The 52,289-nt window shown below is 38.5% G+C and overlaps 1 protein-coding gene across 5 annotated transcripts; it reads left to right on the top strand.

The window, feature by feature from the left end:
* Window positions 1-4,077: 4,077 nt before the first annotated feature.
* Window positions 4,078-39,912, top strand: atf7ip2 (activating transcription factor 7 interacting protein 2). 5 transcript variants are annotated; one of them, XM_057816973.1, is made up of 15 exons: window positions 4,079-4,234; window positions 4,481-4,541; window positions 7,464-7,536; window positions 15,345-15,476; window positions 21,324-21,389; window positions 21,468-21,511; window positions 21,596-21,627; window positions 21,695-21,729; window positions 22,558-22,603; window positions 22,693-22,763; window positions 22,877-23,008; window positions 27,918-27,992; window positions 33,923-34,110; window positions 37,435-37,599; window positions 39,691-39,912. In XM_057816973.1, exons 2-15 carry the CDS (start codon window positions 4,534-4,536, stop codon window positions 39,692-39,694), a joined length of 1,071 nt encoding a protein of 356 aa, XP_057672956.1. In that variant the 5' UTR covers window positions 4,079-4,234; window positions 4,481-4,533; the 3' UTR covers window positions 39,695-39,912. The 5 variants fall into 5 exon arrangements, with proteins under 5 accessions (XP_057672959.1, XP_057672956.1, XP_057672958.1 ...); XM_057816975.1 differs by lacking the exon at window positions 39,691-39,912 and having other exon boundaries at window positions 15,350-15,476; window positions 37,435-38,212; XM_057816972.1 differs by lacking the exon at window positions 39,691-39,912 and having other exon boundaries at window positions 4,080-4,234; window positions 37,435-38,212.
* The last annotated feature ends 12,377 nt before the right edge of the window (window positions 39,913-52,289 follow it).

Here is a 52,289-nt window from a genome sequence, read left to right as displayed (position 1 = left end):
CGAAATGGTGGGCCAAAAATTTGGCCCCTTGGCATTATTTTGCTTAGGTCCCCCAAATGGCCTGGGCCGGCCCTGGCATTGTGTTCATCTAAAGAGACTAAAGTTTCACACTTAGTAAGTATAACTACTCATACATCATTTTATGATTAAATATACTAAAAGTAATTTTGGAACATTTTTGGTTTGTGGTGTGCCGCAAAATTTTTTCCAATGTATAAACTAGTGTTGCACCTGTGACATATTTATGTCACACTGCTGTTGCCATAGTGTGCACTTCCTGTGGGTGTGGTATTACAGTATAAAAAGGAATCTCTGTTATGTCTTTGTGACATATATGATGAGAAGCACACTGAATAAAGAAGTGTTGTTCCATTCAAGTCTCGGCCTTACATGTACTTAGATCAGGGAAGTACATAACAGCACCGATACCATTTTTTGGCCCCGATACCGATACCTGGCTGTGCAGTATCGGCCGATACCGATACCATACCGATACCACCCCGTTATATATATATATATATATACATAAATATATATATATATATATATATTTTTTTTTTTTTTTCCCAAAGAGCTACATAATTGGATGTGAAATCATTCTATCAAGGCTTTGTCAGGCTGTTGCTTACCTTTGCAAAATAGGAAAAAGACTACCGGTAGTACAGGGTGAATAGTCTACTAGACCCTAGTAGACAATAGTTGAATAAAGCTTTGGCTCTCAAAGGCCAAAATAGTGCTACATTTGTGAAATTAATAAAACATGTATAATGCTAGCCCAACAGTAAGAAAGTAAAAATAAATTCATAACAATAAACTCTGAATGAACTGAATAAACATTTTTTAAACCTCTCAAAGGCCAAACAGTGCAACTTTCATGAAATTATTGTCACATTCTGCTGCTGGTTAGACTGTGTTTTGTTGCTGGGCTGGTCGTGGGGACGTTCCTGACGTCGCACCTGAATCCAATGCAGGCTCATCAGCGCAGTATTTAAACACGGGTGGTCTCAAAGATATTTGCCTTGCTGATCACCATTTGACATCTCGCACTAGAGTCTCACTACATTTGCTTGTTACGCCCCTGCATTGGTTTTTTTTTTCTGTTAGTGTGCTGCTCTCGTTTGTAACCTCTACCATGTGCAGGTATTTGAGTATTTATATTTTGGCTTTTTGGCTCGCTGTCTATCGTCTTAGTTAACCTTCGAGTTTGTAGTATTGAGCTCCGTCGACCTGCTGTCACGGGGTCCTTTTGTTATTTCTTCTATCCCGCGATCGCGTGTTATTATTTTTTTTTTTGCAATCATTAAACCCTTGTATGTATCCCCCGCTTGTTGTTCCAACTTCGAGTTCCAACTTTGTTTCCGCATTTGCGGACGCTAACAATTATAAGTAATAATAATTGACCACAGCATCCCGTCTCTCTATTAGCCTCCTTTTTTCGGGAGGGGGGAGTCCCTTATTTATATTTCTGAAAGGTGGCAACCCTACTTTGGAAACAGTTCCCAAATTACTGCAGCATTTCTTTCAGTAAAACACAATAAAAGTAAAGTAGACGTACGTAGTGAACTGACCAGAGATTGTTGCTCCGATCCAGCGCCCTTCTTCTGGATAGCAGTCCTGCTCTTGCAGGCTCAAACTCGTTGTGTTCGTTCACATTTCATCTTCAAATGTTTTATCAGGTTCGAGGTATTGAAGTTTGGCCGATTTAACTCCACATCTGGAAACTTTCAGGCAGCAAATCTTGCATGCAGCCATTGATTTTAATCGACGGGATTTCTATTTTGAAATACTTCCCGACCGCCGCCATTTCCCCTGGTTTCTCCATATGGAAAAGCGGCCATGTCATTGGTTAGGAGTGGCTATTGGCCCGCTCTCATTGGTCTGGAGCAGGCCAATAGCAATAGCTACTTGGTGTTCACGTGTCATCACACAACACAGAGACGGAGTGTAGTGAGCGCCAGGAGGAAAAAAAGGCTGCGGTCAAATGTTACAATAATGGACCGGTAAATGGTATCGGCGCCGTCTTTGTTGGTACTTGCCGATACCGATACCACCATTTTGGGCTGGATCGGCGCCCCCTGCCGATACTAGGATCGGTGCATCTTTAGTATAAACGTGCCGTGACCAGTGTTGTTAATAACGGCGTTAGAATATAACGGCGTTACCAACAGTGTTATTTTCTTCAGTAGTGAGTAATTTGATTAATTACTTTTTTCATCTTGGCAACGCCATTACCGTTACTGAGGCGGGAAAGGCGGGAGTTACTATGTTGGTTAAATGACGCGAGAAAAGTCTGAGAGAGACGGACTCACGGAGACGAGAGAGCTGAGCAGGAGTGGAGAGGAGGCAAGGGAATTGTGACGGCGTTCCAAACGCGATGCTAAGTGGCTCCAGTAATACTTGACTGTAGCCGATAGCCTACAAACTACGCCCACATGATGCTACGGTAGATATAACATAATATAGAACTAGATGCAAATGACAGACACGGCGGCATTAGCAACATGTATAAAGATATAGATGCGTTAGTAAACAGCCGCCATCTTAAAGCAGTAGACCTCTCAGAAGGGGTCTGTTCCTTCATAGCGATAGTGTTTTTATCTAAAATGCTCCTAAATCGGCAAAATCTTGACTTAAATCTATCTTTAAATGATGAAACAGTTTTAAAACTTACACATGTCGAAAGTTGACAGAAGGGAACTAATGCAATAACGGGAGCAATTTTAACAACTTTAACGGTTGATTCAAGACATTAAATGACTTCCAAACATAGCAAAGGTTACTATCTAGTTATCGCAATATCCACAATACCCCTGTGTCTAGTTAAGTTTAGGGTGAAGAATTGGGCAAGGGACAATTATCCCAAAAACCCTTTAAACTTCACATTGTGTGACCTGTTTTTTTTTTTTTTTAGATTAAAAAAAAAAAACTGAAAATTATCACCAGTTAATTTGCCAAGTAAGTAATTACTCTTACATGCAGGCAACTGAGTTACTAACGCAATTACTTTTTGGGAGAAGTAATTTGTAATTTTGTATATTGTAAACTATTATATTGTGTTAATGTACATAGTCCATAATAGTCCAGTCAAAATTTTGAGTTCCCCAGCTACTACAATCTGACATTATACTGGCGAATGGGGTGGCCAGTGGGGTAGCCAACAAATTAATTGGGGGAAGCCGTGGCCAGGCCTCGCCACCCCCTGGTGGCAGCATTATTCCACATCGCACAAAATATACTGCGACTCATGTCAATAAACCAGAGAAGTATTCCGCGCTTGATGGCAATACGTTGGTACCAGGGAATTATCAGAATTATTAGTTTTGTATCAAATTTTATTTGGGATTTCATTATTAATTAATTAGCATTACTTAATTATTTGGCATTTCATTAGTAATTAATTTTTTTGTGTATACCTTACAATCTGTAAACTATTTGATGTTTGAATACATTTAACCTATTTGAAGTTTAGTTTCAGTCCCTCCCAACGCCATTTGATTGGCAGACCATTACTTTCGTTAAAAGCAAAATAGAAAAGGCAAGCAAAATAGAAACATCAATGACAAAAATTGTCATTCTTTTTTCCTTTTCTTTACTAACAAAAGTTAAAGTCAATAAAAAAAAGTAACTTTACTCTTTATTTATTCACTTATTTCTCTTTATTTTTATTTATTTATTTGTTTTGGCACTCCTGTGATTCCACACGTCCTGCCATAACTGCCACATACAGTCTAATTTTTTATTTTTATTTATTAACAACAATGATAAATTTTACAACTCCAAAGGCAGTTTGGTATCACATTCCAACATCGTGCTGGAGCCTCCATTCATTTTCTTCTCTGGTGGTAAATAGACCGCAGCCAACTGTATTTAAGCTTCATTATTACCACCGCATGGACATATTTTCCGTGTACCACTGCAATGCATTGTGGGATACAGGGAGCTCCGGAGTGACCATCGTTTTTCACTCGATCGCTGAGCCCTCTGAGGGTCCATGAGATGGCGGCAGGGATTCCCCCGGGGGGCGGCGGCTAGGGCAAGTGAGCGAGGGCTCATTTAAACCGCGATTGAAACACAGCCCGTGTGCCTACTGTTAACGCTAAAAAGGAAGTGACGTTATTGTGCGCACGCGCAGTAGCAAACTAGTGATACGGTAGCCCATCACTATCAGGTGGTGAGTAGTGAAACTCACTATTCTGCGACGTCATCCACCAGTCGTTGTGGATTCGTTCAAAAGGTAACGTCTCAAATGTCTGTGGGCAAAACTGTCTAAATTCATTTGTGGAATAAGCTAATCTAAGTTTACTGGCTTCGTTTAGTCAGAGTTGGGGTGTCATTGAGTGATATCACTGTTGCTTTGTTGTTGGATATCTTACTTTTTTTTTTTTTTTTTTTTTTTTGTTGTTGTGCAAACTCTATGAGCGAAGCCTTTCAGCAGTGCTGTGCTGTGTTGCTAAATGCTAATGCAATGCTATCCTTCTAGGTTTTTCTGTTGGCCAGTACCATCTTGCCTTCTTTCATCGCCCCATACTGCAAATGCAAAGGTAGGTTGCAGGTAGTGATGAGTTTACGAGGCACCGAGAGTGGGCTCGGTACATTAGCTGATATGTACCGATGCATGTCGGTACAGTGTTACTATTAACCCTTTAAGGTCTGGGCCTATTTTGTCTTATTTTGCATGCCTTTGAAGTTGCCTTTATATTTCAAAGAAAGAATTGTTTACGATGGCCTGGTTTGGTCCCTTTTTTTGTGACACCTTGAACTTCATGTCCAAACTGTTGTTTCCTTCACTGACCAATTATAAATCATCATTTTGGGCCCAAAAAGACCAAAAATTCCAAAATCGTTTTGTTAAAATTTTTAATATTGATGTCCAATTGACAACCAAACATGCGTAACGAACCGTTTTGAAACTTTGTAATATTTATTCAACATGTTAGGATGAACATTCAACCAAAAAAACTTAGAATAAATAGTCTTATATTTGACAATTCAACATAAACAACAGGTATAGCCATAGGCGTTTTTTGCCTTTATACATGCTCTAGTCAAAACAGGTTATATACAGCAGACCAAACAGTGAAGAACAGTGAAAAAATATACCATCTAACACAAAAAGTGTTTAGAGGCCATCTCTATATGAGTTTAGGTATTGCAGCCCATCACCTGATGAAAACTATGTACACACAATCAAGCTTCTTGAACACACATTTATATACACAAATTGAGAAGACTGATTGTGGGAAAAAAATATATGTATAACATTGGGAAAAAAAGTATTTTCAAAAATATTTACAATAAATAAGTTAAATTTTTTTCAGGCATGCCACTCCGAAAAGCAGTTTCGTCCTGGAATTAGACACAGGGCGACATCACACAGCCCACACTTCCATGGGGTGTCGGTCCTCTTTCCACCCTTCCATTTTCATTTCACTTTACTTTCATTGTCACTATAAATGTACATGGAAAAAAAAGTCAGTATTTATGAAAATAATAAAGTATAAAATAAAAATATATACAGAAAAAAATAATAATGGAAATCTATATGTATGACAATAGAAAGAATACCATAGCTGAATATGTGCTACATCCCTAATCTTCATATAGAAGGAAGACCACAAATTATACTTTGATCCGATATGCACATTTTATTATTATATACACAAACACACACTTATATTGCATCAAAATTAACTTTGTCTTGCAATATCAAAAGAAACTTTCAAAAGAAACTTTTTCAGCAGCATAAAAAAAAAAAAAAAGTGGGTTGGCTTACCTCTGCTCGTCGATGGCGTCACCCACGTGTTCAAATCCGTCACTATCTTCACTCGAGGACTCTTCCGAAGAAGACGATGATGACGAATTTGGACCATCCTCTTCCTCACGTTGATCAAAAAGCACAATTGCTTGCGCTAAATTTAGTTATCCGTTCATTCTCAAAGTCACACAAAGTCGCTCGCTCGCTCGATTCAAACGGCCGTCAGTCGCCACCTCACTGCTTCAGAACACTCCTCCCTCTCGTTCGGTGGAACCTCGCACGGCAGTTATATTTATTTAAAAAAAAAACAAAAAAAAAACGCATGTTGTGCTTTCACTGTGACTTCGAAAGGGTTCGTTTGATTTGTGTTTTTTTCATGGAGCTTCTGTTTTGAAAAAGGACAAGAAATGATGGAAATATAGACATAAACAAATTATCCATGCAGCGTTTTAATGTTTTTTGAGAGGACAATAAAACTATAAAACTTAAATGACAATATCTCACGTTTTAGTTGGTCGATTGACTTCAAATAACAACGAGAGTAAACCGCAACTTCCGCACTTTAAAACGAGACCAACCAACGGCATGTGGGTGACGTAATTAAAACGCGAGGGCGCTTCAAAGACGACGTGCGCTGAGGACGCGCCGGCGCGTCCTTCGACTCTCAAGGGTTAACTAACGGTGACATCTGACGGATTTTAATATTTTTGCAAGTAACATTGTTATGTGACAGGCTAATTTAGTGCCTTCTAAAATTATTAAGGCCAATGAGGTATTCATATCTTGATATATTGTAAATGTATGGCTGATACATGAATATATGGCGGAAAACACAGACAAGGCTGAAAAAGCAGTTTCTGCTCTTGCACCCCTCTTTAAAATAAACTGCTGTTTATTGATAGAACAATATGTCTACAGTATATGCTGTCAAAGCAGTTTCATGGGGCATTAAGCCCCCAAACTATTTTTAATGTGTCCGTTTTACCTTGAAGACCCCTGTTTACAAACACAGCGCAAATGCTTTTGTTTCTACCCAGCCATAAAAAGAAGCTAAGTAATTATATTTATTATTTTAAATGTCTGTCATTTTAACTTAGAATCATTAATTGATGTCTAATATTTAGTTTTATAAAAAAAAAAAAAAAAATAGAAAAAAACGACTTTAAAAACTGATTCACTCGCATATTTTTAACTTTTAAACAAATTACATCACAATATAAAAAATTGGCGTCTGTAAAAAAGTCACGGATATTTACCTCATAACTATCGCTTAATTGTATTTTTTTTGTTATTGTCGCATTTTCCCCAATATTTTAGATGATAAACAATTGATCCAAACAAAAAAAAGAATGTTTAAAAGGGTAAATATATGAAAATGAAAATCTTGATTACTCTTTGATGTCTGCGATTTCTGCATTGCGACCCTTGTTATATTACCATTTTTCACCCATAAAATCCCCCAAAAATCTAGCTGTGGCCATTCACAGCTGTGTCTTGACACTCGGTGATACATGCTACATGGAGTTTTTGAATCGAAAAGAGGCAAGTACGTGATAATATCGTTAAAATCATGGCGTCTTTATTAATGCTCTCGCGTGCTCTCACCTCGAGTTAGGGTTAACCTAGTGGTAGAAGAACTATCTCTTGAAGTGCAGCTTGTTTGGCGACAGTTTCGAGTGCAAATTCTTTCATCTATTTTTCTTCAAAGAATGAACCGGCCTCATCCCCAGTCAGATTCTTCAGGAATCTGTGTTGAGAAGGTCAAGTTTCCCCTGTCTGAAGTAAGTCACACCATTCTATTATACAATTGTGTTTTCATAAATTATTGGTGTGAAGAAATGCCCAAACCTTTGACTGTTACTGTGTATGGCAGTGCTGTTTTTTGCCATCTCTTTTAATTTTTGTATTCGTCTTAGTCTTTTCGATGAAAACACTTATTAATCTTAGTCATATTTTAGTCATTTCAAAATGTGTTTGTCTAGTTTTAGTCAAAAAATGTCTCAAAATGTTTTCGTCTGTAAAATTCAAAAGTTTTAGTCCATGAATAAATAAAAGGTTTCAAACAATTTCAGATGAACGTTGACGAACACATAATTGTTGAGTCTACAAGGACATCACCATCTTCGTGATGATCATACACACTCAGAAGGAAAACAGTATATTATTATCAATTGCCTAAACTTACCTGGACGCCACAAACTTTGTAATGTATGTATTAAAAGTTTTCCAAGAGTTTAGGACGACACGACGCTATGGTAACAATACAAGTTACATTTAGCGTGATGATCACTCAGCACAGACTTTTAACGCCTAAAGGAACATGGCATATCTAGCCAAGATGAGAAAACAAAACTTGCCAAGCAGCACCTGACTTGTGTTTCATAAAATGCAAGTCTGGAGCTGGGAGACGGAGTACACCGAGTAAGGGTATGTGTGTGCGTGGCGACACAATTTTTAGCCAATTTTAATCAAAAGTGTTGGTGGTTTGACCTCAAATTGACCTATAAAAGAATTGTAATAATCTCAAAAACGATAGCTGCACAAACGAAACTTTTTACAGCACAAACATAAAACAAACGATTGACATCATTTCTATATAAATTTGCGTCTGATGAGGGGCCAACTTCACAGAGGTGGGTGCAGCACGTCACCTGAGTGACACGACCAAACACTGCTACGATTCGTGCTAACTACACATAGGTTAAGAAAATTTCACACATGGTGAACTCATGATGGAAACTTTGGCGAATTTTCATCTTGTTCTTGTCTCGTCAGACGAAAACGGGCATTCGTCTCGTTATGTTTTGGTCCCCAAGACACGTTTTCAACTCGTCATCGTCATGAAAAAAATGTTCATTGACAAAATATTTTTTGTTAACAATAATAATAATAATACATTTTATTTCTAGAGCGCTTTTCAAAACACACAAAGACGCTTCACAAGAGACATGGAATAATAGTACGATAAAAAGGATAAAAGAATAAAAGGATAAAAAATTAAAAGCACAATAAAAAGCAAAAATATAACAGAGCTAGGGGTTATGGTGGGTAAGAAAGAGTGAACAGGTGTGTTTTCAGTCCAAATTTGAAAAGTGATAGAGTAGATATGCTGCGAAGATCAGTGGGTAGGGAGTTCCAGAGCTGGGGGGTGCAATGACTAAAAGCTCTAGAACCAAAGGTGGAGAGGCGGACACGGGGGACGGAGAGGGGAAGAATAGTGGTAGAGCTAAGTGAACGGGTTGGATTGTTTAGACGGAGAAGATCGCGAAGGTAGGGAGGGGCCAGGGCATGGAGTATTTTGAAGATGATTCTTTGTTTTACGGGAAGCCAGTGAAGTTGACGGAGGATGGGGGTGATGTGGTGTGTTGCGGGGGTTCGAGTGATGAGGCATGCTGCTGAGTTCTGGAGGAGCTGCAGTTTCTGGAGGGACTTGTTAGGGAGACCAAAGAGCAGTGAGTTGCAATAATTGAGCCGGGAGGTTATTAGATTAGAGACCAGGGTGGAAGCGGTATGGCGGGTGAGAGAAGGGAGGAGACGAGAAATGTTGCGAAAGTGGAAATAGGCTGATCTGGTGATGCTGTTGATATGTGACCGGAAGGAAAGTGTGCTGTCGAGGATGACAGCCAGACTCTTAACTTGAGACGAAGGAGAGATCGGTAAATTGTTGATGGTAATAGAGAAATTATGGACATTAGAGAGCGTTGCGGTGGTTCCAACTAAGAGGACTTCTGTTTTGGAGCTGTTAAGTAGGAGGAAGTTGGAGGACAACCAGGACTTAATGTCATCTAAGCAGAGGGTGAGGGAGGAAGATGGGAGGGAGGCGGTTGGTTTTGAGGATATGTAGAGCTGGGTGTCATCCGCGTAGCAGTGAAAGTGAATGTTGTGTTTGCGGAAGATGGAACCGAGGGGGAGAATGTAGATGATGAAGAGGAGCGGCCCCAGGACAGAGCCCTGGGGCACGCCAGCGGAAACAGGGAGGGAACTGGATTTATGGGGGCCAAGTTTGATGAATTGTGTGCGGTTGGACAGGTAGGAAGTGAACCAGGAAAGGGGTGTGTGGGTGATACCAATGGAGGAGAGTCGGTCGAGAAGGATTGTATGGGGAATTGTGTCGAAGGCGGCAGTGAGGTCAAGGAGGACGAGAATTGATAATAAACCGGAGTCGGATGCTATGAGAAGGTCGTTTGTAATTCTAAGTAAGGCTGTTTCGGTGCTTTGGAGGGGGCGGAAACCGATTGAAAGTGCTCGTAAATGTCATTGGGAATTAGGTGGTTATGGAGTTGGGATGCAACGGTTTTTTCAAGAATTTTGGAAATGAATGGTAGGTTGGAGATGGGGCGAAGGTTATTGAAATTGGTGGGATCCAGGTTGGGTTTCTTTAGAATGGGTGTGATGGAAGCAGTTTTGAGGGATGGGGGGACCGTACCGGATGTAAGTGAAGAGTGAATGATAGTAGTGATGAGGGGGCTTTTGAGGGAAGACAAGTTTTGATGAGGGCAGTGGGAAGAGGATCAAGGTGACAGGTGGTGGGTTTGGATTTGGTGATGATGTCAGAGATAGCCGGGATTGAAGGAAGGGTAAATGAGGAGTGGGTGATAATGAGAGGAACATGAAAGGGAACAGGGTCAGTCCCAGAAACTGCAGCTCCGTAGTGAGTCAGGGATTGGTGAATGTCAGTGATTTTCGTGGAGAAGAATGTCAGGATGGCTTCACAAAAATTAGCAGAACATATGTGACGAGGGAGTGGATCGGGAGGCTTAGTGAGTTTGGCTAGAAGTGTGTACAGGCTTTTAGAGTTGTGTTGATTAGCTGAAATGAGACTGGAATAGTAAGTTGATTTGGCTGCATTGATTTGGTCCTTGTATAAAGTGAGTTCTGAACAGTACATTTCTTTGTGTATTGATAGTCCAGTTTTCTTGTACAGACGTTCGAGCTGACGGTTTCATGACTTGAACAGGAGGAGAGCAGGGGTGAACCAGGGCGCGGATTGGGTGAAGGAAACAGAACGGGTTTTTAGGGGGGCGTGGTAGTTCAGGAGTGAGTGGAGATGGGTATTGTAATGGGACACTAAATCGGCAGGTTAACTGGTCGAGTTTGTGGGGGGAAGGTTGTCAATGTCACAAGAGAGTGCTTGGGTGTTAATGGTCTCGGTCTTGCGAAATAAAATTGATCTGGGGAGGACAATCTTTGAAAAAGGGATTTTGAGAGTAGAGCTGTCCCGACTAGTCGACATAGTCGACGTCATCGATGAGGTAAATCCGTCGACGAGCACAACATCCCATCGACGGTTAATGAAGGGTTAAAAAAAATGTATGCGTGGAAAGTTCAGAATGTCGGATGCTTGGTATGCAAGCGGGAATAGCGGCACAAAGCCGAAAAAAAGCGCACCAGAGAGTCAAAAGCATTGACTTATTTTTAAAGAAACAAAGGAGGGTACACTGTTGTGTTCTGTCTCTTCAATGCCAAGCTTGGCTGCACGTCAGCCGTGAATGATAACGACAGGAGATTGTAAGTCCATCTAACTAACTAATAAATGTTTTATTAAAGTTGCTAAGCCTGTCGCGATATGCAATGAGTCCATTTATCGCATGGTAAATAAAAATGAGGGCGGTCATTTTCACGGCTGGGTTTTATTGTTGCGCGCGCGCATCCATTTGTGCGTGCGTACTGATGGCATATGAGACTCCAGTTCTTTTCTCTCATCAACACGCTGTAGAATTAAAGTTCAGACATACAAAATAAGGAAATACATCTATATTAAACACGATATACGTTAGCATTGCTACATTGAGGTGAATGGGGAAAAAAGACGACCTACTTTAGCCGGCTATAAAACAGGCAGCCTTCTCCAAAACTTGCAGTTAAAAGGTGACACTTCAAACACGAAAAATCGCTGCTTAACAGCATTTGCAAAAGGAAAAAAATCTATTACTGACACCACATGCAATCACAAAAAGTGCTTTTTTTGCGGAGTGTAAAGCTTAAATTAGCGGTTTAGTGAACGTACTTCCGGTGAGCATTTCAAAATAAAAGCATGTCATGTTCGTCATATAAATAATGATTTCTGGAGTTAATCCCACATACTTCAGATTCTACACTAAGAATACCTTTATAATGACACACTTTCTGAAAAGTCTGATTGGCAATGAATAATTATTATCATACTATTATATATAGTACGACAGTATACTATAATGTGAATGCTAGGTATTTTTTTAAGAATTGCTTTGAATCATGTTGGAAAGGTGAAGTCAGTGTTCTGAATCTGTTTACATTCCATTCTTTTGCACAAGTTAATTCTATCAGCATTTAAAGTCATTGCTTATTTGTGATTCATTATTGTTATTTGTTTATTTGTACTTCATTAAAGAATTTAAGTGTTCCAAAATGTTTTTGTGAATTGATAAGCATCAACAAAAATTTCATTGCTAAATTAGTAAAAAAAAAAAAAAAAAAAAAAAAAAAAAACAATTTTTTCATTTTTTTTTTTTTAATTATAAGATTAGTCGACCAATCGTAAAAATAGTTGGCTGACGAATCGGGAGAAAATTAATCGTTTGGGACAGCCCTACTTGAGAGTGAAAGTAACTAGGGAGTGGTCAGAGTATAGTAATGGGTGGGCCTGCAGTCAAAAGGGGTGGAGCAGAGCAGCAAACCAAGTCCAAAATATGTCCTTTGTTGTGAGTGGGAAAGTTGATGCATTGTGTTAAACCGAGGCTGTCAAGGCAGGAGATGAAATCTTTTGTGAAGGTATTATTTTGATTGTCAAGATGAATGTTGAAGTCGCCAAGGATGATAATAGTTTGACAGAGGGAAGAAAGATGGATGACCAGTTGTGAAAAATCAATTAGAAAATCCTTGTTTGGTTTAGGCGGCCGATATATAGTGGTAATTGTTGTGGGAGAACGACCAGGCAAGAGTGAAGCGGAGTATTCAAAAGAAGTGAGAATGGGGCTATCAGGTACAGGTAGCAACCTCGTTATCACGGTAGATGGATGCAATACTGCCACCACGACTAGAGTTGCGTGGTTGACACGTGTAGGTGAATCCAGGTGGAGTAGACTGATTCAGTGGGGTGAAATCCTTGGGCTGCTGCCATGTTTCAGTTAGAGAGAGAATATCCAGTTTATGGTCACTTATGAGGTCGTGAATAAGATGGTCTTTATTTGAGAGAGAGCGAATGTTGAGCAGGCCGAATTTAATACTGGTGTCAGTGTGCTTATGAGGAAGGATCGGAGGCATTAATTTAATATGGAATAGGTTGTTGATGTTTGCGCTTGTGCGGGTAGGATGCGAACGCATGGGTCTTACACTAACAATGGTTGGAATTGGAAAAACAATAGTGTGGGAGTGTAATGGCGAAAAGTTCCAGGTGGGGGAGCTAGGGCCAGTGGTATGCTGTGACGGTGCAGCAAAAGAGAGAGAGGGAGAAAGCGAAGGCAATGGGGTCGGAGAGGGAGGGGCAGGGGCAGCAGCGCATTGAGAGGAGGGAGGAGGAGAGCGAGGGGGAGAAAAGCCGCAAAAATGGGTGGGGCAGTGGAGCACACAGTTGGCCAATTTTCATGCATGGTCAGGATGGCATTTCTGATTAGCGGTCTGAACGAGGTAGTGAAAATTCGCTGCGAGCACGCCGGTGCCCAGCGTACTCAAATGTAGGCCATCGGAATGATAAAAGAGGGACGGTTTTGAAATGTATTAAAATTGTCAATAAAAATAAAGTCATAAAAAGTGCAAGCGGCTAGCAGCCATGTGTGCAGCTGTAAAAGTCTGTTGAAACGCTGCACGCCGAGTCCAAGAGTGGGGATAGGTCCGCTAATATAGATAGATTTACCGCAGTTTTTAAGGTTATTGAACAGCTCGATAGTCTCGCCGGAGCGAATCGAACGCGCCCCGATCTGTGTCATTGCTTCCGATGTGCAGGATGAGGCGACTAATGGATTGGGGGAGACTACGAGTTAAGTTTGGTATGACTTCGTTTATTTTTGCGATACTAGCGCCAGGTTAGCAGTAAGTCGTGGAGTTAAGAAAACGGGTATGTTTAATAAGAGAGTCTCCAATGATAGCAGTGGTTGGCGGAAAAAGTGTGCGGGGTCGAGAGGGAGGCGAGCGCTGTTTCTCCAGGTGGGGTACCCGTTGTTGGGGCGAGGAGATGTCGCGTCAGAGGACGTTATCAACTGAGTGTTGTGAGGGTTTGGAGGTTGGTCAATAATATTGGAGGTAGGATTTTCAGTGCGGCGTGGAGAACGGCAGATTGGAGTAATGGAAAGAGGGGGGAAATCGACAGAACTGAGGATGTCGAATCTATTGTTTAGTTCAATCGTGGGTGCAGGACGGTTTGGTTGGACTGGGGACGAAGATTTTTGGGAAGGAGTAGAACTATTTGTGGTTTTATGGTTTGGGTTGCGGATAAGTGTGGGCTTCTTGGTCGCTCGTTTTGGCCTGGCCCCACGCACTAGCCAAAAGTCGTCGTCTGGGGGTAGAGCAGAGCCGGGTGAGGCAAAGGTAGCCGAGGAGCAGTTGAGACAGGTGGTGGAGTCAGGTGTTTAGGTGGGATGGATGGCGGAGATCACCGGGCCGGAGACGTCGTAGCGGCTTGGCCTCTTGTTGCCGTTGAATAGGGTTGCGGGTCTTACCAAATGCGCTACTGCCCCCCAATGGCCAGTTTTATTGCTTTAAAATTGATTTTCAGCTTTGTGCTTTGGAGCGCAATTGAATCAGAACCCAGAGATGTCTTTTTTTTGGGGGGGGGGGGCGTAAACGACGCATACGTCTTTGGGACACTGAAACAATTAAAAATACAACGTATTTATACGTTTTGGGGAGCAAATGAGTTAAAAGGAAGTGACCCAAAATTTACAGGAAGTGAATGCCACAAAAGAATACAAAGTGACATGTAATCAACAGAAAATGACACATAAGTGTCCCAGTGAGTGACCCGAAATCCATAGGAAGTAGCCTTAAAATACCCCAAAATGAAAAAGGGCCCATAACCAGGTGACCTGGCAATGCCCAAAAATCAACTAGAAATGATCCAAAATGTACAGGAAGTGACCTGTACATACCCGAAAATTTAAAAGGAATTGACCCAATGTACACATTGAAGGCGCTCTAACATTATCAGTTTTGACAAAATTTGAGAAAAACAACACTATACATTTGCAAATAGCACAATTCACGGAACACCCACAAAAATCGCCATTGGTGGTCGTCATTTTTGTAAGAAAAAAAAAAAAAACTCAGTTTGTAATTGCCTCCTGATTAACAGGAAATGACCCAACAGTACAGGAATTGACCCAGGAATGCCCCCAAATTATTAAAAAATGACCCAAAGCAACTGAAATTGTACCTTTATTTGCTGCTCTCAGTCAAAATGTATTGGACGTATGCGCCGTCAGTGTCAGCCAATGAGTTAACAAGGAAGTGAGCCGAAATTGCCCCAAATTAAATAGGAAGTGATGGAAAAGTACATGACGTGACCATTGGGAGAGCAAAGCATCCTCATGCAATTTCTCCAAAAATTGCATTTTCTAGTTTTTATTGTTTTTATTATCATCATCAGTTGTATTATGAGTGCAACATTTATGTACAGCTTAGGATGCTGGTGAAGGAGGAGGTCAAGAATGCAGTGAAACAGAATAATACCAAGCTGCAGGTTTTAGCCGAAACTGTTCAACAGCTTCAACGTGACATGGATTATGAAGGCTCCATCCAAACACTTGAGGTTGGTAAACTGCTGGCTTAACTGCACTATTTTGCAATTTAATTTATCCAAGACATTCTCAACAGTTTTATTGTGTATCATTGTTTTGAGTGGTTAATGCATTGGCTCATCAAATACTATTCAATTTAATTATATATTTTATTGTGCCCCTGCTCTTCATTACTCCAGTGCCTTAATGTTAAGGTTTACCAGTTGAAATGTATTTCACTTCCAAAATAATACATTTTCTTATGCTTAACTATGCAAAGACTGCATATTAATGATTTCTCACAACAGCAACCATGTACCAAGATGGGAAACAAATATATGTATACATATTAGGGATGTCCCGATCCAGGTTTTTGCACTTCCGATCCGATACCGATATTGTTTTGCACTTCCGATCCGATACCGATACTGTCCGATACTGATACCGGCCTATCTGAGCATGTGTTAAAGTTTAAAGTATTTTTATATTTCAATAATCGGAATTTGGATGTTTGTGAATTGTTCTCGAATCTTCCACGGCCGAATCGCTCAAAGATGTAATGACGGCTGGGTGTGTTGTACTGTGGTTCTAAGTGTTGGATGATGTGTCTTTACTCATGAGACATAATGGTTCGTCATCCAGAATGAATTCTTCGGCAATGACTCTTGTTTTTCCCTGGGCTTTGGGACTGTCGAGTGCCAGTTTGTCACGCATAGCAAAAGTTTCTGGCAGTGTTAGTTGCGTAGGACCTTTATTTTTGTTTTTGGTTTTCTTAACATACTTCTTATATTGTTTGTGGTGGTATTTCGCTAAATGCTTGATTAGGTTGGTTGTATTAAAACTTGTTACAGCTTAACCACCACGCTTGACTTTATTGTGGCATATGTTGCACTCTGCCTCTTCTTCTTTGTCGTCCTTTAAGGTGAAATGATCCCACACAGCTGACATTTTTACCGATAGCCTTTCGGTAAATTGGGAGACGGTAATGTAAATGTAGTGTGTTGAAGGTGTGCCGTAAAATGCGGACCGGATTTTAGGGAAACCGAAGCAAAAAACTGGAATGGCTTATGTAAATCGGTGCGCTGGAAAACCCGGACCGGACTAAGGAAAAAACTGGATCGGAAGTCTGGATCGGAATTTTTCTGTGTTGGCCGATCCGATACCGATGCGCATTTTTTTTGCCCATATCGGCGTCCGATCCGATCCAAATATCGGATCGGGACATCGCTAATATGTATATATGTATATATGTATATATATATATATATATATATATATATAAACAAATAATGCAACGTTGTATTTGCATAAATCTCTGCAAATATTTGCATTTATAATGGTTACCGTAATTTTTGCACTATAAGACGCACCTGACTATAAGCCGCCACCCACCAAATTTGACACGAAAACGTCATTTGTTCATAGATAAGCTGCACTGGACTATAAGCCGCAGCTGTCCCCACTGTATTCTGGGATATTTACACCAAAAGATCTCAACCGGGAACACTTGACAGCGGCATCATAAGACTGTCATAAGACCAAATGAACCACCATAAAGTTTTGAACCAATTGGTTGCAAAGCTTCATTGCCTCAAAAAGCTTAATTCGGCCATCACTGTTGGGGGAGACAGTAAACCTCTGCTGCCACCTGCTGTCAACGCTGTTGTCATCCAACATGCCTCCTAGCATGCATTGCAGCACTAGAGATGTGAATAACAAATCAAAATTGTCTGTGCAAATTATTTCTGCAGTTACTGTTCTAGTTTCATTAATTGCTAGTTATGAAATTTGCTAACACTTTATTTTACTTTATATTATGGTGGTGCCATTAGACTGTCATAAGACATCATAATTATAACATGACACTGCCATGAGCATTAATGAATGCATATGACAGATGTCATTTTGTGTCATCCGGCAAATTATCTCCCTTTTGAATGGATTTAAAAGATCCAAGCTGGACAAAAATGGGAGTTAGTGACATAATTAGCCAGATGACACTTAATGACATCTGTCAGAAGCATTCATTAATGCCCATGATAATGTCATGTCATAATTATCACGGTCTTATGGCAGTCTTATGATGCCTTTGTCAAATAAAGTGTTCCCTATTAATCAACAAATAAGCCACACTGGACTATAAATCGCAAGATTCAAAATGAGGGAAAAAAGTAGCGGCTTATAGTCCCGAAATTATGGTACATTTACAACATTCCTTGGAAATCACAATTCCTCATTAATGGAAATCCATTTGAGAACAGATCCTCCCGGGCTTCTAATTTTGTCCTTAAAGGCTGGTTAGTGACTTCTGATGGAGAACGAGAGGTTAACCAACATGGCAATTACAAAGGCAGATGCCGAAACAGATAAAAAAAATTTAAAAAAAATCAGCCAATTGCCGATGTCTAGAACTAATGCTTATTTATTTATTTATTTATTTATTTATTAAAAAGCATGTCAATTTGTTGGGCAATTTAAACCCTCATTATATAAATGTATAAAAGAAGTTTAAAATTCTTCTTTTTGTAACACTGGCCACTGGGTAGTGAGAAAGCACAATGACCGTATTTTATTGAGCATAAGGTGCCCCTAAAAGTAAAAAAAAATCTCCAAAATTGACGGTGCGCGTAATAGTGCGGTGCGCCTATTGTGTGGACTGAGTACTAAAATGGGTCTGTCTTACTGAGCAATTTTTGAAAAGGCGGACGTAAGTGAGACACGCATGAGAACCTTAAAGGGACAAGGTTGCGTGTGGTTGGGGGCGTGCCCCCAGTAGCTATAAAGTTCGAGTGTGTGCGTTAGGCTAAAGAACATTGGGAAGGGAACCTTTGACTAAAAGTCCGCTAGCCTAATTACTACGAATGCTAACATATTTACGATATTCATAGCAAATTGCCCACACGTAACTCCACAAATTGTAGCTCTAAACATAATGACAAATGCATACACTAACATATATTAGCTGAAGCAACTTAGTCTTCTGTGGGCCAAACCAGAACGCAGCTATCTGCTATTATCCATGTGAAATGTCTGAGTGCTCCTGTATGGAAGCTACTGGTGTCAACAATAATCGTTGCGGCGATGCATCCCGATGCGGGGCATGGATGATTCGATTCGATGCGGGCAACAAGCCGAATCGATTCAGCGCATTTTAAAATATATAAGACTAATAGCCTAGATCTTGAACCCGACCCAACCCAACCCGAATTTCGGGCCGAGTCGGGCCCAAAATGTCAATGATTTACGTTCGGGTCGGGTCGGGCCGGACTTTTTTTTTTTTTTTTTTTAAATAAATATATATTTGTATACTAAAACGATGTATGGATGTTAAACTAAGGAATATTTGTTATAAAAATAAATCAATTGGATAAAACAGAGAGAAGGCGCTTTGGTAATCCCAAACATGAGCCGCAGCAGAGCCAGTGCATTGTTTGCGCACATGAACGCCGTGGCCCCGCCCTCCTTTTAATCTTCCCCTCGCGCTTTGGCCTCTCCGCGAGTCTGCAACTACATCCTCGTATTTCCTTTTTGAATTTTGATATTGAGCAGCAAGAAGTGAAAAGCAAAATAAAGATGGGGGGATTGAAAAGGCAAAAATCCACGAGTGGTGTGTGGAAAGGATTTAAATAAATAGTGGAAGATGCTACAGAAAACCGTGTCGGCCTTGCCGAATGCAACTATTTTGGCGCTTTGCTCTCGTACAAGAGCAGAAAGACTGGCACCTTGACGCTGAGCAGGCATTTTAAAAACTGCACTGGCCTAAAAGATGATATTAGCGGGCCTACAAATGAAACGTAAAATTTTGGGGTTTTTTCGGGCTCGGGCATACGAATAAAAAATGAAATTTCGGGTTTTTTCGGGCTCGGGCCTGCAAGGTAAGTTAATTGCTCGGGCCGGGTCGGGCTGGATTTTTTTAGGCCCGAACTGGGCTCTATTTAAGTACGTTCAAAAATCTTCCCTGCGCAATTCCAGTGATGCAACGGATTTGGTTTCCCCATTTGTATTATTATTCTCAGGTTTACCTGTAGAGGAAGCTACTTTACATTCAAAGCAATGCAGGGGGGACGAGGAACCGAAATCCGCTTCCTCACCGGAGTAACGTCGCAGACATGCGTAGTTGCAATCGACAGAGCAGAGAGATAGGACATAACATAACAATGGCTGAAGCGGAGAAAGAGGGAGTGCTATGGTGAGATAGTGTAAAGCGCTTTGAGCGCCTTGAAAGGTGGAAAAGCGCTATATAAGTGTAACACCATAACACCATATTGTGTGTAAAAAAAAAAAAAAAAAAGAGAAAGCCCTGGTCTCATTAAAAGCACAAATTAAATGCTGTGATGTTTTTTTTTTTTTTTTTTTTTAAATATACTATTTTAATTTGACTTCAACCAGGAGTGACACAAGAGCCAATAAAAAGTTGTTTAATGTCTGACCGCTTGTGTTGCCTCATGATTCACGAAAAATATGCTTTGCTTTAGAATTTTAATGCATCCCAGGCTTTAATGCATCGCGATGCATTGCCGAATCGAACCGAATCGAATCGTGACCCTCTGAATCTAATCGAATGGAATCGTGACCCTCCGAATCGTAATCGAATCGAATCATGAGGGCAGTGCCGATGCACACCTCTATTGGAAGCATTATTGAATGACAGTCCAGCCAGACCCAACACTGCCACCAGAGGGCAATGTATTACCATTAAACAAAATACTTTTTTTTAATAGTTATTTTGAATTTTTAAAGGTGTTAATTCCGATTTACGCAGAAATTCGGGTTGCAACGCCAGCGTAGGAATGGAACTCGTTTGTAACCCGGGGACTACTAACGAAAAGGTTATCAATATGGTCAAACCAAGAATCGATATACAGTATCATTTTAAATAGGTGTCACTGTTTAAAAAAAAAAACAAAACAAAAAAAAAACAGATTGCTACCAAATTCTTCCATTAGAATAGTGTCTACGTTAGCTCACTGGCTGCCACTGATGGCGCTAGACCTCCCAATCAACTTGGTTGAATTGGACGTCTAGCACCGTCAAATGCAGTGAAACCACAGCCTCCACAGTCAGTCTTATCAGGGAGTTAACAGATGTTCCTGTTGATTTTGAGTGACTTCCTATTCCTTTGGGGACATTCTTGAGTCACATCCTTTTCGGTAACCCAAAATCAACAGGAAGTGACCCGTAAATACCCCAACAGGAAAAGGAATTGACCGAAAATCAACTGAAAATGACGTGAAATTCACCGAAATTAACTCTTTGTCTGGCATTGGTTGCCACTGACGGCCATAGACAACTAAAGATAAACTCATTCCAATTCACAGCAGAAGGCTGAAACGAGCTTGTTCTTCTGTTTATAGTAGTTGTTTTGTAGAATATCCTAGAATGATTTCTTGACCTATTTATCAATAATTGTTAATATCTAGACAACATCATTATCGTGAGCCTTGTATTGCAAGTCGTGAAGTACCCAGTAGTTCCCACTCCTAGTGCAGTCTTCAAAAAGACTTTTTCGTTTAGTTTCATCTAGTCGCACATGAAAGGCTAAAAACAACTGTCTATGGCAGCATGTCTGTTTAAAGTGAAATACATTTTTCTTCATCAGAAATTGTTGTGGCATGTTTTGCCCTTAAATTAGATTTTCAAGGTCTCAAAAATGTCTTAAAAAGCATCAAATTTGACTTAAAAGGGTGCAAGAACCCTGAGGGCACCACTCTTGCTGATGAAAGGAGGTGAACGTTTTGTCTCCAATAGGGACAAATTATTGTCAAATAAAAAGCTAAATATCCAGGTGTCTTGGGGGTTACTCTAGTAATGTCAGCTGCCAAACAACTATAAATGCTGTATGCTGTATATGATGAAGAGATGTTTAATTTGTTCTTCAGGCACGCGTTGAGAAAATCACACACAGAGCCGAAAGAGCGCTCTCTGCTTTGAAGTCCGAGAAAAAGGTTTGAATAACAATTTCATGCACAACTGCCAAATTAAAAATACTTTTCTACATATGACAAGTCTATGAATCTCCACAGTGTCGTCGTTTGCTGACATCCTTTGTCGACGACGAAGTCGTCATGTAAGTCGACGAACTCCTAATTCAACAGCTGTTTTTTTCTGGAAGCATAATTTTAATTTTGAATCAATGTTTCCTTCTCTGTAGCATAGATGGTGAAGATGAAACCAGGCCACAGAGTAAGAGCGTAGCAGGATTTTTTGATTTTTGTTGATAGCCATTCATTTCATGTTTATTTATCCACAGAAAAATATAAGAGAAGAAAAAGTAAGACAAATGTGGTGAGTCCTATTTTTCTCTCATGTTGATTCTTTTCCATTTTGCTCTCAAGAGATACTGAGGAAATGCTTTTTTTGTTTATATTTATATCATTTGATATCGTAGATTTTTTGTAGGAATCTTGTCCAAATTTACTCATTGGCTGCCATTATTGATACATCCAATCAAGGGCGTAGGTTTGGTCTCAACATAAGTAGGGACGATATAACTGCATAACCAGCATAAACACTTTTTGCTGGGGACGGAACATTAATACGACTAAATTGATTGGGTGGACGGGGGTCAGGGCTGCATTTCTCACGAATATGAACCTAATTAATGGATAGGCTAAATGATCAATGCAAAATAAATCTGCATTCACTTACACAGGGTCAGGCAAAAAGATCTGACACATTTTTAGGTTTAATAAAAGCCAAATAAAGTAAAGAAACAAGGTTTTTATTTCCGGAAAGTACGTATAATGCCATTTTGTTTCATTAGGTTATAAAAATTATATCAGTCAAATGGGATCTGTGAATATTGTGTTATTTTTTATTAAATATAATTAATGTTATTACTGCTGCCATATTTTCTGGAGTTCTGGCTGTGCGAGGCCAGCAGGTAGATTTTCATTTCATGCAGATCCAGTAGCTCTGAAGTTGTTAACCCATAACAAGAATAATGGAGCATAGGTTGTGCCCCAAAATCCTCAAATAGATGAATTTTTAAGTGCTGAAGTGACATTATTACGGGGTTTATTTTAGTGTAACCTGTTGTTCCAATTGATTCTTATTAAGGAATGTAGGTTGATATGTTCCCTTTGTGAAAAGTAAAATGCATCCCTTGTACAGGATATCACAGAGGCTACTATAGAGGAGTTGAATGCACAAAAAGAAGGTATGGTTAAATTATGGTGTTTTGTTTTAGATCTTTTGTTTTCTTCCTGTTTTTCACTTTTTTTCCTGACTTCCTTGTGTGTGTTCTAGCTGTAATGAATGCCTTAAAAAACCTATGCAGGATGGCACCTACTCCTCGACCTCTTACTCCTGAGAGTGAGGTAGGATGCTTGTATCAGTACATGGCAGTAACAAGCATTTTGTAACTAATAAATGACAGGATACAAGTGAATTATTAATGTTTTTTTGCTTGCATATTTACCTCTGTTTGAAGCCACGGACTACACAAATGAAAGAATCCGTCTTTCCCTGCCATAGCAGCAGCCCTCCTCACAAAAATCCAGCTGTAAAGAGCACCTCAGCTGACATATGTAAAACCGAGCCACTTCCTGCTCCTGTCAGTGAGGTAGGATGCTCGCATCACATGGCATACATATTGTAGGTATGTGTACATTTTTGTGAACTGGCACCAGTGAATGCGACCATGAACCTTTTCAAAATGGATTGGATGTGTATCGCCGTCAATGATCACTCAATGCCAGTCATCCCAGTTGAAACACAGGTAGTCCCCGGGTTACGACATACCCGACTTAAGTGATTTCGACTTTACGACACCGGAGTCTGGACCATTTTGTCGCCAGTATAGTTACTTTATTTTTTAAAATATGACGTATTATGCATGTTTTTGGATGGTTATTTTGAGATTTAGGGGTATTTAGGGGAATTTAGAGGGTTAATTCCGATTTACGCAGAAATTCCGGTTACGACGCCAGCGTAGGAAAGAAACTCGTTCGTAACCCGGGGATTACCTGTAGATTTGATGTCTTATCACTGTCAATGGCAGTGAATGAATTTATTAACTTTCTCAACTTGATTAAGTACAGTGATACCTCAGCTCACGAACGCTTAAGCTCACGAACTTTTCGCCTCAAGAACATTAAATTCGCGAGCAAATAGTCTCTGCTGACGAACTAGTTTTCGGCGGATGAACCAATTCACGCGGTCGAAAAGCGCCACGAGAAGCTGACGCACGCTCACGGCGTCCCAGTTCGTCCCCTCACTTTCGTTGAGTGCGGACGTGGTTTGTGTTTGATAGACATTTTGGACCATATTGAGTGTTCTTTTGCTATTATGGGACCGAAAAAGAGTTACCTACAGTCCTTATGGAAGGTGACCCGTGTTACCAATTCGCCCTCGACTGGTAATTGGCAGTGCTTTCAGCTTCCCACCGTAGTGAGAAGTGGACCGGCGAGTCACGTTGGCTCGTTGTCGTCGGTTGTCTTCGGTTCGCCCGATTTCCTCTCCAGAAAGGTGGCGGCGTGCATACAAACACCCAGAGGCGTCGGATGGCTTTTTCTGGGCACTTTTATTAACAACCAAAAGCATGTGGGGGGGCACAGCAGTGGAGTCTACGCTAACTGCGCACTTTGCCGGTAACACTCTCCTTCCAAACAGTAACTCCCTCCCTCCCTCCTCCTCCCACTCCATTCCATCAAGCCATCAACTACCATCACAAAGGTAAATAAAACGACTTTATTATACAGTACAGTTTATTTCTTTAATTATAATACAATAGCACATTTATTATACATAAAATAAGGTATATTTTTGTGTAGTTTTAAGGCTTATTTAATAGAAAATTATGTTTTATGGGGACCTGGGAACGGATTATTCTCATTTTAATGGTTTCTTATGGGAAATAAATGTTCGGAAGACGAACTTTTCGCCTTACACACACTTTCTGGGAACCAATTATGTTCGTGAGCTGAGGTATCACTGTACTTGAAAGCAAAAACAGAAGTGAAAAACAATTTTATATTATCTTATTTTTGTAATTATGGCATCAATGGGGTTATGTGTCAGGCTGTTTGAAGTTAACTGAGTTTTCGTTTAACAAAACCCCTTGTCCAAATTTACAGGTGTTTGACAGTGCTGGCCAAAAGTATTGGCACCCCTGCAATTTTGTCAGATAATGCTCAATTTCTCCCAATAAATGATTGCAATTACAAATGCTCAGGTCGTAGTATCTTAATGTATTTTGCTTGCAATGTAAAAACACAAAAGACAATGGGAAAAAAAATAATCAGGATCATTTTACACAAAACTCCAAAAATGGGCCAGACAAACGTATTGCACCCTTTGAAAAATTATGTGATTCTTCTCTAATTTGTGTAATTAACACCACCTGTTACTAGGCCTGTCGCGATAACAAATTTTAGTGTGCGATAATTTATCACATAAATTATTGCGATATGCGATATTATTGCGCCACTCCCCAATTATTTTCAAACCAATTTACAATAACACAGTGAGAATACAGTATTTATGAATAGATGAAGTACACTCATTTAAACGCGATAAATATTTACTTTTAAATTCAAAAACACTTGAATACTATAAGGAATCACAACTAAAAAGAATAGACCATCCCTCTTAAGTAAAAGACAACAATATTAATACCGTACAGAAACACAGAATAAATAAAATGTGTTTTTCAAGAAAAAAAAGAAAATAAAATTGCACTTAATAACTTAAGCATTTAGGCAAATGAAAACTTTTCCCCTCATAGCTTCTGCAATGGTGTTCCATAGAGATGCAACGATACAGTTAAGTCACGCTTCTATACGATTTTCAATACAGGGGACACAATTTTCAATCTGATTCAATACATTAAATGCTCTGAAAAAAAATTAACAATTGTATTTTTTTTTTTAATTTTTTGCTAACGAGCAAAAATTAAATTGCCATCATATAAACATGCATTTTAGTGCATAATATTTATATGCTTACTTCTTACTGATCTGAAGAAATTTTGTATAAAAGTGCGGAGAACAATCTTTACTGTTTGTAAAGTGAGGCAGGGCACACTGTTGATTGCTACAGCTCTCTTAGCAGCTAGGTTTACTACATGAGCAAGACATCCTATTTGTGGTCCGAATCCATCTGTGTCACGTACTGAATTAACAATATTTGCAGCATTATCTATAGTAACTGGTATGGATTGATTTGGCCTTCTTACCTTCCATTCAGTCGTGGCGGTTTATACGGTAATTCATCGATGTAGTATATGGACTACGTGTCCCATAATCACTCTGGGCTCACGTAGCCAATGGCATGGGACGTAGCACATCTAGTTTGCTATTTCATGATATTTAGTGTGTGCGCGCATTAAAAAAAGTTAGCAAACGCCACAGAAGTCACGTCTGCTCATGACTGCACAACACCAGCATATGACAATCGACTTTAATAAACAGGAGGAGTTTGAAGCACAGCGCTTTTAATTTGCCACTCAATGTCCGTTGTTGAAGCGAGGTTGTTCGTAGCAGCAGATGTCGGTAACAATGTTTGGCGGACTTCGTTGTAAATATCCGGTGTTGTGCCGAAAAATAGCCGCCCCGCGTGAAATGTTACCCCTGACGGGAGCGCCCATACGTCAACAACACCGGCACGCCGGAGATGGTTCGCAGTCAATCCGGAGCACTGGCGCAGCCAGTATACGTTGAACAATAGGATTTAATGGGAAAGATTGGCTCCGGCGCTATTTTTTGCCAGACCTGGAACGGAGATACATTTTGCGCAGTTGGTAACAAGGAATCCGAACTTTTAACAGCACGTCTGCCGCACGTGCACGCGAGGCGATAAATGGCAGTGGAAAAATTACCGCCTTCATTTTTATTTATCGTGCGATAAATGGAATTATTGCATATTGCGACAGGCTTACCTGTTACTTACCTGTGGCACGTAACAGGTGGTGGCAATAACTAAATCACACTTTCAGCCAGTTTAAATGGATTAAAGTTGACTCAACCTGTCCTGTGTCCTTTTGTGTACCACCACATTGAGCATGGAGAAAAGAAAGAAGACCAAAAAACTGTCTGAGGACTTGAGAAGAAAAATTGTGAGGAAGCATGGGCAATCTTAAGGCTACAATTCCATCCCCTAAGGCCTGAATGTTCCTCTGTCTACCGTGCCCAGTGTCATCAATAAGTTTAAAGCCCATGGCACTGTGGCTAACCTTCCTATATGTGGACGGCAAAGAAACATTGTTGAGAGATTTCAACGAAAGATTGTGCGGCTGGTGGATAAAGAACCTCGACTAACATCCAAACAAGTTCAAGGTGTCCTGCAGTCCGAGGGTACAACAGTGTCAACCCGTACTATCCGTCGGCGTCTGAATGAAAAGGGACTCAATGGTAGGATACCCCGGAAGACTCCACTTCTGACCCAGGGACATATAAAAGCCAGGCAGGAGTTTGCCAAAATTTATCTGAGAAAGCCAAAAACATTTAGTTCTCTGGTCAGATGAGACAAAAGTAGAGCTTTTTGGGAAAAGGCATCAACATAGAGTTTACAGGAAAAAAAACCTGAGGCCTTCAAAGACAAGAACATGGTCCCCACAGTCAAACATGGCGGAGGTTCCCTGATGTTTTGGAGTTGCTTTGCTGCCTCTGGCACTGGAATTATGAAGTCTGAAGACTACCAACAAATCTTGCAGCATAATGTAGGGCCCAGTGTGAGAAAGTTGGGTCTCCCTCAGAGGTCATGGGTCTTCTAGCAGGACAATGACACAAAACACACTTCAAAAAGCACTAGAAAAGGGTTTGAGAGAAAGCACTGGAGACTTCTAAAGTGGGTAGCAATGAGCCCAGACCTGAATCCCATAGAACACCTGTGGAGAGATCTGAAAACGGCAGTTTGGAGAAGGCACCCTTCAAACCTCAGAGACTTGGAGCAGTTGGCCAAAGAAGAATGGTCTAAAATTCCAGCAGAGCATTGTAAGAATCTCATTGATGGATATCGGAAGCGGTTGCTATTCTCTTTTGTGTTTTTTCATTGCAATCAAAATAAATAAAGATATTACTTCCAAAGCACTTGTAATTGCAATCATTTTATGGGCGAAATCGAGCATTATTTGACAGAATTGCAGGGGTGCCAATACTTTTGGCCATCACTTTATGAAGGTCAACGTCAGTCAGCTTATCAAACAGATTTTGAGTTCTAAATATTTGTGCTAGATTTTCTAATCAATAAAAACACAAGGGTGCCGAAATTTATGCGCCTGCCCATTTTTAACTATTACACACTTATCCAATAAACTTCATTTCACTTCTCAAATATTACTGTGTTCATCTGCTATATTATTTATTGAACTGAAATTCTGCTGGAGACAATCCGTGATCGGTGAAAAGAAAATCTTAAAAAATTATCAAGGGTGCCCAAACTTTTGCATGATACCACTTTATTGTGATGAACAAATGACATGATGCTCAACCAATATATTAACATTTTCTTGCATGTGCATTCACTGTGAGAAGCCAGCCACCTTGCAGATTAAAGAATCAGTCTCTCAGTGCTGTAGCAACGACTCTCTGCAAGCAAATCCACGGAAGGTAATGTATTAACTACAGTAGGGCTGTAGTTTTTAATGTCACAAAACATAATATTTGGCAGGTCTTGAAAGGTCATTGAAAATGGTGTTAAGTGACATAAAGACGTAATCATCATGATGAGAGCTTCATTGGTCCAACGTTGACAAAACTGATGACATTACATGATCAAAACCCCTTAAAGGGAAGGAATACGAGAAACAATTGTTGGTGTGTAATGTGCATAAGTTAGGGATTGTGTAATTTGGCATCAAACTCACACTGGCATAAATCCAAGACATACCAAATACGATTCGTCTTTTCCCTACTTAGGCATGATGCACATCTAAATTCCAATATGAGTGTTACAGTACACTAAAATGTAATTTCGGTTCGGTATTTGTGGTTTATTTTTGGGACCAAAAAAAAGTACAAAAAATATGCTTTTATTTCTTAAAATCTAAACAATAGAACTTGTGTATATAAAAAAAGTGACCCTTTGGGGTGATATTTCAAATAAATGACACTCGTGAGTTCATATATTGAAAACAAACTATCGTAACAATTATTAATTCTTAAAATTATGAATAAACAAAGAAAACAAAGCTTTGAATCCTTAGCAGCAACAACCTGAAAATAATTATCCAAATTGAAATATTTTTGATAGAGGGATGAACATATACACATTTTCTGCAGAAAGCACATACCGTGGTACCGCTAAATACGGATTTAATTAGTTCCAGGACCTGGTTTGTAAGTCAAAATGGTCGTATCTTGAGCAGGATTTTCCCATAAAAATACATTATAATTCGAATAATTCGTTCCACAGCCCAAAAACGTAATAACCTTCATAAATACTCCTGGTACAATAACAAATAACCATGACACATACTGTAGTAAAACAAATAAATCATAAATACAAATTGTATTAATAATAATAATAATAATAATACAGTGATCCCTTGCTACAACGCGCTTCAAACTTTGCACCCTCAGTCCATCGTGGATTTTTTTTTCAATTTAAAAAAAAAAAAAAAAAGATGAGCTGTCGCATTCCGATCATGCAGTCTTCGCCTTGCTCCCTTCCTCTCCCTGAGTCACGAACATATGAAGCGCCGCATGCGTCAATCATCAATCAGTTTAACTTGCTAAACAGTTGCTGTGGCAACTCATTGTAAGTGAGCAGCTCCAAGTGGATTTGAGGAGACTCACTCAGTGAAGCATTTAATAAAGCCAAGCATTTTTCTACTACTACTAATTTGGTGGGACAGTAACATGTTTAAAACTTATCATAATTATTACATTTTGTGTATATGGCAGAAAACACAGACAAGGCTGAAAAAGCAGTTTCTGGTCTTGCACCCCTCTTTAAAAAAAACTGCTGGATTTTAAGACAAAAGAAGTGTTGTGTCTGATAAAAAGTTATGTCTATTAAAGTTGCACCGATACCGATACCAGTATCGGCAGGGGCGCTGATCCGGCCTGAATTGGTGGTATCGGTATCGACGAGTACCAGCATTTAGGGCGCCGATACCATCTACTGGCATCATTTGAAAGCAAATATACTGTCCTCCCCACGTGAGCGAACTTCCCAAATCATTACCTCTGTATGTCTTTGTCTCGAAGTTAACACACGAAAGATACACCTTCGTCTTCAATTTTGCGGATGTACACTACAACGCATACCTGCGATGTTGTGCTGCTCATTAACATGGTATTCACAAATAATTAGCATGCGTAACCTAACGCTTGCTATTGTAGCGCCGATGGGATCAGAAAGGTTAAGACCGTGGGAGACTCAGCAAACTCATGGTTTTATGATGAACAATGAGTGGCAAATTAAGAGCGCCGTACTTCAAACTCGTCCTGTTTATGAAAGTTGATTGTAACATGCTGGTGTTGTGCAGTAATGAGCAGAAGTGACTTCTGTGGCCAGAAAACACTCAAGCGGCGCAGCGCGCACACTAGATATAATCAAATAGCAATCTAGATGACCCATGTTAGATCCCATGCCAACTCTCGCGCTCACACACTAGATATCATCAAATAGTAACCTAGATGTCCCAAGTTAGATCCCATGCCATTAGCTGCGTGAGCCCAGAGCGACGCGTAGTCCATAGACTACATTGATTAAATAGAAACCGCCATGACTGAATGGAAGTTAAGCAGGCCAAATCAACCCATACCAGTGACTATAGATAATGCTGCAAATACTGTTAATTCAGTATATGTTACAGATGGACTCGGACCACGAATAGGATGTTTAAATATAGCTACTAAGAGAGCTGCAGCAATCAACAGTGTGACCCACTTTTCAAACAGTAAAAATTGTTCTCAGCACTTAAATACAAAATTTTTCTTCAGATCAGTAAGAAGTAAGCACATAAATATTATGCACTAAAATGCTTGTTTATATGATGGCACTGTTTTTGCTTGTTAGCAAAAAAAAAAAAAAATAATAATAATAATAACAGTTGTATTTTCTGTTTCAGAGCATTAAATGTATTGAATTGTATCGAAAATGGTACCGAACCGTGACTTAACTGTAACGTTGCATCCGTTATACGCACACACACACACACACATATATATATATATATATATATATATATATATATATATACATGTATTTATGTTTTTTTTTTTTTTTTTTGCACACAGAGTGGTATCGGAATGGTATCGGTATCGGCCGATACTGCACAGCCAGGTATCTGTATCGGTATCGGGCCCAAAAAAAGGTATCGGTGCAACACTAATGTCTATATCCTGCCATAGCAGATTCATGGCACATTAAGTCCCCAAACAATTTTTAATTTGTCCGTTTTACCCTGGAAACCCCCGTTTACAGATGTCGCTCAACCGCTTTTGTTTCAACCTAGCTATAAAAAGAAGGTAAGTAACCGTATTTATTATTCGAAATGTCTGTCATTTTTAGCTTAGAATCATTAATTGATTTCTAATATTTAGTTTAAAAAAATAACGACTTTAAAAGATTATTTACTTGCATATTTTAAACTTTTAACCAAATTACGTCACAATGAAAAAATTGCCATGTGTAAATAAGTCACGGATATCTACCTCACAACTATCACTTAATTGTATTTTTTTTTGTTACTGTCGCATTTTCCCCGATATGTTAGATGATAAATAATCAATCCAAACAAAGAAAAATTGAAACCTAACGTCTAAAAGGGTAAATACTGTATATGAAAAAGAAAATCTCGACCACTCCTTGTTTTCTGCAATTTCTGCATCGCGACCCTTGTATCACCCATAAAATCCCCCCAAAATCCGGCTGTGGCCATTCACAGCTGTGTCTTGACACTCGGTGATACATGCTACATGGAGTTTTTAGATCAAAAAGAAGCAAGTACGCGATATCTTGTTAAAATCATGGCGTCTTTAATTATGCTGATTTAATTTTTTTTTTTTTTTAAGATGCCCTCCTGTTCAAAATTTTTCTTCCCCCAGAAAAGTGAGATTTTAAGCTTTCCAATGATGTATCACACACATGCATATTTGAGAATTTTGAAATTTGGCCAAAATTGGGGTCTCAGAGCGGAACTTCAAGTCACCTGAGTGTTTTCTGCCATATATAGGTATACAGTATATATAATAGCCTTATTCTTATCTCTTTCCAATGCTAAATCTGAATAAATACAGTGAACACACACAAAAAAAACAGTTTTGCGCCACCTCGCGGTTTTTCACTTACTTTTACGGACGTTCAAAGATGTTTTACAGTTAAAAACAAGGTTAAACAAAGAAAAGCAGCAAACAACATGAGCTGAAAAGAACAAGAGACAAAACAAATTCATAATTTAAATTAATTAAATAATGTATTAATTAAATAATTAATTTAAATAATTAAAAAACTTATAATTTAAAAGCCAGTTTTAAAAGGTGAGTTTTTAGCAATTTCTTGAATGACGGAATGTCTGAACAGGTGCGGCTGGGTTTAGGGAGTGAGTTCCAAAGGGAGCGGACGGCGTATGTTGTAGGCTCTAATGCAGGGGTCTGGAACCTATGGCTCTTTTGACCGCTGCATCTGAGATGAAAAATAGTTTTGTTATGTAATGCTCACATTTTTTCATTGGCAAGCTAGTGATCACATTCAGGACAGGTGTGGCAGTGGAGAACGTCTGAAAAGTCTGATGATGCGTGTGGCAGTCGGTTGAAATAATAGCTATGCATCTGTAGCGTGGTGCAGACAGATTACCCGTATTTTTTGGACGAAAAGTTGCACCTGAGTATAAGTCACACTAGCCATAAAATGCCCAACGAAGAGGAAAAAACAGATTAGTCGCACCGGAGTATAAATTGCATTATTAGGGAAATTTACTTGATACAATCCAACACATAGAACAGATATGTCATCTTGAAAGGCAGTTTAAAATAAAAATACAATGGAGAATAACATGCTGAATAAGTGTAAAGTATAATAATGTTACATGATGCATGAACAACGAAATGCGAATGTACTGTCCTCACCAGGATGCTACGGCTCGGTCCTGGCTATACAGCGAGCTAAACTCCCAAATGACGATGCTGGACATCCGTATAATTTGCTGACTTTATTTTGGCCATCGTTATGACACCATCATTTGAAGAGTGAAACTAAAAATAGAAATCGTACAAATCCATTTCATCCTCGATACCAAACAGTTTCGCATCAACGTAAATAAATGATAATTAGCTGCTTTTCCTGCAATGACACAAACGGTTAGCATGTGTTCGCTAGCATTAGCACATCGTTCAAACAACCACACAACTGGCTCTAATTGTCCGATCGTGGTTGGAAAACACACAACAACTGATCTGAACAGATATTTTACAAGCATAAACAATGAACTTAGGTTCGCAGCTGTGTTTCTCTCTCTCTCGCCCACTCGCGCAGACACTGCATAGCTGTCCCCCATCTTCTGGCGTGTGAGCGCTCTTCTTCGCACAAACAAGTACGAGTGCGCCCCCACTTGGGCATGCAAGTGCCACAAACTAAAAGCATGCATTTCAATTAAAAAAGTCAATAATACAATTGAACACACATTGCCAAAGGCAGAACGTGAACGTGGCCATAGCTATTAAGAGTTATTCAGATAACTAAAGCATAAAGAACATCAGTGTCACTCCAGAACACCAAATAATATGTGAAATTCCGATAAGCTTCTGCTTTTTCCGTCTCCTTCAAATTCAATGTGAAAAAAAATTATATAATAATGTGTTAATAATTTCACACGTAAGTCGCTCTTGAGTATACGTCGCACCCCCAGCCAAACTATGAAAAAAAACTGCGACTTATAGTCCGAAAAATACGGTGAATGCTTCAGTCTGTTGCTACACATTTAATTTTGTTTTATTTTCATTATTCTCGTCCAGCTGAAACAAGAAGAAAAAAAAACGTCAGTCTCGCATTGCTGCACACAGACGGCTCATTTCATATTCGCTCTAAAATGCAAATTCTAATATAATTATATTAATAAACAAGTTTTTTTGACAAAACATTTAACTATTTAGCTATTGCGAGCACATCTGCAGTCATACATAAACATACTTAACGATTAATATATTTCTGAACTATATTAACACAGTACACATCACAATCATCCTAAAATAAAGCAATCCGCTAATATACACACTATTGTAAAAGATCCAAGCTGGACATAAATGGAGTTGGTGACCAATTTTGCTGGATGAGACTAAATGACATCTGTCATAAGCATTCTTTAATGCCTATGCCATTATTATGACGTTCTAATAACAGTCTTATGACACCGCTGTCAAATAAAGTGTCACCTATTACCCCAAATAATTCAACAAATAAGCTGCGCTGGACTACAAGCTGCAGGATTCAAAATGAGGGGAAAAAATTGTGGTGTATAGTCCGAAAATTATGGAAATCAAACTGAGTCATTTTTGTCACTCACCTTCCACATCTTTTTGTTTGTGCTCCATAGAAGGAACCTTCGTATCCTCCTCTACCCATAAACCCTTTCCCGTCAAACCTGCCCATGGAGGCTTTGTCGTACAACATCCCCCCAAAATTGACCGTCTCCCTGGCTCTCATCAAGCTGCCGCCGAGTCTCTCAGTGATGTGGACTGGAAATGAAAATGAGCTGTCTCTACCACCAATGGAAAACTACAGGTAAAACTTAAGTGCTGTATGGCAAGAGATTTAATGGCTACATTATTTTATTATGTCAACTCTAGCATTGTCAAAAGTATTGGTATTGAAATGTTGTATCCGGATACGATATTTCAGTTTTATTGCCAAAGTAACGATACTCTGTTATTTATATTTGCACCACCGCAGGTCACCAGAAATTTGTTGTCATTGGGTAAATTTGATTTTGCACTGCTGATAATTATAGAGGGTATTTTTGCATTTTCCTTGTCAATTCATTGGAATCATCATTAGTGGAGTGAAAGAACAATACAATTTAAAGCGTGTGAGTATCCTGAAAAGCGCTATATAAATGCAATATATTTATATATTTTTCTTTTTATTATTACATTTCTGCATACGGTACTTACTTGAAAGTAAAGGAATTCTATCATGGCTTGGTCAGACACTGCTTAACTCATTGGCTGGGAAGTGGCAGGGCTTGCAACGAATAAATGAGCAGCAAAAGATGTGCAAAGATATCAGAAGAAAAAATTGTATGTTTTGTTCGATGCAACATTTTTAGACGATCGGAATCGGGTGAGAATAAATTGTGTTTTTAAGATTATTTTTTAATGGGGAAAAAAGCAAGAAAATGACGAAGATGGAAAAGAATATTGCCAAAAGAAACAAAAAAAAGATGTATGTTTTGTGACAAATTAATAAATTGTCGAGGCATCGGATCGGAACTCTGTATCGGCAGATCCTCAAAATCAGGTGATTTGGACTCGAACTCGGGTGCAAAATTATGTGATCGGGACAACAGTAACACAATGTCCCAACTTCGCTGGAATTGGGTAGGACTGCAACTAACGATTATTTTTATAACCGATTAATCAGACAATTAATTAAATGATTAATCGGTTAAATGTCACTTTTTTCAATTAGCACTTGGTAGTTTTTAATCAAGGGTCTGAGTATAAAACATAAAAAAATTCTCACTACACAAATAAGACAAAAGTCATGCTCATTAAAATGTTTAAAAGTGCTCCCGATTGACATATCATGATATAATTTGTGTAAATGACTCATTTTTCTTTAAACAAACAAAACAACAAAATCGAATAGGGGGGAGGCAAACTGTCTTGAATCAGTTCTCTGTTAAACAGTAACTTTATAAATACAATCCAAATCCAATTTCAAAGCACTCTGTTGTATGACAATTTACAGTTTGAGTGGGACCTTGCGTTGAAAGGAGACTTAAAGCTGTTGTACGAATGGTTTTATGTGTGTGGTTTTTTTATAAAAAGAAATGAGACTATTTTACTATCCAACAATAACTCAAGTGCTAACATGCTTTGCCAAAACACAGTACAAACTGGCACTTACGACACTGATTAGCATGATCGCTAACCATCTTAGCGCTACGTGCTAAGTGTTAACTAGTGGTGCAACGATTAATCAATAACTTGAGTATTCAATTAGAAAAAAATGATTCGAATTAAATTTTGCTGCTTCCAGTATTTGTTTAATTAAAGTGACGTTCTAATGGTTTATTTTGAAAGTGTTTGCATTTAGTGTTATTGATTTGGGTGGATACACTACCCTCGAGTCTGCCTCATTTCACATGGCTGAGTCGAGCTGCTCCATGTTAAGACCAACATAAGCCAAGATTTGTTTGAGCAATTTTTTTTAATGCATTCGTAATTTAGTTTATAGGTATATTTAGCCGTTTTTTGTGGGAATATGTGTCTGAACCATTTGTTAAGAAAATATAAATGAATTAATTAATTTAGAAAAACTTAGCGTTTTATAGCATTTAAGCTAGCGGAATTTTGCTATTTAAGTTAGCCAATTGTTCTTTTGTTGTACATAGGTCCATATTTACGTACTTTTTCATGCCGTTTGAGGCTCAGCTCAGGTATTTTAATTTTTCATGTTCCTTATCCGATTACTCGATTATTCAAGCTAACTAGTTCATCGATTAATCGACTACTAAAATAATCGATAGCTGCAGCCCTAGTGTTAACGTCTCATCAACAAAAAGTACAAACAATACAATTGGCTTCATTTACTCACCTGACAGAGGCACACTGGATCTAACAACACAAAAGACAATCTAACTCTCGACACTTCGTAAAGTTATTGATTCAACAACCCAATCTGGCTTTGGCAGACTAGTAGTGAACTCTCTCTCGATTTAATCACTAGTGCACGCGCGCAGCATCGTATTACACACGAAGACCCAAACAGGACTGCTCATAGCTGCTGCCAAAAATCTATTATCAAATTAGTTGGTAACTAATTTATTGAACGATTCCATCAATTACCCTAATTTCTGGACTATAAGGCGCACCTGACTATAAGCCGCAACCCACCAAATTTGACATGAAAACGGCATTTGTTCATAGATAAGCCGCACTGGACTATAAGCTGCAGTTGTCCTCATTGTATTATGGGATATTTACACCAAAAGATATTAACTGGTAACACTTCATTTGACAATGGCATCATAAGATTGTCACGAGACCAAATGAACCACCATTAAGCTTTGAACCAATTGGGTGCAAAGCCTTATTGTTTCTAAAACCTTCATTTGGCCATCACTGCTCCCTTGGGGGAGATAGTCAACCTCTGCTGCCACCTGCTTTCAACACTGTTGTCTTCCAACGTTCCTCCTAGCATGCATTGCGGTGCTACAGATGTAAATAGCAATCAAAATTCATGTTCTGTGCTGATTATTTCTTCAGTTACTGTTCCAGTTGTTTCATTAATTGCTAGTTATGGTATTTGGTAACATTTTCTTGGATAGTGGTGCCATAATACTGGCATATGACTGTCATAATTATTACATGACAAGGTCATAAGCATTAATGAATGCTTATAATAGAGGTCGGTTAGTGTCATCCAGCAAATTATCTCACTTTTGAATGGCCGTAAAAGATCTGAGCTGGACATAAATGGAGTTCGTGAAATAATATGCCACATGACACATATTGACATCTGTCATAAGCATTCAGTAATGCCCATGATAGTGTCATGTCATAATTATGATGTTCTTATGACAGTCTTATGATGCCGCTGTCAAATAAAGTGTTACCTATTAACCCAAATAAATCAACAAATAAGCCGCACTGGACTATAAGCCGCAGGATTCAAAATGAGGGAAAAATATTAGCGGCTTATAGTCCGAAAATTAGGGTAGTTGTTGCAGCCTTAGAATTGGGGTCGTTGTATCCCCGAGCAATCGGTTAACTTTGAGCCAGGCATTTGAAGTGCAGTCCACATTTGGCTTTGTGGATACAGTACTGGATTTTGTTTGAAGATCCTTACTTCTGCGTTTTCTAATTCTCTTCATTTTTTTAGCGTCTTCTTGACCGTGGAAAAAATCAAGGGAAGCGGAGTTTTCCCAGAATGGAGACTGTTGGGCAACGTGGCTGCGAAATCTCTGCCTCAGTACATTACCATCACCAAGTACAAACCAGGGTACAAGCTGTGTGTTGCCGTGGTGGGCAAAGACAGTTTTGGACGGTATGGACCCTATAGTGATGTTGTAAACGCAGTCCTACCTCAATTGTAGCCAAACCAGCATGTAGTCAAAATACACCACATCTGAGTTACTTGTGTCTGTTGTGTGCGGACTGCCAGGATATGATGAAGTATTTATTACCATCAGTATTGTGTGACTGTTTTGTTTTTTTGTTTTGCCAGCTAGCTTGCTTTTTAAGGTAAATGTTAAACACTATTGGTTAAAGCAGATGTGTCAAACCTGTTTTAGTCCAGGGGCCACAGTCATCCCAGTTTGATCTCAAGCGGGCTGGACCAGTATATTGGTGGCTTAATAAGCCATAAATGACGGCAGTTCAAAGTTTTATCAAATTAGTTCGTTTTTTGGTTCCAAGAAGGACAACTCTATTTGGAATATATTCATACGTATTGTTGCAAGGTTTGTATGAAATCATAAGAAGAATCGTAAAAGGGGGTAAGGTTTCTAAAAACCACGGTGCCAGTTGGATGCCCCTGGTTCAGTAGAAAGCCCCTTTGCAAATATTCTTTTTGCAGTTATATCACTCAGCACTTCTGATCCTTTTTGACAGGTCTTGAATTTTTATTGACATGACAGCCCACAAAAGCAAACATCTGGTTTGGGGGGGGGGGGGGGGGGTGTCCATCACAAATGTTATTATTTTTTTATATATTTCTTATTGTTTAACTGTTCTAAGCAAATAAACTTTGACTCACATCAACTGGTCCATTATTTTCCATTCTGTTGTAATAAAAATTTTCTTTCCTGATATGTGAGCCTGTCGCAATATGCAATACGTCAACCGCACGGTAAATAAAAATGAGGTTGGTAATTTTCCCGGGTGGGATTTAACGCTGTGTGATTGCGTGCATACATTTGTAAGTGCGTGTGTTTGCATATGAGACTACAGTTCCTTTCAAAGATGTTTACTGGTCATCAACACAGTGTAGAATTAAAGTACAGACATGTAAAATAAGGAAACACATCTATACTTAACATTGTTAAACGGTAGCATGGCTACATTGAGGCTAATGGAAAAAAGATAATGTACTTTATTCAGCCTGCTGTAAAACATTGGCAGTCCTCTCCAAAACGCAAACTTGCAGTTACAAGGTGACACTTCAAACATGAGAACTCACTGGTTTACAGCATTTGCAAATGATGCGGGGGGAAAAAAAAACAAACTGTTATGCGTGTCCACTTTTGGCAATATATCGTTTTCTTCTCATTCATCTCTTTGATTTCGCTGTGCTGCTTTCCTTTTATGTTTGTACAAGTTACCTGTTCCCTGAGCTACTCCAACATGTTAAGTTTTTTTTCTTTCCCCCCATTCAAGTGAATGTTGACGATTTTACCCAAAATGGATTTGGAAACAATGAGTGTTTAATAAATGTCCACCTTGTAAAGTGAAATGTAAGAGTAAAAATAAAGCCGGTCATACAGAAAGTATTATTTAAATAGTTTACTTCACGGTACATATGTATATTTATTAGTGCTGTCAAATGTATCCCGTTAATGGTCGGTAATTATTTTTTTAAATTATTCACATTAAAATATTTAACGCATGCGTGGAATGACGCGCTTATGCATTGCAATGACACTTTTTTGCACATTGAGAGCTAAGAGGCAGAGAAAGGTGAGTGGACACAGGTGTTCATTGGACCGCGCCGTTTATTGACATAAGCTTTGGCAACTCCTTCACAACAAACATAAGTGTCATTTAGTGAAAGCACAAAAAAAAATAATCCTATCTCTCGCTAAAAAAAAAAAAAAAAAAAATCACAAAAAGAAAAGCGTTAAATGCAAAGAGAACTGACATTCCTAGTCAAAATAGCTATGTAAAATACATACTCAGACTTTGGTCAAACTATTCAAACATTTCATTTAGCTCAACAAATACACTGGATGGCAATATTTAGTCACAATATACAAACTATCAGAGTCTAGTACGTTGTGAAGCCAGCACTCAAATGACCGTGGATGCACCAGTAAACGGGGAACTACGGCGTCAGTCGAGGGACAAAACATGCTCAATTGCTTGATTTCTGAGTAATTTAAAACTCGCCATTGACGCTTGATTGTATTTCAATCACTAGATAAAGACACTGTGGAAGAACGGCTGGGAGCCCAGGTGACATCACTGCTCGGCGACGTCAACAATGGCGAGCTACGAGTTTATTTTTTGGTTGAAAATTTTACAAATTTTATTAAAACGAAAACATTAAGAGGAGTTCTAATATAAAATTACTATAACTTGTACTAACATTTATCTTTTAAGAACTACAAGTCTTTCTATCTGTGGATTCCTTTAACAGAAAGAATGTTAATGCCATCTTGTGGATTTGTTGTTATAATAAACAAATACAGTACTTATGTACAGTATGTTGAATGTATATATCCGTCTTGTGTCTTTCCATTCCAACAATTTACAGAAAAATATGGCATATTTTAGAGACTGTTTGAATTGCAATTAATTATGATTAATTAATTTTTAAGTTGTGATTAACTTGATTACAAATTTTAATCGTTTGACAGCCCTAAAATATATATGGCGGAAAACATAGACAAGGCTGAAAAAGCAGTTTCTGCTCTTGCACCCCTCTTTAAAATAAACTGCTGTATTTTAAGCCAAAAGAACTGTGGTGGTTAATAGAACCATAAGTCCATTTGCTGCCATAGCAGATTCATGGATCACTAAATCTCTGAACTATTTTTAATTTGTCCGTTTTACCATGGAAACCCCCATTTACAGACGTCGCGTAACCGCTTTTGTTTCAATCCAGCCATAAAAAGAAGTAATTATATTTATTATTAAAAATGTCTATCATTTTTGGCTTAGAATCATTAATTGATGTCTAATATTTAGTTTTTTTTTTTTTAACAACTTAATTGATGTCTAGTATTAAGTTTAAAAAAAAAAAAAAAATATTCACTCGCATATTTTAAACTTTTAAACAAATTACGTCACAATGAAAAAATTGGTGTCTGTAAGTAAGTCACGGATATCTACCTCATAACTTACTTAGTTGTATTTTTTTGTTACTGTCGCATTTTCCCCGATATGTTAGATCATAAATAATCGATCCAAACAAAGAAAAAAAAACGTTTTGAAGGGTAAATGTATGAAAAAAATCTTGACCACTCCTCGTTGTCTGCGATTTCTGCATCGCGATCCTTGTTATATCGCCATCTTTCACCCATGAATTCCCCAAAAATCCAGCTGTGGCCATTCACAGCTGTGTCTTGACACTCGGTGATACATGCTACATGGAGTTTTTGGATCAAAACAAGTAAGCGATAATATCTCGTTAAAATCGTGGCGTCTTTAATTCTTCTCTTGCCTCCAGTTAGGGTTTTGCTGTTTAAAAAACAAAGTTTTAAAAATGCCCTCCTGTTCAAAATTTTGCTTCCCCTAGAAAATTGAGATTTTAAGCTTTCCAATGACTTATCTCACATGCATATCAGATAATTTTGAAAGTTGGCCAAATTGGGGGTCTCAGAGCGGAACTTCAAGTCACCCGAGTGTTTTCCGCCATACATATATATATATATATATATATATATATATGAAAACCAGTGAAACATTAGTAAAACAAAGGCGTAGGTTTGGTCTCAACTATGGTAGGGGCGATATAACAGCCTAACCTTCATGTACACTTTTTGCTGGGGACGAGACATTAATAAGACCAAACAGATTGGGTCAACCATGGTCAGGGTGAAAATTTTCACAAATATTAACCTTATTAATTGATAGGCTAAATGATCAATGCAAAATAAATCTGTATTATCTTTTACTAACTTTTATATTGGTTCAGGTGATATACCATTTGATTTAAACCTTTGTCTTCAAATACAACTAAAACATTTTTAAAAACTTACAGAATAAATGTCTGGATTTTATTAACAAATTTAAATTGCAGCATTTGAACGTAAATTATATTAAACATACATAATAAATACAAACCCGTCTTTGTCTTAAGACCACTCAACATTGTCCATTTTAAATCGGTGGTCTCCAAACTATTCCACATAGGGCCACAGTGGGTGCAGGATTTCACTCCATCAAAACAAGACCACACCTTTTCACCAATCTGGTGTTTTATAAGTGTAATTAGTTGATTGCAGTCAGGTGCTGCTTGTTTTAGTAGAAACCACATTGGTTAAAAGGTCTGTGCTTGATCGGTATGAACAAAAACCAGGACCAACAGCGGCCCTCGAGGACCGGTTTGGAGGCCCCTGATCTAAATAAATAAATAAATATAACTGAAAAAACCTCTTAGCCCGGGAATAACAAAAATAAAGCCTTCCTTCAGGTAAAGCACTACTGCTTTTGTCCACAACCATCTCTAAAGTGCATCCTTGGTTTGCGCAATTATAGAAAAATTCAAACTCTGAATTAATTTAACTCTTTATCTCAATTAAGATTAATGTATGGCTATCTGAAAAAATATCTGCATAGGCTACAAAGATTAATATTTCTAAATAAATAATGTAGAAAACGAATAAATCCTTTTTAATTATTGAATGAAATAAACTAGTATTTGGTTTCAAAAGTGTGAAGTCACAACATGCTCTGGTTCTCTAGTTTCCAGCAGAGTTCACTACATTTCTCACAGTTTTATTAACGTTAAGAGTAGAAAACACAAAGAGAAGTACACTTCTCACTAAACAGCTTCCTACTTGAGTTTGCAGGTTAGCATGTTCACACAGTTTAATGTTATGCTAACTCTGATGCAGGTCGGACTTTCAGTAGCAAAATTAGTGGCGTGTTTCCCACCTCCACAGCAATGACGTCTTTTTACATTGCTCACAGTAGTTATGTCCCTACTGTCCCTATGCAAACCTACGCCCTTGCTTTAAACAATTGGTTCACTCTCACGAACAAGCAGCCAGGGGGCACACCTCAGCTAAGATGTTGCGGTCCATCAAAATGTAGCCGCTGCTTTTGGGGCCCTCTCCCAACCAGGCCCGGGTGCTACTGCATTGCCAGCACCCTCCAAGCTCCGCTTCTGATCAGAGCCACTGTGGACGTCTACCTGACACAAGCATCAGCAATAGTGCGTTTCCCCCGGTCGAGTGGGGCAAGTGTAATAGCGGAGCAGAATGATCGGCCCCCTAAGACCACTTAAAACAGTCATCCACACTGACACACAAACACACTGTAGCCTAATCAGAGCTGACAGGGCTTAAGGCTGAAGAAGATGGGAGCCGAAAAATAGTGCAGAGTAGCCAGATAGAAAAAGCAGAGGTGGAGCAGCATGAGTGATTAGGGAACAAATGTGCTCTTTAAAGTTTTAAAGTGAAGCGCTGGCAGAATGGCAGCCTCCCTCTTTAGTCCCTTCCCTCCTGTAAAATGGATGATGTCCATGGAATATTAGACTTCGCGTGAATGTACGCTTTAAGAGGTTTAGACTTGTCATCTTAATCTTGTGCGCCTCGGCACTGAACTCTGCACCCTTAAACTCATAGAATTATAGTCCTCAAAAACTTTTACAAACCCATTGATCGACCGAAATGTGAGACCGCTATATTTAGCAACAACAGATATTCTGGTGGTCATCTCAGGTCAGGCTGTTTTGGCACTAATTCAGACTGAGAGTTCTCAATTTAGTTTGAACCCTGCAGCTGATAATAATAATAAACTTTATTTAAAACATTTAAGGACACTGTACAAGTAAAACAAATTGAGGTTAACGATCACCGATTAAAAGAAAATTAAGAAGTCACAACAAAATGAGCTGAGGATCAAGATGGGTAAGATCAATGGTGGATAGTAACGACGTAAAAGTACTTCATTACTGTACTTAAGTACATTTCTGTGTATCTGTACTTTACTTGAGGCAAGGCAAGGCAAATTTATTTATATACAGGGGTGCACATAAGTGGTCCGCATGCGCACATGCGTACTGGACGTAGACAAACGCGCTGGCCCTCAACGGCTTCCATATGCTTTTGCGTACCGATGGCTGACCACTGTATTTGCGGTGGACACGTGAAAATAACTTCTCAAAATGTCGAAGAGGCAGGCCACACTGAGTAATTACTTCCGTGTTCCCCCACCCCCGTCAAAAGACAGACAGACGACAGAGACGTCACCGGAGCTACCAAAAAAAAGGACTTCTGCTGAAAAGCGGCTACAGGAGGTACCATGGCTAGAAGCAAATGATGCTCGCACGGAAATGCGGTACAAAATGTGCCGTGTGAATCCTAATGTCGCCGATAAGAGCAGCGCATTTTATGTAGGGTCAAAGAATTTCAGCCATCCAAACTTTGAAAAGCACGAAAAAAACAGAGAGCATGTGGCAATTAAGCAAACTATCGATGTCAAACCGGACCCCACTCGCCCTATGAACATGTGGCGGAATAGGGCGGAATAAAGGTAATGAACAGCGACATGCACTGACAAACGTGTTTTTGCTCGCATTTTACAAAGCTAAACATGCACGTTCAATGAGGTCTTATGAGGAGGACATCCCACTTTTAAAAAGGCTTGGAGTTAATGTGGGAGCCGCATAATGCCCTTTATTTTGAATTGGTGCTTTTATGTTTATTTCTTTACATTTCACTTCAAAGTAATGGCAATTTTGTTGTGCCAGTTGATGTTAATCAAGCATTAATTGTTAATATAATTAATTGAAGTTAATTGGCTCTAAGTAAAGCTTGTCATAAATTTATCGCATCAGGCGGGTCGGCTCTCAAGCTCAATGAGGACCAAGTCACATCTCCAGGTCCTCCTCTGAGAACCTGGGCAAAAAAATTATGTGCACCCCTGTTTATATAGCACAATTCAACACAAGGCAATTCAAAGTGCTCTACATCACATGAAGGTCATAAAAATCACATTAAAATCAATAGGACGTAAAAAGAAAGACAGTCGAAATAGGAAATATAATTATACATAAAAATCGCATTTAATCATGAATATAATAAAAAAATAAAGAGAAAATAATAATAATGCACAAGAGGAATAGAAAGCAAATAGATAGAATATATAAAAAATATATCGACAGTTATGGATATGCAGTGCTAAACAAAAGCGTTTTTAGCCCTGATTTAAAGGCGCTAACAGTTTGAGCATACTTTAGACCTTCAGGTAACTTGTTCCAGAGGCGAGGAGCATAATAACTAAATGCTGCCTCACCCTGCTTGGTTCTTGTACTTGGAACATACAGGAAACCCGTTCCAGACGACGTTAGGGGTCTAGATGTTTCATAGGAATCTAACAAGTCAAGCATGTATTTTGGTCCAAGGCCATTAAGTGTTTTGTAGACGAGCAGTAGTATTTTATAATCTATCCTTTGACTCACTGGACGCCAGTGTAACGATTTCAAAACCGGTGTAATGTGGTCCAGTTTCCTTGTATTTGTGAGGACTCTGGCTGCAGCATTCTGTACTAGCTGCAGCTTCCTGACTGATTTTTTTATCAAGGCCTGTAAATATACGTTGCAATAGTCCAATCTGCTGAAAATGAATGCATGCATAGGTTTTTCCATGTGTTTTTGAGTCAGAAGACCCTTAATTCTGGCTGTATTTAAGCAGATTTAGTGACGGACTTTAGATGGCTATCAAATTTTAGGTCTGAGTCAATAATTACGCCAAGGTTTCTGACTTGATTTATAGCTGTAAGTGACATTGTGCTAAGGTGCCTGCATATCTTTGACCTGTGCTTTTTTGGCCCAAAAATGATCACTTCTGTCTTCTCCACATTTAACAGGAGAAAATTCTGGCACATCCATTCATTGATTTGATGAATGCAATTACTCAGGGAGACTAAGGGACTATAATCATGTGGGGACACAGAAATGTAGAGTTGTGTGTCATCTGCATAGATGTGATAGGAGATATCATACTGTTCCGTAATCTGAGCTAGGGGAAGCATATAGATGTTAAATAAGAGTGGTCCATAAGTTGACCCTTGAGGGACTCCACACGTGAGTTTGGTTCGTTCTGACTGATGGTTTCCGACTGACACAAAGAAATCCCTATGATCCCTATAATCCCTATATTAATATATGAAGTGGTACTTTTTACTACACTACACGTTACTTTTGCTTGTTTTCTTTTTTTCTCATTGTGAATTGATAGGTTCCTTTTTCATGCCTCTGGCGCAATCCAAGATGGACAAGATATCGACCAATAAAAACCAAAGGCGGAGTTTGACTTGTGGGGCAGGGGGGGCACAACATGTTGATGACCCCGAAACGCAATGTCAGCAATAAAATCAACTTACAAGAATAATTATAAGTTGAAAATGAGCATTTTTTTGTTTACCATCATTCTTGTGGGGAATTATCATCATCCATTGAATATGGTACGCCTGCCAGTGTCGTGCTAATGTAATTACCTTAGTCAAAAATAGTATCCCCTGAGCAGAGCCATATGGAGGTAGATTTGTGTCTTTATGATTCGATCAAAAAAAAAAAAAAGTTGCTTCAATCAAAAAAAAAGTTGCTTCAATGAAAATATATATTTTCAATTAAAAAAAAGTCACTTCAATCAAAAGAAAATGTGTTTGAATGCAAAAATACATTTGATATTCAAAAAATGCATTTGGAAGCTATTTTTGACATTTATTTCTTGATTGAAGTGATTTTTTTTGATTGAAGTAATATTGTTTTACATTTGGGCCACATTTTGGCTGGGACATTTGTGTCATTATTAATCAATCAAAAAATAAGTTGCTTCATATGAAAAAAAAAATATTTTCAAAAGAAAAATCACTTCAATCAAAAAAAGAAAAATGTTAGTCATAGAAAAAAGTTTTTGAATGCAAAAAAATATTTGAGACTCAAAATTTTGCATTTGAACACCTAATTTTTCATTTAGAAAAGTTTTCTTTGATTTTAGCAATCCTTTTTGTGTTTGGGCCATATTATGGGTAGGGCATTTATGTCTAAATCATTCAATCCCCCCAAAAGTTGCATCAATCAAAAAAACATTTTCAAAGAAAAAATCATTTATAAAAAATAAAATTGCCCTCCACATTTTTTTTTTGTTTTTGAAAATGATATGCAAAGCAGATGGCCGTCTAAAGTGCTAGTAACATCATCTGTTCGAAATATAATTTAGACCCATTATAAAAATATCTTATAAAATATCTAACTTAGGGTTAGGGTTTAGGTTAGGGATATATATATATATATATATATATTAGGGCTGTCAGACGATTAAAATTTTTAATCGAGTTAATTGCAGCTTAAAAATTAATTAATCACAATTAATCGCAATTTAAACCATCTATAAAATATGCCATATTTTTCTGTAAATTATTGTTGGAATGGAAAGATAAGACACAAGATGGATATATACATTCAACATGCGGTACATCAGGACTGTATTTGTTTATTATAACAATAAATCAACAAGATGGCATTAACATTATTAACATTCTGTTAAAGCAATCCATGGATATAAAAACTTGTAGTTCTTAAAAGATAAATGTTAGTAGAAGTTATAGAAATTTTATATCAAAACCCCTCTTCATGTTTTCGTTTTAATAAAATTTGTAAAATTTTCAATCAAAAAATAAACTAGTAGCCCGCCATTGTTGATGTCAATAATTACTTACACAGTGCTCATGGGTGCTGAAGCCTATAAAATCAGGCGCACCCAAGCGCCAGCAGAGGGCAGCAAAACTTCATAAAACACAATTAACAAGTGGGCAGTTCACTGTGCTGTCATTTAAATCTGTCTGAGCGGGGCATCTGCGTTAATTGCGTCAAATATTTTAACGTGATTAAAAAATTAATTACCGCCCGTTAACGCGATAATTTTGACAGCTCTAATAAATATATATATATATATATATATATATATATATATATATATATATATATATATTAGGGCTGTCAAACGATAAAAAATTTTAATCGAGTTAATTACAGCTTAAAAATTAATTAATCGTAATTAATCGCAATTAATCGCAATTCAAACCATCTATAAAATATGCCATATTTTTCTGTAAATTGTTGTTGGAATGGAAAGATAAGACAAGATGGATATATACATTCAACATACGGTACATAAGGACTGTATTTGTTTATTATAAAAATAAATCAACAAGATGGCATTAACATTATTAACATTCTGTTAAAGTGATCCATGGATAGAAAGACTCGTGGTTCTTAAAAGATGAATATTAGTACAAGTTATAGAAATGTTATATTAAAATGCCTCTTAATGTTTTCGTTTTAATAAAATTTGTAAAATTTTCAATCAAAAAATAAACTAGTAGCCCTATTCTGTCCTCAATGTGTGTGAGTACACAAATTGACAGATAGCAAACATAAGTTCCAAAAAGAAATCAGACGGTGTGGCAAAGTTGCATGGGCTTTACTGAAGTCATCTCTTTTTGACAGGAGCACTTTTCTTGTGTTTTTGTAAAACTGAAAATAACAAGGCAATATGTCAATAACTTGCATAAATCACAAAATGTACACACACGTGTCCATTTGAGCAGTAGCACTAGCCAATTAGCTCACAAGCATCTAACAATGTAACTGCATTTCACCATTTATGTGAACAAATTCAAATACACATCATCAATAACTATCTAATGCTCATGAATATAAACAAAGGAGGAATATAACTCACAAGCGATGCATGTATTAGACACAAACAGTGTGATGGGGCTATGAGAACTGGCACTGAATACTGGATGCGGACGTTAGCTGGTCTGAATAGCACTGCCTATTAGTGTGAGTTCGCGTCGACATATAATCACGTCAGAAAAGCGCGCCAAAACCCAAATAATCAGCTGCACTAAATCACCAGCAGAGGGTGACATTACGCCACATAACATATGCAAGTCACACCCAAGCGCCAGCAGAGGGCGGAAAAACTCCATAAAACACAATTAACAAGTTGGCCTTTCACTGTACTGACATTTAAATCTGTCTGAGCGGGCCTAGTGCGTTAATTGCGTCAAATATTTTAACGTGATTAATTAAAATAATTAATTAACGCCCGTTAACGCGATAATTTTGACAGCCCTAATATATATACATATGAAAGTCAATTACATGCAATGATACTTTACGGCCACCAGGGGGGCCTGCCCCCCACCCCCTGAACTCCGCTTAGGATAAAAACCACCACACTCTTGTACAGTAGGTGTCGGACCTGATAGTTGCTTGCTAAGTTATAGCATTAAGCTAAGTTGTGGAGTTTTTGAGCTTGTTAAGCTTCTGTTTACAGTGCAGTCAATTGTATTGCTTGTTTTGTCCATTCTGAACAATTTTAAATAAAACTGAGCAGTCAATGAATTTTCTGGTTCTTTCTTAAACTATTGACCCAGATCTCTGTATATGTGTATATATAATATAGGTTTAAAAAAAACAAGTGTACTTCATCCACCACTGGGTAAGATCATCGGCGGAGTTTGACTTTTGTGGGAGGGGAGGCAAAATATGTTGATGACCGCGAAATGCAACGTCAGCAATAAAGCAGCCCATCCCTCCTCCCGCAGCCCAGCAAAGGAGCCATCGTCACCCCCCAGGGATCCAGGGTGGTCCCCCGGGCGCTCCCATCAACCGGCCTTCAGGGATGGGAACAGGGGACGCACCACCAACCTCCACGCCCACCTGTCCCGCGAGCTACAGCTGCAGCCTCCCAATCCGCCCGGCACACCACGGGAGCTGCAACGGCCCACCAAGTCCAGGGCCGACCCGGGAGGGAACTTTGGTCGCCGCATACCCCCCACCCCCCCACCCCACCCCCACACACACACACCGGCCAGTGGTTTAATTAGGTGGTGGAGTTGATTTCAATAAATTCCATGCAGTTTGTCAGTAGACATGTGCCGATTACAGGTTTCAAGGTATACCACGGTATGAAAACGTCAAGGTTTCAAAACCGCAAAAAATTTCTGTCATACCGTTCCTACGGTATTATCTATTTTTTATGTCCCAAAAAATGCATTAAAAAAAATTTTTTTTTTGATAACTTAATCCTGAAAACATAGCCAACACTATTGATTGCATGGGTCATCGGTGATTCTCGTGCGTGCATATGTTGTTTTTTATTTGTATACTAAGCAGGCACCTATGACTCACCCTAGCTTAGCCACTCAGGAGCCCTTAAACTAACAAATAACTAACAAACTGCACGGAATTTGTTGAAATCAACTCCACCGAGTACATCTTCAATCTCTACCTCAAAGTTCCTCAAGGCAAAGAAGATCAAGATCCTCCAGGACTGACCCGCCCAGTCACCAGACATGAACATCATTGAGCATGTCTGGGGTAGGATGAAAGAGGAAGCATGGAAGACGAAACCCAAGAACTCTGTGAGGCATGTGAGAGTGCTTTCTTTAATGTTCCTGATAACTTAATAAATTGTATGAATCCTTGCTGAAGCCCATGGAAATCATACAAAATATTAAATTTGGATCTCACAGCACCACTACTTAATTTGTGTATGTTAAGTAACATATTTTTGTATTTGAAGTACATTTTTTGTTCAATTTTCACACTACTTTCCGTAGGCGACAAAACTTTTGTCTTCCCAACATTTGACCTTTATGTCTTCATTAAATGATAAATCTTTTTTCAATGAAACAAATATATTTTTGTACATTCAACATCATTTAGGGGGGGTTTATGAGCCATTTCTGAAACCAACTGAAAAGTATTAAAAGTCAGGTTATTGGCAAAGCGAAGTGGGCTGGGAGGAGTGTCAATAGACTCAATACAAAGGAGGCTAGATGTGTAGGATGGGCCAGGCCGTAAAGAACTTTGAAGGTGATGAGGAAGATCTTGTAATTTATCTTTGTTGTACTGGAAGCTAATGGAGTTGACGGAGGATGGGTTGATGTGGTGAGGGTTGGTGTGATGAGGCGGGCTGCTGAGTTTTTTTCACGTAAAAAAAAAATAAAATACAGATGAGCTGTCCCGAGCCCATCGCGTAATCTCACTCTCCCTCCCTTCCTCTTGCCCTCTCTTCTTTTTGTTCGTCGGGCAGTGCACTGAAGTTGCTTATTAAAGTTAACGATGATTGACAGATGTTTGGGTTTGATGTTGCCAAAGACACGAACTTCAAAACGCCGAATGCGTCAATCATCATTTAACTTGTTAAACAGTTACTGTGGCAACTCATTGTGTGTAAGTGAGCAGCTTGAGCGGATTTGAGTGGACTCACTCAATGAAGCATTTAATAAAGCCAAGCATTTTTCTACCACTTTATTCTTGTTAAAAAAAGAAATTCAGTGGGACAGTAACATGTTTCAAACTTATCATAATTATTAGATTTGAAGTGTTTAAAAACCATTTATTAAAATATATAAATAGCGGAAAACAGACAAGGCTGAAAAAGCAGTTTCTGCTCTTGCACCCCTCCTTCAAATAAACTGCTGTATTTTAAGCCAAAAGAACTGTTTTGTTTGATAGAACAATATGTCTATATGCTGCCATAGCAGTTTCATGGTGCATTAAGCCCCCGAACTATTTTTAATTTGTTCGTTTTACCCTGGAGACCCCTGTTTACATACACCGTGCAACAGCTTTTGTTTCAATCCATGCATAAAAAAAAAGGTAATTAATAATATTTATTTTTTGAAAAGTCTATAATTTTTAGCTTAGAATCATTAATCGATGTCTAATATTAAGTTAAAAAAAAAAACGACTTTATATAATTATTCACTCACATATTTTAAACTTTTATACAAATTACGTCACAATGAAAAAAATAGTGTCTGTAAATAGGTCACGGATATCTACTTCATAACTATCACTTATTTGTATTTTTTTTTTCTTTATTTGTTAATGTCGCATTTCCTCCCCGATACTTGATGATACATAATCGACCCAAACAAAGAAAATTTGAGAAAAAAAAAAAAAAAAAAGTTTAAAAGGGTAAATATTTGAATAAGAAAATCTCGACCACTCCTTGATGTCTGCAATTTCTGCATTGCGACCCTTGTTATATTACCGTGTTTCACCCATAAAATCCCCCAAAAGTCCGGCTGTGGCCATTCACAGTCATGTTTTAGCACTTGGTGAGACTTGCTACACTGAGTTTTTGGATTTAAACAAGGTAAGTACGCGATAATATCTCATTAAAATCATGGTGTCTTTAATTATGCTTACATGCTCTCCAGAATTAGGGTTTCGGGATTAAAATTGATTAATTTTTTTAAATGCCCTCTTAAAGAACATGAATACATTTTTTAAAAATTATACTTTGTGAAAAAATGAAAAAACGTCATATATGTATCTCTTTCCAGTGTTCATGATGAATAAATATATGGAAAACAAAAACAACAGCAAAATAAATATAAAAAATATTTTTTTTCACAGTGGGTTCTGGTCCCCATTATCCGCGAAAAACGATGGATCACTATGGGAAAACAACTATTACTGTATTCAAATCCAAGGATGTATATAATAACGGAAAAGGGTGCCTCTATTAATGTTAGCCCAGTGCTATCAATAGTTTACTCAGATTAGTGACACGGACAAATTAACTAACAACTAATAGGTCGGAAAAATTACCAATTTGTTTTACGGTTAATTTTTACAATCAATCACTTTTTGGTCCTTTATTTATTGTTAGGAAAAAAATTCACTGAATTGAATTGAAGTTGTATTTTATGTCTAGTACTATAATCCCAAAAATGCAAGTCCATACACGATGCTCATTCCAAATATTTAACAAATATGTATCTTTTATTTACTAACATTGTTTCAATTTTGCAATG

This window comes from Corythoichthys intestinalis, chromosome 16, assembly GCF_030265065.1.
Source record: "Corythoichthys intestinalis isolate RoL2023-P3 chromosome 16, ASM3026506v1, whole genome shotgun sequence".
Classification (NCBI taxonomy): domain Eukaryota; kingdom Metazoa; phylum Chordata; class Actinopteri; order Syngnathiformes; family Syngnathidae; genus Corythoichthys; species Corythoichthys intestinalis.
This window is presented reverse-complemented; position numbering and strand designations above follow the sequence as displayed.

Coding starts and splice junctions, on each gene's coding strand:
- atf7ip2 (XM_057816972.1), top strand. Junction 21,390..21,467: donor CTTTGAAGTCCGAGAAAAAG/GTTTGAATAACA, acceptor GAATCTCCACAG/TGTCGTCGTTTGCTGACATC. Junction 22,764..22,876: donor CTCTTACTCCTGAGAGTGAG/GTAGGATGCTTG, acceptor CTCTGTTTGAAG/CCACGGACTACACAAATGAA.